The sequence below is a fragment of the Vipera berus genome (assembly GCF_964194415.1).
Source record: "Vipera berus genome assembly, chromosome: 5".
NCBI lineage: Eukaryota > Metazoa > Chordata > Lepidosauria > Squamata > Viperidae > Vipera > Vipera berus.
Window position 1 is genome coordinate 21,665,002 of NC_138207.1, and position 72,089 is coordinate 21,737,090.

Consider the following 72,089-nt stretch of genomic DNA (forward strand, 5'->3'; position numbering starts at 1 on the left):
TATATAAACTTGCAACTTGGCTATTAGCATGTCAGAACAAAAAACATAAAATCCTTCTTTCCTGACATAGCTGCTTTTTTACAAGCCAGGGGTGGATTTTGATTTAGAAAACTATTGATCCTGCTTTTCTCACAGCTCTAACCTTTAGTTAACCATGCCGTATAATTTTGCTGAACATACAGAGTGCTCTGAGGTTTGGGTAACTCATTAAGATTCTTTTAATTGGGCCTGAAGGAAAACTAAATGTGGTTTTTGTAACAAAGGGGTTCTTTGGGCATAAGGAAGACCTCTAAGCTAAGGTCAGGGAGACATATATATCCAGATCAATCCAAGGAAGAAGAATATTCATCATCAGGGGTCCAAATTAATGACAAATCCACAATGCAGTCTTTCTGCAGTAAGAAAATAGAATGTGAAAAATGAACTGGCCCTAGATGGGACTCCATATTAACTATGTAAGTCACCAGTCTGGTAGCAATGCCAGATTTATCTCTCCAAGTTTAATAACTGAAACTTATGTCTATCTCCTCTCATTGTTAAATGCACACAATTTCATTTGTTTGTTGAATGCGTAAGATGGTGGTTTGAGAACCTTATTAGAAACTAGAGATCTAGTAGCAAAACAAGTTATTGTTCCCTGGATTTTAAGCAAGATAAGGTAATTAGGGGTGAAAAAAAACAATCTCAGAAGTTCTTGCCAATCTAGACAGTAGCCAAAGACCGACAAAACCAAGGAAACTCAAACTTTGGAGACCAATCAGAAATGGGAAGATTTGCTTTTGTCTTAGTTGAATGTTTAAAACAGAAGGGGAATTTTATTGGTCTTTCACCTTAGAAGACTTTTATTATCCCATTCTGCCTCCTGCCAGGTGAGAAGTATACTTCAGTTTATACAGTAAAAGGGATGGGGATGCAGAAGGAAATAACCATATAGGGAAATGTAAAACTAGATAGGAATTAGAATTTATCAGGGCTGGTTCTTTGTAGCTTCATACCTACTTTGTTCTTCTACATTGTGTATTCCAGCTTGAAAAATTAGCTGTGAGTCAAGCCTGTAGGATACCTGAGATTTGTGTTCTTTTTCAGTAGTGCTCAATCCTGAGCTCCTTAACCAACATAGCAAGTAGACTGCATCTTCTTCTGAAATCAGTAATCTTATTCTGACAGCAAATTTAATTTGCCATGCATTCCTGATATTCTGCTTGCCACAGATGAGCAAAAAGCTGAGAGAGAAAAAAAGTTTCACTCATCTATCCTGTAAAAAAGGTACAGAGAGAAACCTCTATAAACAACCAAGTTTACTCATCACTCCAGTTTGTGGAAGGTTGCAACTATAGAGATTGTGAGAGAAGAAGGAGAAGAGACTGAGCAAGCTGAGGAAGCTAAATGGGCTAATCTACTACAAAGTTGAGTACTATATAATGTATAATTCCATTATGGCTTCATTCTACATATGCACTGCCTGTTCTTTAATACTTGTAATTTCCCTTTGCACAAAAATAAGAGTAATATATCATTTTAATTTAATAGGCTTGCATTTACACAAATCACTAGAGAGAATGACTACCAGGGCTAATTTATTCCAAACCTTTCAAAAATTTTCTTTATCAGACTGCTTTTGTTACTTGCCTGTCCTATAACTGTGCTAATGTTTTTCCCTGTCAAGGTTTTTTTGTTTCTCTTCTCTCTTGACTACTTGAGTCCCTTACTTCTGATGTCCCAGGCATTGTCTCTCATTAGCAGATATGACACTTAGCCCAATTTATCCAAGATTACCATCCCAACAAGGGACTGTTTTATTTTTATTTATTTTATTTTATTAGATTTATATACCACCCTTTCCCGAAGAACTCAGGGCGGTTTACAGGGCATTTAAAACCAAACCAATACAAAAGTTAAAAACAATTAAAAAAGATTAAATCATCCCTAAAAAATAAAAACCCCAGTTAAAAATTCTCAGCCTGGGCCGGAGAGCTCAAAGAGCCAGGTCTTCAGGTCCCGGCGAAAAGAATGAAGGTCGGGGGCAGTCCTAAGCTCCACGGGCAGCTGGTTCCAGAGGGCAGGCGCACCCACAGAGAAGGCCCTCCCCCTGGGTGTTATCCACCGGCAGTCTTTTACCGGCGGCACCCTGAGAAGACCTTCCCTGTGGGAGCGCACTGGACGAAGGTAACTTGATGCTGGCAGCAGGTGTTCCCTCAAATATCCCGGACCCAAGCCAAAGGCTTTATAGGTCATCACCAGCACCTTGAATCTCACCCAGAGGGCAACCGGAAGTCAATGCAGCTCGCGGAGTAGAGGTGTTACATGGGAGTATCGGGAAAACCCCATCACAACTCACGCGGCCGCATTCTGCACCAGCTGAAGCCTCCGAGTGGTCCTCAAGGGCAGCCCCATGTAGAGAGCGTTGCAGTAGTCTAAACGGGAGGTCACGAGCACATGAGTGACTGTGCGTAGGGCATCTCGGTCCAGATAGGGTCGCAACTGGCGCACCAGGTGAACCTGGGCAAAAGCCAAGATTTTTTTTCTAGGACACCTTTATTAGGACGATACTTTATACTGCAAGGATTTTCTTCTGCGGTTTGAGAAGCATCAGAAATATCTTTCTGATAATTTACCTCATTTTGGCATGCTTCCAGAATGGATCAGGTATCGACATAGCTTTGGCATATATGTGCTGATATGATTAATATATAGTAAGTTACATTGTGGTGAAATTTGCAAAGATATAAATTCATGAAACACAGCTATTAAAAAAATAAACAATTTGCCTTGTGGGGCTATGGACACAAGTGAATTAAATTAATGCAAAGATTCAAACTAAAAGTCCTTTTTTATTTTAAAAAATATGATTTAAACTTAATAGTCATCCTCTGGTTCTGTAAGATACTAAATGTTTCAGTTTCTGCCTACCAGGCAACTTAAGTCCAAACATCAGACTACGTACTAAGCAATTGGTAAAATAAAATTTTTAGTTAAGAGGTTGAAAGTATAGCATCACAAATGTAGAAATTGACTCTTCAGGAGATACAGAATGGTGGTGGTAGTTTTATAGTTCCAAGATCCTGAGATATCTGCTAATTATTTTTCACCAAAATAATGATCCTGTGAGAAAGGTCTAGTTTCTAGCTTTGTAGCTAGTGTGGGGTTTTTCAGATGGGTTATGAGCCAAAATCCTGCCTTGTTGTTTTTTTCTCCTTGATGCAGTTCTGAAATTTTGCCAGGCCTTCACTTGGCCCAGGCTGGATGTATTACATTCTTCTATTCTGGGGCAATAAAAAATATCCCTTTAGGCCAACGAATATGTCCCATTTGGAATGGTATAGTAGATTACATGAGAAATATCCTCTTTTGCTATCTCTGACAAATGGACCACTATTTATTTATTATTTATTTGTTTATAAAATGTATTGGCCACCCATCTTACCACAGGGTAATTCTAGGTCAGACATGTCAAACACAAGGCCCGGGGGCCAGATCCGGCCCGCGAAGTGGTTTCATGCGGCCCGCGAAGCCATCCTGGAAAGAGTGAGGGAACGGCCCCCACTGCCTTGGCCCTGGCCCAGAGACCCTCCTTCTGCCAGAGACCCTCAGATCTGTCCCACTCCTGCCCAGGCCCCCATAGGCACCCTTGATGCAAATGATGTAGAGCTGGCCACGCCCACCCAGTAGGCCATACGCACTCTAGCCATGCCCACCCAGTAGGCCACGCCCACCCAGGCCACACCCACCCGGCCCCCTGAGGGCAACCGCAATGCTGATGCGGCCCTCAATGAAATTGAGTTTGACACCCCTGTTCTAGGTAGTTTACAATCATAAAAGATAAAAACTGTATACACTAAAAGCATACTGTAAGTGGTACATGTGGAACAAATGTCTTTTCTTGTATTTTGTATTGTTATTATTAAATTTTTAAGTATGTGTGTTCATTTGTTCATGGAAGAAGTTAATATAATAACATATATACATAATTTATTTTGATTTTATTAATCTTAAAACATAAAAAATGTTTTGTATGATGATGATGTTGATTTTATAGCTTCTCTAGTATCAAGGAACATGTAGTATTTTCTATATATTTTTATCAAAACAACTATTCAATAAAAGATGTTTGGCTAAGAAAATATGACCAATGCAAAGTCTGCTAGTAAGCTATGTAACCAGAGGGGGAGATTTATTTGAAAATCCAGATCTGACATCCTAAATATAGCACCAAATATTATTTGTCTCTCTAAAATCAACTTCTCAGCAGAAGTGCAACATCTTTTTACTCTCCTTGTTTCTTCTCAAACAGTGATTCGGCCCTTGTAGAATTAAGCCATATATTCTACTTCAAACTTGTCTAGAGGTAGTCCTTGCTTAACCATTGTACTGTTTAGTGACTATTAAAAGTTACAATAGTGCTAAAAAAGGAATTTTACATCCATCATAGTGTCCCCACTCCCATGTGATTGAACTTCAGACATTTTTCAACCAGCAGGAGTTTATCATCATCACAGTGTCCTATGGTCATAAAGATCATAATCAACATTTGAACACTTGAACACAGCCAACCAGAACCACAAGCGGAGTCAATGGAGAAGACTGAAGTAAAATTGTGAGTTGTGTTATGTGATATTTCTGTTAACAACCACATTACTTAGCTATGGAATTGCCAATTGTACTTGTTAAGCAAAGACTACTTGTACATTGCAAATGCCTACATTGCATGATCAGTAAGACTACATAGGAACAATTGCTCAAACAAATATTCTTTGTTAAAGCAGAAATAAAGCCAGTTTCATTTTTGGTGCTACTAATATTAATATATAAAAATAAGTTGATAGTGAGCTTCCCATCAATGGATTTATTATAATGAAGGCTAACCAGGTAAATAGGGATGCGGTGGCTCAGTGGGTTAGGACGCTGAGCTTGTCGATCAGAAGGTCGGCAGTTTGGCAGGTCGAATCCCGAGTGCCGCGTAACAGAGTGAGCGCCTGTTACTCGTCCCAGCTTCTGCCAACATAGCAGTTCGAAAGCACGTAAAAATGCAAGTAGAAAAATAGGGACCACTACGGTGGGAAGGTAACAGAGTTCTGTGCGCCTTTGGCATCTAGTTATGCCGGCCACATGACCACAGAGACATCCTCAGACAAGCACTGGCTCTTCGGCTTTGAAACGGAGATGAGCACCGGCCCCTAGAGTCAGAAACGACTAGCACACATGTGCGGGGGAACCTTTAACTTTACCTTTTAACCTGTTATTTATATTAGATTATTTTTGTTTGGTTCCAGCAGCAAAATGGAAATTAAAATTTAGACTAAGATGGACTTTCCAGATCTACTATATAATTATATTTATGAAAGAGGTTATATTATGAGGTTAATAATTATTGCTTTGGAAAGTTTAATGCTTTTTTCAGGTAGAGTTTGTTTTGAGGTAGGATTTCTTTTTTTTCAAAGAAGCAGATGCCAGAACAGATGTTCACTATGTTATTCTAAAATAACATGGAGGGAAGTATTTTTTTATTTTTATTTTAATTCCATTTATATCCTGCCCTTCTCCAAAGACTCAGGGCGGCTTACAAGCTTAGCAATAGCCTTCATTCTATGTATATGCCTGCTTATTAGGGCTTTCACACACACCCCAAGCGGCATTATTACAAAGTCAGCTTATTGCCCCCAACAATCTGGGTCCTCATTTTACCTACCTCGGAAGGATGGAAGGCTGAGTCAACCTTGATCCTGGTGGGATGCGAACCTGCACTAATTGCAGGCAGCTGGTGTTACTTAAGGAGGCATTAGCCCACTGCTCCACGAAGTATGTAAGAAGAAATTCCATTCAAGGTGAATTGCCTGTTGGAGAATTGGATTCAATAGCAGCCTTTTGGAGAGGATATGATCCTGCACATAAACAGAATCTGAACAAATACCAAGTAATTAAGTAGAGGAACATTCCAATGAAATATAATACATTGTCTTGGCTGCAGAGTACAATATGGGCTTAGCCCAGCAATTAATGAATGCTAATGGATATTCAATACATCAGAAGGGAAAGTTAGATTTATTAAGAAACTTATTTATTATTTTTATTTTATTTATGTTAAATGGTTGCTCCAAACATCACTGGGCAGCATATATTCCAATCCCCATAAACCAGATTAAAACAATATCAGGAAAAGAAAAAAAAACAATATTACAGAATCTACTAATAGCACTGGGAACATTCAACAATATAACAAAAATTCAAAAGACATTGTACTTTCAAACCTATCAAAACAACAGCATTCCAACCTTCGAAACTTGAAGGAATAAGACCAGGAGGAAAGGAGCCATCTGGCTATCTGGGAGATGCTGTGTCACAGAAAAGGAACAGCAATTGAGAATTTTATTTTATTTTTTATTTTAATCCCATTTATATCCCGCCCTTCTCCGAAGACTCAGGGCGGCTTACAATCTAAGCACAAATCAAATGTGCTTAGCAATAGCCTTCATTCTGAGCCTTGGTGGAGCAGTGGGCTAATGCCTCCTTAAGTAACACCAGCTGCCTGCAATTAGTGCAGGTTCGCATCCCACCAGGCTCAAGGTTGACTCAGCCTTCCATCCTTCCGAGGTAGGTAAAATGAGGACCCAGATTGTTGGGGGCAATTAAGCTGACTTTGTAATAATGCCGCTTGGGGTGTGTGTGAAAGCCCTAATAAGCAGGCATATACATAGAATGAAGGCTACTGCTAAGCTTGTAAGCCGCCCTGAGTCTTCGGAGAAGGGCGGGATATAAATGGAATTAAAATTAAAAAATTAAAATTAAAATTCTATGTATATGCCTGCTTATTAGGGCTTTCGCCCCCCCCCAGCGGCATTTTTACAAAGTCAGCTTATTGCCCCCAACAATCTGGGTCCTCATTTTACCTACCTCGGAAGGATGGAAGGCTGAGTCAACCTTGAGCCTGGTGGGACTCAAACCTGCACTAATTGCAGGCAGCTGGTGTTACTTAAGGAGGCATTAGCCCACTGCTCCACCAAGGCTCTTAAGATCTCTATGGTTCATAAGGATGACATTTCACTGACTTAAGGGGCCTGGGGCGAGCCCACTGGAACAGATCTTGTTGGATGGGCAATCCTTGGCATGGCAGATATCCAAGGCTTGCAGATACATAAAGATGGGAAAACCTCACTTCTATCTTAACCACCTCTTAGTGAAGGACAAGAAAGAGTGTCTATGGAGATTATCAATCATCCAGGTCATGGTTGTCCCAGATATGCTTTCCTGGGGTTTTTTTTTCTTGAAAACATTGACTTCTCATCCAAGAAGCTTCTGAGATGTGAAAGGTTTTCAAGGAAAAAAAAACAAGAAAGTGCAGTTGCCTTTTGGAAAAGCACCTTTGAAACACTAAAAAGAGGAAATGGGGGAGAGGAATTTCCATTTGTTTCTTAAGTACACAAACTAATGGAATAATTATAGGCCAGGTGAGAGACAGACACAGAGATAGTATGTGAAGATCCTTCCTCTAATTTATCTCTTGCCATTTGCCATACTGTCAAATTGACTCACAGGTGCAATAAGATGATGTCTTGTTGAGTATTAGGACAGTAAGTCAGGCAAAAAGCATTGCTAATCTTTTTATTCAAGATTATCACATTTGCACCTTGAGGAAAATTTCCATACCAGCCCCTCTCTTGGAAAATCTTTGTAGAACTGACATAGACCCCCACAGGGGAAAATAACACCTTAGAATATAATTTTGAATGGGTAAAGAAAGGTTAAGCATTCATCTTTTTCTCTCTTCTCTTCCACTATAATTCCTCCACATGAAATTACAACTTCCCAAGGCTTCTTTGTGTTAACAGATGATCAAACTCTATAGCTCTCTTACATTGATTTGTATTGGTGTAGTAGTCCTTATCATGCTGGTGTTGAAAATTAATTCAGTACATCCCAGTTTTTCCTACTACATTCCATACCTTACAGGATGTGACAGAAATGTCCAAATGTCATCATATAGAAGATTTAGGGAGCTTGCATTATGTTGAATAGTACCTGGAGATATTGGCTCAGGGTTTCTATAGTATTTTGTTCTGGAAATAAACTAGAGGAAGGTAGAGGAGCAATAAGCTATAATTGTCTTCTGGCACCACATCTATCTGGAGAGTACAGGTCAAAGAAAAGTGCCTTAGAAAATGGAGAAAGTTTCAATTTTCAGGCATTTTGATTTCATGTTCACTTCCTCTCTATTAACCCCCTCTTTTTTAAGTTGGCTGACATTTGAAATTCAGTGATTAAGTGTGGTAAAATCATAACCCTAGAAATGTATATAATTCTTAGGCCAGAAATGTGGTCTTCAGCTAAAGGTCACTTTAAACTTGGCCATAGATATTTTAAACTATTGCTGAGTGAAAGTGTCCATGTGATCAGATTTCCCATTAACTCAGACCTGGGCATTTTGTGGACTGTGGGCCACATCCAGCCCTTTAGTTGTCCCTGTTCAGTTCATGACAGGGTAGTCCTCCATAATGGTCCTAGTTTCTCATGTGGGCCCTTGGGAAAATGAATTGCCCAGCCTTCTTTAAGTCCATTCAGACAATCAGGAAATGAATGCAATCATACAATCCTAAACTCAGTTCCCAGTAGAGATTTTCATCTAAATTTCAAATAGAGATTTTCTACATCATACCTTTTTTAGGCTTTCTTCATATTAACAAAGTTTATATACTATGCTATATTACATGATCCCAGCCTGTATCATTTGCAAACCATAGTTAATAGCCTATTGCCTAAGTCCACTTTATATTTTACACAAGCAGTTGTAGCTTATTCAGTGAACTGTGGTGAAAAAGTAATTTGGTTCACTGTAGCTTCTATTCACTGGTGGTTTCAAAACCATCACCACTACCACCTTCAAATGTAAATACATGGAAGAAAAGATATTGTGGATTCTTAGTCTGACATTAAGGATGCACATTGTAATGATTTTTAACCTCTTTTGTAACGGTTATGTTGAAATATTCCTCAGCAAAATCATAAGCCTGCTGAGACGAGCAGGGCTCCATTTGCAATTTAGGGCAATTCTGAAAGAAGACAGAAAATAATCCTAAAATATCCTAGATATCCTAGACCAGTATTTCTCAATTTAAGCTATTTTAAGGCATGTGGGTTTCAACTCCTTGAATTCCCCAGTCAGCTGGAATAGTTGAAATTAAAGAATTGAAATCCACATATCTTAAAGTTATCAAGGATGAGAAATACTGCCCTACACTATAATTCAAAGCTGAACAGTTCACACTCATTCATCCTGTCCATGAGAAAGGGAAGCCAATTAAAAGTGGGATTAATAGAAGCAGGAAGAGCAAGGATTCTTTTCAAAATTCTCAGTGTGGAGGGTAGGAAGAAACTTGAATTTGCCTATCTGTTCTTCTATTCCTTAAGTCTAAAATGCCCTATGCTAAGGATTCACAATAGCATCTTAGCTCTCCACACAGCAGGGAATCACCTCAAAATTGCCTTTGTAATTGACTGACAGAAGATAATCTTCCTTTTTCAATACAGTAAAAAAAATCCCAAATAATGGAATAAGAATTCCACCTACCGCAAGCATAACTGAGGAGCATACATAGCACTACAGACAGGGTACTTTATAGACTATAAAGCACTATAGACAGGGTACTTTATATAAAGCTTTTAAACCCCTATATTCTATCATGCTATGATTTAAGAAGCTGACCACTGAATAATAATAGAAAATATAATCTAAACAAAATAACCAAAAAATAAGTACAGAGATTGCTTCAAATATGCAAAAGCTAAGCACATAAGTTGCCCTAGAGGTGCAGCAAAATTTGCAAAGCAAAAACATTTTTAAATATACGGGGAGTAGTAATCATATTAACTGTGCTTAAGTAATTTAAGTATAAGTTCAAAGTTTTCTTCTGCTCCCACTTCCTTTCTTAATAGTTTTAACCCATATTCTACAGTAATAGTGTATCATAGAGTCTAGTCTATCAAAGAGAAGGATTAAGTGGGGGCTATCAGTGGCTCAGTGGGTTAGGACGCTGAGCTTGTCGATCAGATGGTCGGCAGTTTGGCAGGTCGAATCCCGAGTGCCGTGTAGCAGAGTGAGCACCTGTTACTCGTCCCAGCTTCTGCCAACCTAGCAGTTTGAAAGCACGTAAAAATGCAAGTAGAAAAATAGGGACCACTACAGTGGGAAGGTAACAGTGTTCCGTGCGCCTTTGGCATCTAGTCATACCAGCCACATTTTTATTTTATTTTTTAATTTTTTTTTTATTACATTTATATCCCGCCCTTCTCCAAAGACTCAGGGCGGCTTACAAGCTTAGCAGTAGCCTTCATTCTATGTATATGCCTGCTTGTTAGGGCTTTCACACACACCCCAAGCGGCATTATTACAAAGTCAGCTTATTGCCCCCAACAATCTGGGTCCTCATTTTACCTACCTCGGAAGGATGGAAGGCTGAGTCAACCTTGAGCCTGGTGGGATGCGAACCTGCACTAATTGCAGGCAGCTGGTGTTACTTAAGGAGGCATCAGCCCACTGCTCCACCAAGGCTCCACCAAGGCTCATGACCACAGAGACGTCCTCGGACAAGCGCTAGCTCTTTGGCTTTGAAACGGAGATGAGCACCGGCCCCTAGAGTCGGAAACGACTAGCACGCATGTGCGGGGGAACCTTTACCTTTACCTTTATCAGTAAGAAGAAGGAATTGACTTATTCTCCAAAGCACCAAAGGGCAGAACAAGAAGAAATGGGTGGAAGCTTGTTGAAGAGAGATCTAATCTAGAAGGTAGCGAAAAATTTCTGACAGTGAGAACAATTCATCAATGGTGTAGCTTGCCTCCTGGAGTTGTGGGTGCTCTATCACTGGAGGTTTTCAAAAATAACCAGGACAACCATTTGACCAGGTATATGGTAATGTCTGATAATATGTGGCAAGGTAATTTCTATTTAAAATCTTCTCATTTCAACATATTTCAGGAAATCAGCTCTGTTGATTTATTCAAAGAATAAAGAAGCTGGTGGCAATTTGAAAATCAACAAAGTCTCCTGCCCTGAGCAGGGGTTTGGACGGTCTAGGACCTCTGAGGCCCCTTCCAACTCTATGATTCTATGTTCTGTGTCTTCCAAAGGAGGACAAAAGTGATGCATCTACAGCCTAATTGTGATCTTGGCTTTTCAAAGTTTCCAGTGTGCTAGTTTTAACCTGTAACATGGGTTGATATGAAAGCAGGCAATTGAAGCCCCACCCATTATTACATGTAGAAAAGGACCAGGACTTCATTAATATGGTTATGAACCCATCTAGAGTAATTCTATATTCTCCCTGTAGATGCCATTGTACCAAGGAACATCTCAGTTTGACTGGATATTAAGATCTTCCACTCAGATGCTAGTTTGAATATCACCACTGCCTGATTTTTTTTTTTAAAAAAAGCCAAGAACTTTTTCATATTTGACACACTGTTTTTATTTGTTTGGCTATTTTTGTAATAGTTATATCCTATCTTTTCTTTGAAGAATTAGAGGTAGTACATGAGATCTCTCCTGATTTTCTCTTTATAAAAACAATCTTGCAAGTTAAGTTGAGCTGAAAGAAAGTGACTGGTCCTATTGCATCCTATCTTTTAGGCACAGGCAAAAAAAGTCTTAAATTATTCAGAGATTTGAAAGGAATCATTGGTCATCGTGCACCGTGTACTGCAGTTATTGATATTTTTTCCTCCAGTATTAAAACCATGCTCAACTTCTTCCACATCAACTTCCTTTAATAAATATTCAGCATAAAGGTTGAATAAATACAGCCTAGTCTCATTTCTTTACCAACCTGGAGCCAGTGTTTCACCTATGGTATTCACAGTGTAGCTTCTTGAACTGTAATAACTATCATGTGAAGACAATTGAACGTTCTGAGATTCTTATTTTTCCAAGCACTTTGCACAGCTTGAAAAGACTGATGCAATCAAAGGCCTTTCTATAATTAATAAAGTACATACTGACTTCTTTTTGGTATTCTTTGACTTTTTCAGTTGTCAGCAATAATGTCCCACATTTATCATTCTTTTTAAAGCCAGCTTGAAGATCTGGCACCTTTTTATCAATGTAAAACTATATTGGATGATCCTAAGTATTATTTTGCTAGCATATAACATAGGTTATAATGGTTTGCACGCTCCATTAAGTCTTCCCCTTTTTTTGTATTGGAATGTTGATTGACCTCTGCCAGTCTGTGTCATTCTCCAGATTGGCTGGCGTAGCTTTATTGTAACCTTTACTGATTCTTCTCCTGCTGAGTTGGATAGGAACTATCTTGCTGGTTTGCGCAACACACTAACTTATAAACTCCAGGTAATGAATCCTAATTGTAACAGTAAGTCTTAGCCCAAAGATGTTGTAGCAAAATTTAATTGAATCCAATTCTTTATTTTCTTATACCTAGTGGACAGAATCTAGCCAAAATAAAGCTGTAACCTTCTATTCCACTAGATATACCTTGAGGGATTCTGGGTGTGGTTACCCTGAACCTCTTTCCCCTCCCATATCCACCTTGGGCCTCTCTCTCTATTGAGAAACTCCATATTGCCAAAACTCTCCCTCACATATAACAGGTGCACATTCTATCACAGTAACATATAACAAGTTCTGTACAAACCGATTTGGGGGGTCTCCTGGGTTTGGGAGCTGGTCTGTCTTAAGGAACCCCATTGAGTCCTCCTCAGATAAAAGTGGCACCATCCAATTTTTGGCCCTTGCTAAATGGCAGGCAGAACCTTGCATCACTGCCTGAGAAGCTTAATTTACTAAAAGAAAAGCACCTTGTGGTCGTGAACAGAAACTGATTTATTACTATTTTTTCTCTATTTAACTTACAGAAATTGAAATAACAGACCCTTATATCAATCTTCACCATTTTACAAATGAGTTTGAATGAACCATCAGACAATTGTGCTAAATATCTACCCCATATCCATCCCATTCAAGGGGTCCCTTGAATAGCACTTCACACACACATCCCTGCAATATTCACATGCTTCAGTCAAGTTGTTTCCCACCTCTTCCAGCATCCCACTCTTTCAGCTGAGATGCTTATTGGATTTTATCCTGTTTACTGTTTCTACAACAGCTCTCGTTGCTTGTTGTATTTCCTTCTTTGACTCCTTATTCTCTAGTTTCCTTCCTCTTCTTTCTTTTCTAGTTCATTTCTTCTGACTTTCATTTCTCTTCTTCTCAAACCACTTCCCTCTGATTTGTCTCATTATTTTTTCATACTTCCTTCTGGCTTCCTCTTCTCTTACCATTTGTGTCCCCTTTTTCCCCCTCCTCCCACTCTTCTTCTCTTCACATATTATCTCATCTCAACCTTCTTTTCATCTAGCCAAATTATTTTGGCATGTAAAAACAAAAAGATAGTTTTGCTATTGTTATGCCCCTTACTGGCATTAGAACATTGCCCATTTTCCATTATATGACATCCAAAATCTGTTTCAAAGTGCTTGGTTTATTTTAATGATTGCTAAATGGTAGGATCAGCCCTTGTAATACTTTCAGTATTGATTGTCTGTCAGGTAAGAATATGGTACCTGAATAAAGTCCATTTCTTTCCTTCTCCATCCTATAAAGGCCAGGAAGAAGGGCCACACAAAAAAACCACTTTACAACACTTCTGTAACTGAAGAATATGAGTTATACTGAAGGATCTCTAGTCTTTCTGTCTCTAGATTTTGCTCTTAACTCCCTGTGTTTTATATATATAATAAACTTCAAGGCAAGGCAAAGGACATTTCAGTGTTAGGAATGGAATCCCCATTTTTCAGTTATCTTCAGAGACTTCTAAGCATCTAATTTTTTTCATTTTATTTTGTTACCTTTAAGTATGATGTAGACCAACATTGCCCTCTGCTGGCATTTTTTATCATTTCATATTGCATAAGAAAAATGAAATGCAACTAAAACGTCCTACTTAATTCCTGCTTGCATTCCTCTAAAAATATACACTTTGGGGGGGAAAATCAGGTGTCAGCTGCTGCAAACAGCATGGCATCATTCCCTTTGTTTTCAATAGAGATGATAATAGATAGATAGACAGAGAGACAGACAATCTTTATTCTTTAAATATTAGGTAGGGCAGGGAATCTGTCAGGTGCCAAAGAATTATCACTTTTGGAAAGTATGGATGGTCAAACTTTAATCTGGACTCAAATCCATTTTTATTGAGAATTATTAATTCAGCAATAAAAGAGAGATGAAGAGGAAGATTCCACCATTCCACCATTCCTACAAGAAGAGACCTAACATATAGTAATAATAATAATAATAATAATAATAATAATAATAATAATAATAATAATAATAATAATAATAATAATAATAATAATAATAATAATAATAATAATAATAATAATTTAATTTCTATACCGCCCTTCTCCCGAAGAACTCAGGGCGGTGTACAGGGCAAATACAATAAAAATACAGTATACAAAAGTTAAGAAAGAATTAAATAATGTAGCCCAATTACAATAAAAATTAATACAATTAATATTAAAATAATTAATATTAAAATACCCCAAACCCATCAGACCAGGCCAGCTTGTTCAAATAAGTATGTTTTTAGGTCACGGCGGAAGGAGCGAAGGTCGGGGGCCGTCCGGAGCTCAACTGGTAAACAGTTCCAAAGGTCTGGCGCGCCCACAGAGAACGCCCTCCCCCTGGGGGTCGCCAGTCGACACTCTTTGACCGACGGCACCCTAAGGAGGCCCTCTCTGTGGGAGCGCACTGGACGAAGGGAAGTTGATGCCGGCAGCAGGTGCTCCCGTAAGTAATCCAGACCCATGCCATTTAGGGCTTTATAGGTCATTACCAGCACCTTGAATCTCACCTGGAGGGCAACCGGAAGCCAATGCAGCTCGCAGAGTAGAGGTGTTACATGGGAGTATCAGGAAACCCCCACCACCACTCGCGCGGCTGCATTTTGCACCAGCTGAAGCCTCCGAGTAGTCCTCAAGGGAAGCCCCATGTAGAGAGCATTGCAGTAGTCCAAACGAGAGGTCACGAGCGCATGAGTGACTGTACGCAAGGCATCCCGGTCCAGATAGGGCCACAACTGGTGCACCAGGCGAACCTGGGTGAAGGCCCCCCTAGTCACAGCTCCTATATGATCTTCCAAGGAGAGCTGTGAATCTAGGAGGACACCCAAGTTGCGAACCCTATCTACGGGGGGTAATATCTCACCCCCCATGATTAGAGATGGAATAATCTGAATTTCCCAAGATGCGGGCACGTACAGCCACTCAGTCTTGTCGGGGTTGAGCCGAAGCTTGTTCCTCCCCATCCAAACCCGAACCGCCTCCAGGCAACGGGACATCACATTGAGGGCATCACTGGGGTGGTTTGGGGTAGAGATGAAAAGGTGGGTATCATCAGCATATTGATGATACCCAACCCCAAAACCACGAATGATCTCATCCAGTGGTTTCATATAGATGTTGAACAGGAGAGGCGAGAGGACCAACCCCTGAGGAACTCCACAAATGAGAGGCCTCGAGGCCGACCTCTGCCCTCCTGCCAACACTGACTGCAAATGTCCCAGGAGGTAGGAGGAGAACCACCGTAAAACGGTGCCTCCCACTCCCAACCCCCTGAGATGCCGCAGTAAGATACCATGGTCGATGATATCGAAAGCCGCTGAGAGGTCTAATAGGACTAGGACAGAGGAACAACCCCTGTCCCGAGCCCGCCAGAGATCATTCACCAGCGCGACCAATGCTGTCTCCGTGCTGTGCCCAGGCCTGAAGCCTGATTGGTACGGGTCCAGATAATCAGCTTCCTTCAGGAACAAATCAGCTTCCTTCAGGAACAAAGGAAGCTGATGCACCACCACACTCTCAACAACCTTTTCAAGAAAGTGAAGGTTGGAGACCGGATGATAGTTGTTTAAAACAGCTGGGTCCAGGGCAGGCTTCTTGAGGAGGGGTCTCACCACCGCCTCCTTCAAGGTGGTGGGAAAACTGCCCTCACTCAAAGAAGCAGTTATCACTGCCTGAAGCCAGCCTCGTGTCCCCTCCCGAGCCGCATAAACCAGCCAGGAGGGGTACGGGTCCAATAAACACGTGGTGGAGCTCAGCTTCCCCATAATCCTGTCCACCTCTTCCAGAGTCACAGGATCGAACTCCTCCCAGATGACATCACCAAGACCACCCATGTCCTCACTGTCAGACTCTGCCCAGTCGGAGTCCAAACCGGTCCGGATCCGAGCGATTTTGTCCGACAGATGTTGGCTAAACTCCTCGGCACGACCCTGCAAGGGCTCCTCCCTCACCTCCTGATTAAGGAGAGAGCGGGTCACCCTAAACAGGGCGGCCGGGCGATTATCTGTGGATGCAATGAGGGTAGCAAAGTAGTTAGACCTTTCCGTCCTCATCGCCACGAGATAAGACCTCATAGAGGACCTTAGTCACAATCGGTCGGATTCAGACCGGCTGGACCTCCAACAGCTCTCTAGGCCCCGTCTCTGATGCTTCATCTCCCGGAGCTCCGCAGAGAACCACAGAGCCCACTGGGATCTGCACCGGGTCAGGGGCCGCATGGGTACAACTTGGTCAAGTGCCTCCGTGGCTGCCTTTTCCCAGGCTTCCACTAAGGCATCGGCTGAGCTGTGAGCAAAGGCAGCAGGTGGGGACCCAAGCGCCGCCTGGAACCGCACAGGGTCCATTAAGCGCCTAGGGTGGAACCATCTTGTTGGTTCAACGACCCCACGATGGGGAGTGGCAAAATGGAAGACCAGCCGCAGGAGATGATGATCAGTCCATGACAGGGGCCTAACAATTGGGGAAACCCCACCCAGATCATCTAACCACCGACCAGATAGAAAAATCAAATCGAGCGTGTGACCCCCCCCCATGAGTTGGGCCCTGAATTACTTGTATCAGGTCCATGGCCGTCATGGAAGCCATGAACTCCTGAGCTAACTCAGATGATCCCCCCAGGGATGGCAGATTGAAGTCACCCAAAATCATAAATCTGGGGAACTCAATCACCAACCCCGAGAAGATGTTGAGAAGCTCAGGCAGGGCTGTTGCTATGCAACTAGGCGAAAGGTACACCAGCAGCAAGCCCAACTGAGCCCTAGGGCCACATCTCAGGAGGAGAGACTCACACCCAGCTATTTGGACAACAGTGGCCTCCCGCGGACATAAGGTCTCCCTCACAACTACCGCCACACCCCCGCCCCTACCCTGAGCCCGAGGCTGGTAAAGCACCCGGAAACCTGGTGGGCAAATATCAACCAGAGGGAAACCTCACTCTGGGCCCAACCAGGTCTCCGTAATGCAAGCCAGGTCCGCACGCTCCTCCTCAATCAAATCACGGATAAGAGGAGCCTTATTGATTACAGACCTGGCATTAAAATACACAAGCCTGAGCTCAGGTGGCTGCTCATCCTCGTTCCTGGAACCACGGGACGAAACCAGAGGGTCAGAGCGCATCACCGCTTGAAGACAGCGGGGACGCACTCCCGGATGTTGATACAGCCCTCTGTTCGAATGCCTGCTGCCATTCCCTAACATCGTGGGAATAGATAATCCCACACCCCGCTTCGGGGCCCCAGAGGCAACCAGCCCAAGTCCCGTCCCGCTGTGATCTGTCCCAAGCCTGGACTGAACAGCGGTTGGTGGACACCCCCCAAAATCCGACGAAGACCTCAAACCCTCCCCCTCCCTAACCCTATAAAATGTTTCGATAAAAAACAAACCAGGAACCTCTTCTTAGATTTATACCGGAGGTTCCTATCCCTGCCCAACCATCTCTCAGGGTCCCAACAATTGGGCCCGTCATCAAGAGGAGAAGTAAAAAACAGGCGGGTCACACCCAGGAAGCGAATAAGTCCGTGCTAGTGTAATATAGGCGAGCCATAATTGTCCATGCAGGTCCAGCAAAGGCTGACCCATGATTGATAAGGAGGATCTAAAGTCAGAAGGTAGGTAGATATCCAGTCCGCCAAGCCAGCTCCACTGCCACTCAAGCCGGGTAACCTCTGAACAGGTCGGACCATACTCTCACGACGGTCACAGGCCTTACTTCAGAGAAAGTAGTAGCAAAACTACTTTACTAAACTCATTAATGGGTAGTTTGTATTCTAAACATTTCAATTCCTTCTAATTCTATTGTCATGACTTTGAGTTCAGTCCTCATAATAGAGAACGCTACTACAGGTTTCCTTTTGGCAACTTTCCTTAAATACAGCTTAAAGGAACTCAGCATAGTAGCATGCAAGAAATACAGTAGTTGTTAGGTAAGAAAAACTGCTTCAAGGAACTCTTATAGGCAAGTAATTGTCTTAGTCATAGGATGGTCTATTTTTAACAGCTAATGAAAGTGGTTCCCAATTATGGCAATGGTGTTCAATTGTATATTTTACTTCTAATTTTTCAGAGAAAGAATCCCATTGCATCATTCTGTCAGCAGTCTCAGAAAGTACTCTGGAGGAGCTACAAATAAAGGTCTCTGCTTACATGCCATCAAATTTCAGCAGCAGAGTTTGAGGTATCAAGTGATAAGTATCTTCATACCTTCAACCCTCCATCTGAATTTCAAGAGTAGAGACAACATGGATCCAGTCCCAGAATGTACAGCATATGACTTTCAGTTTGACTTGAAACTATTTAGAAAGAGGAATTTAAATCTAGAATATTCTGCCGGAGCTAGTATAACAGAAGCAGCAACAGAAAGTCTGCCAAAATCATAACCTGGACTTTCTCAGAAGTTATTTTTTTCTTCTCAACTTCCATTTTCTGTTTTACTTTCAGGTGACTTGAGAATTTATTTCACATTTCTTATGATGGAGTTTCTAACTTAGTTTATTGATGAAGGAAGAAAAGATGCTGCTGCTGTGTTGTGGTTTCCTGCAACACAATTTTCCATTATGCTAAAGGCTCACTCACTGAAACCCCCCATGGTTTCAGTCTAAAACTGCTAATTTTCCATGATTTGTTCTTTCTGAAGCAGGGGAAGCCAGAAAAAAGGAAGAGGAAGAGGAAGAAGAAACATTTTCTTCCCTCAAACTGTTGCTTTATCATATGGCATTAAACAAAACATCTTGCAATAGTGATGTCCAATGACTTCCATTTTGGAATCTGTACTTGACCAGTTCATTTTCTGTTTCATTTCTACTACAGGTTTACTATAAATGCAAAAACAGATGAGTGAAAAGCTAACTTCCTCAAGAAGTAAAGGGGATGTCCTCGAAGACACATATCTTGCTCAGAAAATCTAGTGATGAATGTTTTTGTGACTCCCCTCCCCTCCCCTTAAATAACCAGCCATATGTGTGAACAATGGTCTATTATTACTTTGACAGAAGCGTTTGCCAGAAGGAGGAGCAATCAAGGCAAGAGTATGGTGCTCATTTAAATTAATTTTGTATCTTTTCCCTAAAAATGGAAAAATAGTCTCAATCTATTCCATATCAATTGTAGTCAGATAAGGAAAGATTCTCCATTTTTCTCTAGTTGCAAATAAATCAGTTGCAAGTAAATAAGAGGGGAACAAAAATGATCCTGCAAATAGGAAAGAAGGTTGACTTCAGACAAGACATAGCATTTTTTAAAATCAACTAACCTTACCAAACCATAATCGTCATGCATTCCAGATTTGAAAATACATGTTGGATGATAAACCTAAGATAAGATATCCTTTATGATCATTTTTTTACTGTGGGCACAACGGCACACATCAAAACTGAACTTTAGTTACCCGCTCTCAAAGTGAAACACATACATGACACACACCTAAACCTAAACCTCATCATAATTTGGATTAATTCTGTATTATGCTTTTTTAAAACTTCTCTTTATCAAGGGCCTATTTTCAATCCTCAAAACAATAACAGGATTCCAAAGTAATTTAATGCAATCAAACTTTGGTGGCCTCCTTTTTCAAGTATTGAAGTTCTGAAGAGGCACAATGGGTGCCTTTTCAAAAAAAAATTCCATTTGTGATGTCAAAGAACAAAAATGGTGCAAAATTGATAACGTATTCACTTTTGCCCTTTGGTGTAATCCCCAACCTGGCCCTTCCAAAAAACTAAATACCTGGGCTACATTCTACCACCCCTGTTCAGTAATGGCCATGGCCTTTGCAGCTCTCAGAAGCCAGTTCAAAAACCAGGAGAAAGAATTGCCTATTTCTCTCCAGCAAAGGAAAAACTCTTCTTAATAATAATAATAATAAAGTTGGAAGGGACCTTGGAGATCATCTAGTCCAACCCCCTGCTAAGGCAGGAAACCCTATACCATTTCAGACAAATGGCTGGCCAGTCTCTTCTTAAAAACTTCCAGTGTTGGAGCATTCACAGCTTCTGGAGGCAGGTTGTTCCACTGGTTAATTATCCTAACTGTCAGGAAGTTTCTCCTTAAGGTTGCTTCTCTCCTTGATTAGTTTCCATTCATTGCTTCTTATCCTGCCTTTGGGTGCTTTGGAGAATAGCTTGAGTCCCTCCTCTTTGTGGCAGCCCCTAAGATATTGGAACACTGCTATCATGTCCCCCCTTGTCCTTCTCTTCATTAAACTAGACATATGCAATTCCAGCAGCCATTCCTTATATGTTTTAGTCTCCAGTCCCCTAATCATCTTTGTTGCTCTTCTCTGTACTCTTTCTAGAGTCTCAACATCTTTTTTACATTGTGGTGACCAAAACTGGATGCAGTATTCCAAGTGTGGCCTTACCAAGGCATTGTAAAGTGGTATTAATACTTCACGTAATCTTGATTCTATTCCTCTGTTAATGCAGCTAAGCACTGTGTTGGCTTTTCTGGCAGCTGCAGCACACTGCTGGCTCATATTTAAGTGATTGTCCACTAGGACTCCAAGATCCCTCTCACAGTTACTACTATTGAGCAAGGTACCCCCTATACTATACCTATATGTTTGTTTTTTCTTGCCTAAATGTAGAACCTTACTTTTTTCACCATTGAATTTCATTTTGTTAGATAGCACCCAGTGTTCAAGTCTGTCCAGATCCTCCTGTATCTTAAGCCTGTCTTCTGGAGTGTTGCCTATTCCTGCCATCTTGGTGTAGTCTGCAAATTTGATGAGTTCCCCATTTATCCCTTCGTCCAATTCGTTGATGAAGATGTTGAAGAGCACTGGGCCCAGACCAGAGCCCTGGGGCACCCCATTACATACTTCCCTCCATGTAGATGCAGTTCCATTGAGGACTACATGCTGAGTACAGCCAGTCAAACCTTCTTTAAAGGTCTCTACTACCTGAACCTTTCCTAACTCATCAAACAAAACAATCTTCATGTTTATATTAAACTAGAAGGTGCCAATCATTCTTACACTTCAGTAGATCATTTCTTATTTGTGTTGGATTGGACGTACAATATGCAGAGGTTTTTCAAACATTGTTAAGATACTTACTAAATCCACTCTGAATATAATCAAATCAGATTTACCTTGCTGGTTATTCTAGATATTAATTCAATAGTTTTCCTCTTTTAGAAAGCAGGAAATTTCCAAATTTGGTTCTTCCCTCCTTTCTATTTCCCTAATTTCTTCAGGATAGAAATTTGTTTCTCATTTGTTCACGTTCTTCTTTCTGTTTCAGAAGAGGGTGAGCTAAAACAGTTTCTGATCTTTAAACTATTTTATAGATAGTGGAAGTGGAGAAAACATTGAGTAGGATGTGCAGGGGAAGGTGTTAAATATTTCTTTCCCTAAAAGGAGAAGGGAGCATGATGGTGGATTTTAAAGAAATATTTTTAACCGAATTCTGCTGTGATTGATAGAATTGCAATCAATACCTTAGCAAGCTACTGTCAGTTTGAATTGATATTGCATCATAATGCAGCATTCCAGAGGGATCCTTTAGAACAGGGGTGTCAAACTGCCGGCCCGCAGGCCGGAGCATCACAGAGAAACCGTGCCCATCCCATTTTCGGCAATGGGAAAAAGTTCTAATACGTCGCGCGATGTCACGTGACGTCGTGAGTTTGACATGCCTGCTTTAGAAAGAAAAATTGAGGTATCCTCCTTAACCTTCCATGAACCATTCAAATAGTAACACTGGCTAAATAGTAATCTGCCAAGCCACTAGTTAAGGCTCCAATGTCACAGGGGATTGACATATCCTGTTCAATAATACAAAAAATGCACTTTAAAAAAAACAAAAACAACCTTATCTTGTGCTTAGACATTTTCTCTTTTTTTGAAAATAGCAATTTCTACCTCCTTGCATACTCCTATTTATTTATTTTGTGTTTATTTGTGTGACTTTATACCACCTCCATTGCAAAACTAGGGTACATCATATATCAGCAACTTGAATGATACAATAATACACACATGAAATTATCATATACAATCCCAAACAATTTGACCACCAACATTCATTTGCGGTGTCATATTCTGTATCAGTGTTCTTCAGAAAAGAGCTGTTTTTTGAAGGAAAGGCTATTTCTCACAGTTTAAGTTCAACACAATAGAACAAAAACAACTATGCTTCTTTATGAGAATCAGAAGTAAGAGAAATCTATATTCTAAAGATATTTCTAGCAAAACACTCTGAAGTATTTTAAATAAAATGTGATTTGTTGTTTTCCTGCATTGTATCAAAATGCAGTTATTTTCACATGTGATAAAATAAGAATTTATTTACACTCATCAATTAAACAGGGGAATATCAATACTGCTAATAAATCTTTATTTAGTGATGCATTGATCCATGATTGCATTTGCATTTTTCCTTGTTGAAAGATTTGCAAAAATGGATTTAGAGACACTTTTCCATAGTCTCAAGGCAAAATCAACATACTCTTCTAAAAATATGCATTTCATTCAGTTATTTCCACCCACATTAAAATGATATATTTTCACCAACGTCTTTTTTGTAATGTGGTGACCAAAACTGGATGCAGTATTCCAAGACCACACATGTTGAGACTTTGGAAAAAGTGCAAAGAAGAGCAACTAAGATGATTAAAGGCCTGGAGACTAAAACATATGAAAGAATGGTTGCAGGATTTGAGTTTGGCTAATCTAGAGAAAACATGGACCAGGGGTGATATGACAACAGTATTCCAATATTTGAGGGGCAGCCATAAAGAATATAATAATAATAATAATTTAATTTTTATACCGCCCTTCTCCCGAAGAGGGGGGGTCAACATATTACCAAAGCACCTGTAAGGCAAGACAAAAAATAATGGATGGAAACTAATTAAGGAGAGAAGCAACCTGGTACTAAGGAGAAACTTCCTAACATTGAGGACCTTTAACCAGTGGAACAGCTTGCCTTCAGAAGTTGTAGGTGCTTCATCACTGGAGGTTTTTAAGAAGAGACCGGACAGTCACTTGTCTAAAATGATATAGTCTCCTGCTTGAGCAGGGGGCTGGACAAGAAGACCTCTAAGGTCCCTTTCAGCTCTATTCTGACTGATTTCCAGAATAAAGTTTTAAATCACATCACTGAAGTTAGAATATTAAGTCTCCATAATGTCCAGGAAATATGTATTCCTTTGTTTTGTTTTTCTCTGCAAGTTTAAATGATATAAATTAAGTACAGTGTTCTTGCATTTATTTTAAATAAATTATAATTAAATAATAAATTGTTTCCTCTGTAATTTATGTTTGCTTACTTTGAAATTGATGTAATGGTTTTCAATCAAATTGGATTTGTTAAAAGTAAATTGTCCTGTGATCAATAAAGCATAGGGATGAAGATTTAAGCATGGTTAGAATCATGAAAAAAAAGCTTTAATCTGTATGCTAAAGAATAAATTAAGACATATTAAAACTGTTGAAGACTTTGCCTGTTGATACCAAGGACTACACACTAAGGGCGGAATTCAATAAAAAGCTAAATATCTTTAAACTCATTCAAATAGACATAAATGAGTTAGAATCAGACTTTTGGGGCTCAAGTTTGTTTAGACTACATCCAGAAAAATTGATGTAGCAAATAAGTTGGGTCTAACTTTCTTCTCCTGTTTTGACCATCTATTTTTAGTCTGAGGGAGGATATTTATCCATCATTTCTCTGTTGACTGGATGCATTAAATTCAGGGGAAATAAGAAACATAAAAATAATACCTGTGAAATTGGTAACTGAATAATAAACAATTAAAAAGAAACTTTAAAAAACATAAAAAGTAAAATGGAACAATAAAAAAACTTAAAAGATTATAAAGAAGGAACTGTAAAGAAATTATATGGAATTTCACAATCAGAGTGCTGTTAGAGCCTGAGTTTCATCAATCTAATATCTCTAAGTATAAGCATAAGAGATATAAAGCAGAGGCTTCAATGACTAGGAACAGATACATCTGTAATGAGACTTTCACTGTCCTTGGTGAACCAGTGATAAAGGAATTCCGTTCTTGAAACAAGCACACATTTGCACTGAACTGAAACAATAATTCAGGACTGACAATACAGCACTTGCAGACCCCACTGATCACTAGATCCAAAAATACTGTATATACTTTTTTAAAAAAAACAGAAATATCATCAAATCTTTGCTGATTCCAATGCTCTCGTAAGATTTGAGGGGGTAAAATTGGTGATATAATTTGCTCACTCATTTGGACATAAGTGCCATAAAAGAAAATTCTGGTGGCCTTAAAAGATTGCCAAGCAAATAACAACCGTGATTGTCAGGGAATGTAGAGAAGGAATGGAGAATGAAATGTGGCCAATCAACACACAGTAATCTTCTTTTTTTATTTTATAAAAATTATTGTGGATAGGTCTGTACAGAGCTGTAACATACAAATAGTCCTTGACTCAAAACCACTCATTTAGTGACTGTTTGAATTTACAACAGCACTGAAACAGGTGGCACACAACTGGGTTTGCACGTATGACTGCTGCAGCATTCCCTTGATCATGTGATCAAAATGACTGTGCTTGGCAACAAGCATGTATTTACAATGGTTGCAGCATCCTGGGATCATGTGGTGGCCATTTGCAATCTTCCTAGAAGGCTTCTGAAACTACAGTCAATGATGAAAGCCGGATTCACTTAACAACTACCTGATTCACTTAACAACTGCAGTGACTCATTTAACAATTGTGACAAAAAAGACTATAAAATCAAGCATGAGTCACTTAACAACCACCTCACTTAGCAACAGAAATTCTGGTCCCAACTGTAGCCATAAATCCAGGATTTATCTGTTGTACAGAGTTTCAGTCACAATCAACATCTTGACTTTACTTTATGGAAGCCTCTGTTATGGAACCATGTATGATTCCTATCAATTATAATGGAATTAGATGATGGCATTCTATGAATCAACAACTGATGATGAAACCATTCAGATAGTAGATTGATTTTATTGGGCTCAATAAGAGATAACAATAATCCACTGGAAAAATAAGGAACAGGTTAAATTTAGGAGAGGAAAGCAATAAGCATCTTATCTTATCAGATAAGATGATAAAGGATAAAGACATTTTTACTTACAACAAAGATCAGAATTCTAAAAGCAATCTTTCCCCAGTGGAAATGTATGTGGTTGTGAATGTTGGCTATTGAGAAAGATTGAAATTTGAATTACAGATCTGTACTTGTTACTGATAATGTTGTACCATGGACTGCAAGAAGAACCAATAAATGGGCCTTGAGGAAAAAAATAAAAACTAAAGACAGTTAAGACAATGATCAGCGAGCAGAAATTCATAAACTTTGGACATGAGATAGAGGAAGGTGATGGAGTATGGGTGGAAAAAGTCAGTTCTGCTTGGCAAACCTGAGAGCTGTAAAAGAAAGAGAAGCAATGGATAAGATGGATGGACATATCAGGCACATCCCTTGAATGTCCTTGGAAGAAATACAGAAAGTCACAGGTATAGATAAAGTTAGAGCATATCTGCCCATACAATTATCAAAAGACAGACCCAACTAGATGGCATCTAATTAATGTTGCTTTGCAGCACAGTCAGTTTCTTTCTTTCTTATATATTTACAGGTTCTTATCTAAATATTTCTTTTTTAAAAAAAGCTGACAGTTCAGGGAATGGAGCCTTTTGGTCCCAAACATTGCTTGCCCATGGCTACAGCTATTTTAGTTATTTTATGATGGGTCACTTCCATTCAAAGTTTAAATCTATTGGGTTTTTTTCAAGTGTAGTTTGTAGAGCAAGGATGAGGACTTGATGAGAAATTGGTAAATGCTGTGACAGAACATACATTTATAAAACTATCTATGAGAGGCTTAACAAGTTTGGGCTACTGTATACCATATTGTTTGATTCCATTTACAGTACTTAGGATGGTATGTGAAGTCAGCCAACACTTTCAGGCATAGTGCAGCAATGTAGCACAGCTTTGTTGGTTTCAGGGGTGGATCATGGTAAATATGAACTAGAGAGAAAACCCTTCCCAAATCACTGCTTGATGCAACCATTTCATATGTACCTCTCAGAAATGTGTCTTATCCAACCTAGCTGCTGTGTCTTGATTGCCCAGAGGGAGTCCTTAGAAGGCCATCTCACATTGTTCTTAGAATTTTCTTAGAGTCATGGCTGTAGATTGATGGTTCAGATTTTGCACAATTATGGAGACTCTGAAACTTAATAAACTATTATAAGGCCATGAAAGTTTATATAGACCTACCAAGATGTCATACCAATACTCAAAGGGTTCCACAAAAAGGAGTATTGTTTGTTTATTTCATTTTCCTAACCAAAATATAAACAGTCCTTCTTTTATACATTTACACTCCCTGAAACAAAATTCTGTTTTTCCACTTGCCAGTATGGTTGCCAAAATAGAGACTTATTAAGGTCAATCATTATTCATGGTTTGCATTTCAGTAGAAAGGATTTCTCAGTGGGAAGGAGGGGAGATCCTCAAAATGAGTATCCTCAGACTGGGAATTGAAATCACCCATAAGTGATGGAGATTACATTTTTTTTAAAAAATGGATCTAACTACTATGGGCAAAGTGGGCTTATTATCAAAACCAGTTCCAGGTTTTCCTCCACACATCTTGGCTGTTGAAACCTGTATTGTAGTGCACAGTTGGGGTACCACAAACTTTGAGAATTCCTGTGAAGTACCAATTGAATTATAATTATTAGTTTTCTTTAAATCTGTCATAATTATAGGTTATCCTATATATAATTAATACTTGGATTTTAATCTATATACCATTTTAATTATACTTAAAACTTGTTTTTAATTATTAAAATGAAAACTACAGCCCGATTAAATCATTAATTTTGTTTATGGGGTTACTCAAATCCATTTCAGTGGGAGATGTCACAATGTTGAAGGACCCCTGCCTTAAATAATGAGAAACAAGATGTCAAATGAGAATTTTGTGAAGGGGAGGTATCAAATAATGTTTTCACAGTTTTTGTATACATAAAAGACATAGCAAAATATATAAAGAGAAGGAAGAGAGAAAATAAGAGGAAAAAATGCAAAAAATGATCCAGTTAATATAATAATTAAAGAAGTGACTTCTGCCCTTCTTTAGAGCAAATAAACTAATTATCTTTCTCCCTCCTTAGCATTACAATAATTCCTTCAGCCTCTTATTCAATCCCATCATCAAGATTAGAAATTACTATTTCACTTTTTTACATTTTCAGCAAAACATCTCTAAAACAAGTCAATTTTGCCAACTTTGCTAACCCTGCCACCTTCACAATCTGTTCTTCCATTGTAGGTATTTCAATTTTTTCCATTTTTGCACATATTACAATTGTACAAAAATGCACTTAACATGTATATAAAATAAGAAAAGTTCTGGTCCCTTAAACATCTTTGTTGCTCTTCTCTACACTCTTTCCAGAGTCTCAACATCTTTTTTATGTTATGGCAACCAAAACTGAATGCAATATTCCAAATGTGGCCTAACCCTACTACGTGTATAAGAAATAGTCAGTTCAATCCTTCCACCCTTAAAAAATCCAGGTCTGCTGACCACCAAGAACATTTTGCTCTTATCAGGCATTTAAATGGAGCAGACTTTCTTTGTCCATTTATTGTTGATGTAATCTCACTTCTCACATTGATAAGGATTCAGGAGACAGTTTTATACCCAGCCACCTGCAAGGATCATCTTTATCAGTGAACAAACTCATCAGAATTATCTACTAGTTTACACAAAGAAGATAAAAAAAGAAAATGAGGACAGCTCCATCCTAATGTGTGTTGGTGATATATTGCTGTACCCAGGAAACTGTTCAATTGCTGGGTTTCTTTGAATTCCATCCTTTTTCATTTTAATGCCTATTACTAAGGAAACTTAATGAGAATTTTGCTTGGAAAAGGAACAATTTCAGTATATTGGAGAGGTTAAGAGCCTGACATCTGCTTTCTGGGAACAGTGGGATTTATTGTCAAGGAAATATAAATGACATAGGGTTGGAGAAGGCTGTTGGTATGATAATCAATCATAATTAAGTAAGCTATCATGTATAAGCTATCATCTTACTCAGTTTATCTTTGAGACAAAGTACATAGCCACATACAGCAGCAATATTTATTAAACCATTGAAGTTTAAGAAGAAGTTATAAAATTAGGAAAAATCAGAATACCAAAAAATGATGGTTATTAATTCAATTCAAAGTTTCTAGACATGGAAAGAATCTTCCATATGAATCAGGAAGTAAAATAAAATTATACATTAACAAGTGTGCATAAAGCTTTATCAACACTATTATTATTTTATATAAAGAAAAATTCAAGCCACCCATATCTATATAGACTTATCCACACATTTATATTTCAAATCACTGTATTCCAGGTGGTTTAAATCACATCTCTGGCTGCCCAAGAAAAAGCACAAGCACTCATTTTACTTTATTATGTACTAAACCACACGATACAATTTATTTAAATGAAAAAAGAGTTTGAAAAGTAGATATACGCTTTCTTTTAATAAACTGATTCAATTTCTACAGCAAATGTTCGTTCCATTAGGCTACCATTTAATTTTGTATTGAAAGACAATCTTAATTTCACCAAAGTGAATGATAGAAATAAATATTTTAATAACATTTTAGCTATTAAATGCAGGTGCTTCTGGATAAAATGATATTGTTATTTTAAAACAATATCATCTTTCTCAAAACTATATGCATACCATGGTGTAATTTTAATTAGCTAATGACCATAGAAATAAAATATGAAATCTTTCTGGAGATGTTTCCCTGTCCATTGCCCAAATACATTTTTATAACAGTTTCCCACAAAGCAATTCAAATTATTGCAGATTAAATGCCCCATGCTTTAAAATCACTTCCATTAGTTAATGTCTTGAAACTGTGAGTTGGATAGTGAAATATGGTTCTTTATTTTTGGTAGTGAAATATGGTTCTTTATGATAAACAAGACAGAAGAGAGACCTTACTCGGCACTTTGTTCATATCTACATGCTATTCTTATAGCAGAGTGTCAAATATTTCATCAGGATATAAGAGGAAGCCTGAAAATATGCTGTCATCTTCAGCACTAACATAAACCCCGTTCCAATCCCTTGTGACTTCTAGCCATACTCGGTCCCCTGCATTTAACTTCAGAATGGTAAGGAAGGAAGCCTGATCTATCTCCTGGCCATAGAGCGTCTCCCGACTTCTGATCACCTTCTTGTTCTGACAGACTATACTGATGCGGGCAGGACGTCCTCGTATTGTCATATGATAGGAGAAGACATAAGCCCCAGCAATGCTGCAATTAAATTTCCCTGTCAGTGGATTATAATGTTCCTGGTCATTGTACAGTATCTTGTCAAACTTAATAGGCAGGTTTGGGGGTGGGAAAGGTTTGGATAGACCAACACTAAATGCTGATCTGGGGAGCATTGGAGTCTCACCTTTTGGACCTTTTGGACCTCTTGAACCTTTTTTACCAGGAGCCCCTCTGATTCCTTTGAAACCGAGGCTTCCTTTCACCCCTGGAGGCCCCATCATCCCAATTGGACCTTGGTCTCCTTTGTCACCCCTAATTCCAAGGTCCCCCTTTTCTCCCTTTTGTCCATCCTCCCCATGCCCACCTTCCACTCCTATGTCTCCTTTAATACCCTTTTCTCCTTTTGGCCCAACGTCACCCTTCTCTCCTCTTTCTCCTTTTTCCCCTGGATCCCCCAAATAGCCCTTTTCACCAATGTCCCCCTTTTCTCCTTTTTCCCCATTTTCTCCATCAACACCTGGTAAGCCCAGTTCCCCCATGTCTCCCTTTTCTCCTTTGGTGCCATTCTCACAATTTTCTCCCTTGGAGCCCTTTTGACCTTTGACTCCAGGAAGACCATGGTTTCCTTTATCTCCTTTAAATCCAACTTCACCTAGGAGTATTAAAGACAGAAGTAAAAGGTTAAAAGGAAAAACATCAAGCAACATCATGCTCCAGTTCATGCATCAGCTCTAAATTGCCAGGTCCCTTATTATTACAGAAATGGCATTTGCCAATTCCCGTCATCATAATTATTTGGTTTCTAGAGTCCTTCACTTTCAAAGACATCAGTGTAGAACAGGGCTTTTCAACCAGTGGTACAGGTACCACCTGTAGTACATTGGCACCTGGCAGGTGGTACATGACCATCCTAGAAAAGTGGTATCGGGGGAGGGGAATGAGCTGAACCAGTGGCTGAACCACACAAGCCTGAGTGAGAGATGGCTGGAGCTGCAGGGCTGTCAGGGCTCAGCGGAAGTGCCAGGATCAGCGCCAGGCTCCAGCTGGAGCTTGGCACTGATCCTGGCACTTCTGAGCCCAGAAGAAGCACCGATCAGCTGGAATGTTGCAGCATCTCCAGGGTCTTGTGATTTACATTCAGATGCATGGCAACTGATTCATATTTATGACAGTCACAGTGTCCTAGGGTCATGAGAAGTGACCAAAACCTGCTGCAACCACCCAGCAGTTGGGGGAAATAAAAACCAAACACCCCCACCCCAGCCCCACTGCCAATCCTCAACAGAAATGCTCACAACAATGAAAACCTTGGACAGGAGGAAGAGCACCGCTGGGCAGGCAGGTCTTGCTCGGCTGTGGCTTGGGGGGCACTTTTTTCAGTGCCATTGTAACTTCAAACACTCACTAAGCGAACTGTTGTAAGTCAAGGACTACCTGTACCTCATCACTTTTTTCCTTTTTTTTGGTTATCAAGTTTTTGACCCCTTGCTAGGCAACTCAGATGTTGCCATATCCTAAAAGTGGTACAATGGGCGAAAAGGTTGAAAAGCCTTGGTATAGAAGAATAATATTATATAGATATGGGCATGAGACATGCAAGTATACAAGTATATCTGTGAAGGAATTATTGGTCGGAACAGGTGTGTGTTGGAGCCAGGTAGTCATCCACTATGAGAAGGAGCTCATGACTACATGACTACATTTAAATATGACATACTGTATTTTTGTGTAATTTTGAAATGGATGTCAGACAAGCATCAGAATACAGAAAAGGCCTTTTTAAAATATTTAATACATACCCAACCCTATGAGAAAAACACTTTCCACCCATCGTGTTTATAAGAATAAGAGTGATAATGAATAATCTCATAATAATGGTACTTCATTAAAATATTCCAAAGATATTTAAGCTTGAAAATAATAAAAGTAGGATCTCCTTCAGTGGCTCTCAGCCAACCATCACTATGCTGAAATAACTCTAATCAGGATATGCTACCTCAAAAATTTCTGAAGGACACTAGAAGATGTTATGTCACTTCATGAGGAAATGGCTATGATAATCCATTTTCAAGGAAGACTGTTGACTAAAATATAATGTTTACTTCCCCAGCACAAATATCTAATCCAACCTTCCCCAACCTAATATCCTGCAGATGAATTGAACTGGAGCTTCCATTGTTTCCAACCATCTTAACTTTTTCCAAGTGAGAATTCTCACAGGTACTTTAATGCCTTGTTTTTTTCTCAAATTTTATGCAGCATACCTGGTTCTCCAGGTCTGCCTGGATATCCTGAGAGTCCATTTGCTCCTTGATCACCATGTTCTCCTTTATCTCCTATGACATTGTTCCAAAATAGAAAGTATATGTTAACTGTTAATGCACATTCACCATCTCAGGGTTGACTTTTTTTTTAATAATTTCTCAAAGTGGAGCCTGAAGCAAAAGTTGAGTTGCTCTGAATAGGCCTTCTCAATGCTGCTGCTGCCTCCTCCCCTTCTTCTTCATCATCATCATCATCATCATCATCATCATCATCATCATCCTCACCTAGGTTTACAGCTCTTTGTTTTGCAGAGATAGGACATTTTGGAAATATAAGTTTATATCAATATCAATATCAATATCAATATCAATAATAATAATAATAATAATAATAAGAAGAAGAAGAAGAAGAAGAAGAAGAAGAAGAAGAAGAAGAAGAAGAAGAAGAAGAAGAAGAAGAAGAAGAAGAAGAAGAAGAAGAAGAAGAAGTTGGAAGGGACCTTGGAGGTCATCTAGTCCAACCCCCTACTCACACAGGAAACCCTATACCATTTCAGGCAAATGGCTGTCCAGTCTCTTCTTAACTTCCCACTCTTAAAGGATAATCAAGAAATAATGGCTGCCAGTTTGCTTCTGAGTCCAATTCAAGGTGTTGTTATCACCTTTAAAGTCTTTCATGTCATGGGTCCAAGTTAGTTGAGGAACTGGCTCACCTCAATGGGATTGGCCTGTTCCACCCGGATAGCCTCTTAGGAGCATGCTGCAGAACCCATCAGCCAAGGAATTTCAGCTGGTAGGATCCAAAAATAGAACTTTTTCTGCCATGGTTCCTGCCCTCTATCTCACCCCTTTGCCCTGTGATCAAATCCTACTTTGGCTTCCAAAAGGCCTTGAAGATGTGGCTACACCAACTAGCCTGGTACCCAATGAAGATATGACACATTGCAGGTGGCTGATGGAGTAGAGAATACCTCACCTCTTCCTTGTGTGTGCTTTGTTCCTTCCATCTCCATCTTGCTTAGATTTATTTTAATTGAATTTTTAAATTTAAGACCTCTATTTATTTTTGCATGGTTTATACCATAATTTCTTCCGTGTGTCTGTAAGCCACCTAGAGTTGCCTTTGGCAAGATGGGCAGCATATAAGTTGATCAATAAATACATGGGAGAAGGTGACCAAAGTCAGAAATTAAAGATAATTTTTATTTTTCCTTTGGAAGGTTTTCACCCTCATTTGTTGGGGAACCACTTCTCATTAGGGTGCCTCATCCCATGTTTTAGCTCTGCTTTCTTTATCCTCTTCAATAGGTCAACTAAATACATGAAAGTTCACTTCTTACATTTGGAAAATATTGCTACAGTAATCCAGTCCATGGTGGTGATGATGATTGTTTTTAAGAATTTTAATATTGTTCTTACCTTTGTTTCCTTTGAATCCTTTTGATCCTGGTAATCCAGGAGTTCCTGGTAGACCAGGACGGCCTTTTTCTCCTACCTCTCCTTTAAGTCCTTTTTTTTAAAAAAATGGAACGTATATTATTTGAAAAGATTCATATGTCAGAGAATTAAAGACAATGTCCTTAATACAGTTATTTAGTTTTGCTGTCCTAAGTCTTTGGATTCTTTTTTTTATATTGTTATTACTACAGGTAGTCCTCAGCCATTCATTTAGTGACCATTTGAAATTACAACAGCACTGAAAAAAATGACATCACCACGTTTTTTTCCCCGCTTATGACCATTGCAGCATCCCCATGGTCACATGATCAAAATTCAGAAATTTGGCAACTTCTTCATGTTTAGGACAGTTGCATTGTGTGAGGGTCATGTGATCATCTTTTTGTGAACTTCTGACAAGCAAAGTCAATGGGGAAGCCAGATTTACTTAACAGCCATGTTACTAACTTAACAATTACAATTATTCACTTAACAACTGTGGCAAGAAAGATCATAGAATGGGTCAAAACCCATTTAGCCACTGCCTTGCTTAGCAATAGAAATTTGGAGCTTGTAAGTCAAGGACTACGTGTACTACTAGTACTATTTGCTACCGATAGACTAGGAAGGCTACCTTTGAAAGTAATTATTCTGTGTTACTGTTGTTGAAAATCAACAACAAATTTGAAAGCCACTGATAGCTTTTCTCCATGAAAAATAGATAAAACTGCTCAAATTAAAGAGGAGCAAAGTCATTTTTTTTGTTTTTGAATAGTTACCCACTTTGTCTGTTGTTATGCTGCTTCTTCCCCACACCCATCCTAGAACTTACATAGAGTTCTAAAACAGATTCATACCCTCCACCTGTTGCCAAAAATGGTGGGGGAGACAGTTGTCATACCTTGCTAATAGATGCATTATAGAATTTCATATTCATGCTGGTTTAGATTTTCCTTGATAAGAATCTAAGAACAGAAGAATTTTGCTTTTCCAATCCAAAGACTGATTTTTTAATATACTAGGTTAGGACCTTCTGATTCAGCATGGACACCCTGGCTGTACCTCTGGTAGCTTCCCAAAAGAACAAGTTTTTTACTTGGACTTCTATGGTAACTCAAATAATATATCTTTGAATTAAGGAGCAGTAACAGAGTAGGGGGCTGCATCTTGTCCCTCTTCTACAACACCTCCTTAACTCAAACTAGTATTGTCCTGAGCATGCATGATTTATGTGCAAGCTGAGGAAATGTCACAGTCCCTTTAAGAGGCAGTCAAGAGGTAAGGCTGGTATGTTGCATATGAAACACCTTTGCTTAGCCTGAATACAGCATATTTGTATATCAGGCCAATGGCCCATCTAATCCAACATTCTAACTGATATTGTAATCAGTCAGGATGCATTCAGAAAGAAAATTCATAAATGAATCAGAAGTTGAGCATCTACCTCTACCATTGCTTCCTATCAGCTGATATTTAAAGCAATGTGCTTTCAGCACACTCATTAAGTCTAGCAGCTGCTGACAATCTGTTTCTCCTGTCCTCTTTAGAGTATCTAAATTAGTAAGTCATTAAATTTGAAAGTGAGAAGTTCCACAAGTAATCAGTTGCTATTGATGCTGGTCTAGGACTGTAGCAAGGATTGGATTGGGACTGGGATTGGATTTTATGTACCTGGCAATCCTGTTTCTCCAGGTTCCCCTTTCTCGCCTGGAGTTAAAGCACAACAATCACAGCAGTTAAAAAAGAAATCCGAAGAGTCCAGAGTAAAGTTTTCAAATGGGAAAAGTGTGGTGGCTGTTCTGAAGGCATAGTGTGGCGTAGACAATTCTGTTGTGACATCGTTCTTTTCAGGTATTTCAGTGAGGAGGCTGTCTTCTGTGGGGGCTGCATCAGAAGCATCTGGGTTCTTGGTGGTTTCCATCTCAATAGCTTTTACTTTAGTAAACTTTGGAAATGGGGTGCTTTTTCCCTCAATAGTAAGGTCAGCAATTGTTGTTAATAGGAAGGTGCAGGACCAGATCAGACACCACATTTTTGCGGCTGTAGGAACAGTTAATGCAACAATATATCATAACTTGAATATTTATACATCCTATTTTTTTTACTTCTTAAGTTGTATAAACGAACTACTAAAAGAAAGGGCAATAAGGGTGGTTCTTTTTGTTGCAATACACAGTTCAGCTTCCTTGTTTCAGCCATTGTGCAAAATTGAGCTTAGTTATGCTAAAATATCTCAATCTGAAAGCATATTTCCAATAAAAAATAATGTCTGTGCAAGGATGTGATTTCCCCCATTTTCTTTTATTTCATTTGGTCTTTTCAATTCTTTATGTTTTACTTCTTTTGATGAAATAACCAGCTAATATACACATGCCCTGTGTCCAATTTCCTACTTAGACTAAAATTCAGTAGGGACTCATATTACACCAAGGATGAATGCTGAGCCATTCCAGCTAATTAAAACTGTACCCATTCTCTTCTTTGTGTACACGCTTCATACACCTCTAATAATGGCCCATACCTAAGCAGGTGGCTAGGAACAGTTAAAACAAATATGGTCACATCTTACGATTACTCATCTCTTTCTTTTTCATGCTCTAATGGAATTACTCTTCCATAAGGTGATTAATAGCATAATTGCTAACTACCAAATATGTTGACTTCATTTTTAGCATTTAGCATCCCATAAGAATTTAAGTCTATGTGCCACCCTCATTTCATCTGTTACTGTAGCATTTGGCCAATTGGCCATGTTTTCCTCAAAGCAAAGAATGAAAATCCTAACAACTGTTTGACACACTCAGAGCAATAAATCCAGGCCTGGCTTTGACAGCCATATTACATGTCAAGTTTATTTTCACTACTGAACAGAGAGAAATAGAAAAGTGACTTACAACCAAAATTGCATTCAAAATTTCTGTTGCTAAGTGAGCAACTTGTTAAGTGAGTTTTGAGCCCTTTTTATGACCTTTCATGGCACAGTTGTTAAGTGAATCACTGCAGTTGTTAAGTTAGTAACATGGATTGTTAAGTGAATCTGGCTTTCCCATTGACTTTGTTTGTCAGAAAGTCGCAAAAGATGACCCCAGGACACTACAACAGTAATAAATACATGCCAGTTGCCAAGCATCCAAAATCTGATCACATGACCATGGGAATCCTGCAGTGATTATAAGTATAAAAAATTGTTATAAGTCCTTTTTTCAGTGTCGTTGTAACTTCAAACAGCCACTAAATGAGCTGTTGTAAGTTGAGAACCACCTGTATACGGAAAGAAAATATGGAACCAATACAGCAAATGGTGAACTGAATAAAGCTGAGATTACTCTTGGTGTTTTATAATCTTGTATTTTTGGGTTTCAGTCAACAGTCACCAACTCTACCCTCTGGCCTCTACCTGTTCAATGGAAAGGTGATATTCTTACATTGAGATATGCTTGAACTCTCCATGTAATCAAAACCTCTATTTCAAAACCTTCCTAACTGCTATTGTAAGGAAGCATAACCAGGCTGAGAATACGTGCAAAATGTCCAGAAGAGAAAATTCGTTTGCCGGTAGTTTTTAATAGATTTGTCTGTATCACACTAGTGTAGAACATGCCCAAGGTAAGTTAATAAGGCAAACTTGTCCTAACTTTTAGTGAGTTGCCCACGCCACAGAAAAAACTAGTTGTACTTTTGTGTAACAAGACCATATATTCTTATACTAAAGCAGGTGTCTACAAATTTGGCAACTTTAAGTTGTAGACTTCAACTTCCAAAATTTCCAGAATTCTGGAAGTTGAAGTCCACAAATCTTAATGTTGCCAGGTTTGGAGACCCCAGCACTAAAAGATAACATACAACCTATAGGCAAAGGCAAGGAAGGAAGGCTTGAGTAGGATGGAGGCCTTCTAATCCCATTCTATTTGGGAATATGGATGCAATAATACTACCCTTCAAAATGGCTCCTTTTAGATCACGGGTGTCAAACTTGATTGTGTCACATTACATATCATGATGTTTTTTGCCTTTGCAGAGCGTGATGCAACCAGCCCACCCCTGCCAATTTGATATCCCTGTCTTAGATGATCCTCTTTGGTGACAAGAATTCCTATAACAATACAGTCACAGAAATAGCTAAATGGACACTTTTATCAAAATAATATTCTTCTGTGTCATGAATATCAGGCTTTTCACATCTTTGCTTTGGATTAAAAATGGATGGAGAAATCCACAGGTTTTCCAAGGAAATCATTTCATATCTATCTCAGAAAAGGTATATATGATACATGATATAATAATGTATCCAATCATTCTTTATCAGAGGTAGAGTATAAATATTTATCCTATGCAAGATCAAATACAGAAATCCAATCATTATCTACTGATGATGAAAATGTTGTTGCTTTAATATTACTAATAACAACTTTAAAAACTTTGTGGATGAGTGAGAACTTGTTCTTCTGCTATATAAGCCTGAGTGAACAGGAACATTCTGAGAGCCAAAAAAAATTTCAAAGTAGCTCATTTAGAGCACTACAGAGCTGAATAACAATGAGATGATTTCATAATGACTATCAGGTCAAGCTCAATTACACACATTAAAAGGTTTTAATAGGAAGCAAATTTAGATGCTTGTAATTCAATGCAAGAGGAAGACATTTCATTGGGCTATAACCTATTCTGCATGTTCATAAGATTTCATATAGATTTGCTTATCACAAGATGAGTGTTGTGAGACCAAACCAAATAACGAGCATATTGCCTCATGGGCAGGGATAGGCAACCTCGGCTCTTTTATGACTCATGGACTTCAACTCCCAGAATTCCTGAGTCAGCTGACTCAGGAATTCTGGGAGTTGAAGTCCATGAGTCATAAAAGAGCCGAGGTTGCCTACCCTTGCTCATGGGCTTTCCAGAGACTCCCCATGGTTAACTAAACCAAAGTATCAAAAAGTAGTTCCACACAACCAATAGACAGCCCATTTATATGGTAACGTATCACTGGGGAATGTTTCTTTCAAAATCACCTCCAGCTTAAAGTTTTAGTAAAACTCATTAGGCAAAAGAGTTAACTGCACCTGTGACTGGTGGCTCCTCATTCAAATGAAATGCATCTGGAACAATCTAGAGAAGAAATGTATGCTTTCTTTTAAATCTCTCTCTCTGAGGGTTCCAAATGCATTCACAGCTTGCCTTGAGCAGCCGAGCTATATGCTCCAAATGTAGTCAAAATATCTATTCGAAGCCACTCACATTATCACTGGAAAATATAAATTTGAATTGTATGGGACTGGATGCTGTCCACTCCTCTTCTTGTCAGAAAGAAAGGACCCTTGTAAGTATACTATCCTATGTGCAGGTGATGTCTTCATGTTGTTGTTAGTTGCAAAGTCGTGTCCGACCCATTGCAACCCCATGGACAACGTTCCTCCAGGCCTTCCTGTCCTCTACCATCTTCTGGAGTCCATTTAGGCTCACACCTACTGCTTCAGTGACTCCATCCAGCCACTTCATTCTCTGTCGTCCCCTTCTTCTCTTGCCCTCAACCTTTCCCAGCATTAGGCTCTTCTCCAGTGAGTCCGTCCTTCTCATTAGGTGGCCAAAGTATTTGAGTTTCAACCTCTTCTGGCCTTCTAAAGAGCAGTCAGTGCTGATCTCCTCTAGGACTGACCGGTTTGATTGCCTTGCAGTCCAAGGGACTTGCAGGAGTCTTCTCCAGCACCATAGTTCAAAGGCTTCAATTTTTTGGCACTCAGCCTTTCTTATGGTCCAAGATGTCTTCATACAATGTCATTAAAAACTTGGGAAATACCACCATGCATATAGTAGTATAAACACAATATATGTTCTAGGTTACTGACATTGTATACCAAAAATCAGGGTAAGCAATGATCCTGGTTTATGGTACTAAATTTTGAGTCTGAAGAAATGTAAACTAGGATTGCATACTCTTAACTTGCTTGGTATATTAATTAATGCATTTTCTTAGGAAAGACTAAATAGTGATCCATAGACAAGCACAATGAGTAGAGTTCCCATAACTGAATATAGCCTAGAGCCCTTTACTCCAGTTAAGCATGTTGTGTGAATAGAGCCAATCATAACAAACACTGGAACAGAATTAATAAAATATAATCTGACCAAACTCCATTTTTATCTATTTATTAGTCAGGCTTGTGAATTTGTGGTTCACAATGTCAAACATACTTCAACAATCATATATGTTTGCACTCCAACTATTTAAAGGATCAAGTAGATTTTGTATGCTTGTATGATTTGTATAAGGGACGCGGTGGCTCAGTGGGTTAGGACGCTGAGCTTGTCGATCAGATGGTCGGCAGTTGGCGGGTCGAATCCTGAGTGCCGCGTAACAGAGTGAGCGCCTGTTACTCGTCCCAGCTTCTGCCAACCTAGCAGTTTGAAAGCACGTAAAAATGCAAGTAGAAAAATAGGGACCACCACGGTGGGAAGGTAACAGCGTTCCGTGCGCCTTTGGCATCTAGTCATGCTGGCCACATGACCACAGAGACGTCCTCAGACAAGTGCTGGCTCTTCAGCTTTGAAACGGAGATGAGCACCGGCTCCTAGAGTCGGAAACGACTAGCACGCATGTGCGGTGGAACCTTTATCTTTACCTTTATGATTTGTATTGTTGGCAATTTTTTATTTTTTTTAAACTGACTGATAGTTTGCATTTTAATTTTTTTTAAACAAAAATATAGAATACAATCATTCAAAGATTGGTCAGGTATTTTGTACATTCATTTCATTATCACTTGGAAATCCCAAAGTGCTTTTCCAATAGGCAACTCTGAACTGTTCTGAAGAAGCTTCTTGGATGAGAAGCAAAACAGTTTCAAGGAAAAGAAAACCAGGAAAGTCCAGTTGCCTTTTGGAAAAGTACATTTGAACAACCATGACCTGGATGGTTGAGAATCTTCATAGACATGTCTGTTCTACTGTGTGGAATAATTAACGAGTGGATCCTTAAATCACAGGGGGAAGGAAGGAAGGAAGGAAGGAAGGAAGGAAGGAAGGAAGGAAGGAAGGAAGGAAGGAAGGAAGGAAGGAAGGAAGGAAGGAAGGAAGGAAGGAAGAAAGGCTATACACAAATGGTTATATTTGTCACATAACCAATGAAAAAAAAAGGGGCCCCAAAATAAGAAGAACTGAAAAGAAAGAGAAATGGAGGGGGGGTCAAAACCAGACAGAGATTAGCCAAGGGAAAAGGGAAAGCAAAGAGAAGGAAAAAGAGAAAAGTTCTGCTTGGGTGATTTGTTCACACAGTGTATAAAACTCTGTGTCCAAGTAATAGTGACCATCTCCTCACATTTGTAAAACTGCAGAATAACAGTGAATTGCCATTTGATTCAGACATGGTATGATGATGATTGTAGCATGACTATGTTGGATCCAATGCTACATGGTTTGCATAAATAGCATATCACTAATTCTGTTCTCTTCTAGTGCTGTTATCTTTAGAAAAAATGTCTTTGTGTGCATGTATATTTAGGAGCAAAACGGTAATGTTTTTTTAAAAAATAAAAAATAAAAAATCAACACATTTACTTCTCTATCATCACAGAAGGAGAGAGGTATGACTAGTTCACTTCAGAGAGTACTTTGTCCCCAACATGGTGAGAGATCTGTGTTACCAAAAAACTGATAATAAGACACCAACCCCAGCTTTAAGGTCAGCCAAGAAACAAACAAGAGAGAGGTTGTTTCAAAGATGCTGACAGTGGGTTCAAACAAGATGTGAAGGGTTATGTGGTCAGTCTCCTTTTCAGGTCTGCTCTGGTATGTTCTACTCCAAACAACTGTAGTCAATCTGTTGCATTGTAAGAGTTCCATAACTCAAACAATTAGCAAGGTAATGGCCTGTGGGCTTTACTGAAGCAGAACGCCAACAGAAACACTCAGGAAGAAACCTTTGGATAGACTTGTGTCTATCAAAGTCTACTCTCTGGTAAGCAGAACTGAGCAGCAAGGGTAGCAATCAGTGCTTTTTTTGTAAAAGAAAAAGGTGCCGGAACTCACACATGTCATACAACCCGCCTTGCCTATCCTACAAAGTTCCATCCAAAAAAGGTGCCAGAACTCCGTTCTGAGCATTCTATGAGAAAAAAAGCCCTGGTGGCAATACATGATTAACAGTGGGAAGGGAGAAGCTTAAAGCACCAGCTGTACTTTATGAAAATAAGTTTATAATAAAAACATAAAAATCAAAGTTTTTCATGCCTCCCCTGGCCTCTCTCTTCATCTTTCCAAGGGACATATGCCTCGTGGTTTGGGAACCTTGTTCTAAATGAAATGATATCTTTGGGAAAGAGCATCTCTGCATTCTTACTTGGCTGTTGTTGTTGTTTTAATGCATCAGTATTTGATTTTATAGCTTGTTACATGATGGTTATGCATGATTTATCCATTCATATAAGATCAATATGTGTTTATGATTAAAAACACAAATTATTCTTAATCATGCACACATCTATACTATTAGCTGAATGAGAGCATTGAAGCAATTCCCACAGCTCCCACACATCCATAGACTTTCAATGGTAATGTTCAATCTAGCATCAACAAACAGGAACTTGCTTGGAAAGCCAATGCCAGTCAAATGATACCTTCCTCTATTCATAATGAACAACTTTTCCAGAGAAGATGTACAATTTGTTTTATTGGTTTCCTTTGTGAAGTAGATTATTTTATATATCAGTATGTATACTTTATATTTAATCCTCAATTCAATGGTACCAATCCTAGAGAAGATACCTTTCTGATGCGTTGGGCAACAACTCCACAATCTCTGTCAAAAACTGGCCATTTAGAATTTTAGGAGCTGAAGTGTCAACATTGGGACAATTTCTCTATTACTCTCAAACCAACATTCTTTTACCTTAAAACTCCATTCTGTAGAGTTACAGACTCTACCTGGATTTTGTAGAATTACAGAATCTACCTGTAATCTTCCAGAATTTTGTGGTCTCTAATAAACTTGAATCTTTAATGTTTCCATCCAAAATTTTGTAAATATGAAGCTACCTTATTCTGAGTCAAAATACTGGTTTATGTACTAGCATGTGAGCTCTTTTCAGCCAGTGATATTGGAATGTCCTTTATCAAAGGTAGCCCACTACATGTACTTTCTGATAACCTTAGAGATGAATATTTATGGCAATAGATCTGTCCAGATGAATATATACATATAGTTAGCATGTAAGAGAGGCTAACTATATGTAGATATGGGAACTCCATAACAAACAGAAATGACTTTAATATCCATATGGCTGTTTTATCATCTAAAAATAGATATTGGCACATTTCAAAATCATATGGGACTCTGATCACATTTTTATTTAAAACCAAGTAGGCAGACTATTTGTTTGTTTGTGTCCCTCCCCCTATTATTTTTACAAATAATTCAAAGGGGTGAACATAACTTTAAAAAAGTGTGTTTCTATATATCTGGAACTAAATTCTGGATTTCAGTCTTAGATTTCATATTGAAGAGCCACTCAAATTAAGTGTAATGAAAGTTTCCCATTCAGACTGAACAAATTATTCTTGATCTCTGCTTATTCCCTTTGCTTTCTTTCCTTAGTGACATCTCCTCTGCATGTCCAAATAGCACTTGGATATTTAACTTCTGCAAATTGATGCAAAGAATGGTAGTTGGTTATCTGGCAGTGATATAAACAGCTTCCTATCTTCCTAACTCATTGATATCTTGAGTCATTCATTTTCTCTTTTTTCATCTCATATTTATTTTCCTCAGCACCTTAATATGTTCTGAATAAAATATCATATTACTTCTACTGCATTGTACTTGAAGTGTTTAGTGAACAAAATGGCCAAAAATATTCTAAACAAAATATTAACCACCTATACTTCATAAACACATTTTGTTAAAATGCCTATTTTTTATTATATTCCCCATATATATTTGTTTAGCTTCAGTATCTTTTTAGTTTTGGTTTAACATGGATATTAAAGTGGATTGGATAATTCCATTGTTGCATTTGTCTGCAACAGAAAAATATCAGGATTGTTGTTTGTTTGTTTTTAATTTCGTTCTGACAACCTCCATCTTGAATTTTTCCAGAAAAAATATATTATCTTTTTGCAGTCATTCAAATGTTTTATGTATAATTGCTTTGGTGAATTGGCTTCAATTGACAGCAACATCAGAAGTCCCAATATTTCTTGAAATACAGACATCATGTAAAAAAAGAGAGCTTATTATCTCCTACCTTAAGGATATGCTTATCAGGAGTCGTCACCCTGTAGAGCACATTGCAGTAGCAGTCTTAAAATTCAGTGGGTAGTGAGCTATTTTGTTTCTTTTATTACATTAATTATAGCCAATGAAAGAATGTAGAAAGCAAAGAAGAACTGGGATTGGCAACCTTTTCAGAAAGTCAACAGTGTGACACTGAAATTGGAGTAAATGTAAATTCAGTGCCCTACACAGATCTGAGTTATTTGATAGGTTTCTTTAGTCAGGTATTTGAGAGATGAGTGGATTTCAATTATGCAACTGTGATGTGATGCTTTTAAAAAAATGTTAGATTTATATATGACTTTTCCTCAAAAACCTTCCTGTGTACTACAGCACCTTTCTTCACAAGTTTTTCTGTATGACAACACTGTGACATAAGTTGGATGAGGAAAGAAATGACTAAGTGAGCTTCCAGGAATGAGTGACTGCATGCATATGGATGTCTGTAATCCTAAATTTTACAAAGTAAATTCCCCTTCAATTTGAACTCAGTTCCTGGTAAATTCATGAGTGCATCCTTACTATTTTCTTGGCAAATACAATAGTGATTTTCCATTGCCTTATTCTGGGATATTTTTATATACCCCTTAGATTTCTTAATAGTTTGTCATATAAGAACCAACTAGGCTTGGCTCAGCTTAACTTTGTATCCCAAACAATGCCAACCAGGTACTGCCATATGTTGAGATGTAATCTGATTTACAGCATCTTAACCAGACCATCTTACTAGCTTTATAAAATGGAATGGAATGAACCTTAACTGCCATATCTTGAAGGAACTTGTCAGTTTTGAGATGGCAACTTTACATAGAATCATAAAATAAATTTAAGACTTATTGCTAAGATCTTTTGAAATCTTAATGATTTGACCACCATTCACAAGATAAACAAGACCAGTTATTTGGCTTGCGTTTAGTATAGTAGCATTTGTTTATTTCTTCCATTTAAATACCACAGTTGATGAATCCAGGCAGTTCCTACTGGTATTTATCTTAGAGAAGAAAGGCAAATTTCTACTTATTCATCTTAAGGACATAATGCAGGTAGGTAATTCAACTAGGTAATTCAACTTCAGTTGAATTGGGTCAACTCAACTTCACAGAAGATGTTACCTAGCCTGATACATCATACATACATCATACATACATATATCATACATCATACATCCGAGCTACAGATATTCACCATTATTGCAAACATCTCAACTTCATTAATTTATTCATGCATGCATTCACTTTATGTTTTGTCATATAAAATACAATAATCATTTTAAAATGTATTTTAAATGTAACCAAAACAGTCAGCAAAAAGCATGTTGGTATTTATTGCCATCAGATGTGGTGATGGCCACTAATTTAGACAGTTTTAAGGAGAACTGGAGAAATTCATGGGAAAACAAGTTACCAGTGTGATAACTATTTCAGATAGAAATACTTCCTCCCCAATCACAGGCAATATAACTTACTGTAAATACCCATTGCTAGGTAGCAGACAATCTACCTCAATTATTACTCAGTCAGGAAAACCAAAATAGTTCCCTATTTTAAATACACAAAATATAGGTATACAATTACTACTATTTTGTGTTTTTAACTATTATATTTGATAAATTGTATTTTTAATAAACATTGCTCTCTGAAGGCATTTTACATACATTGTCATAGATTGCTATAATTCATTTTAATATATTTATCCTATGTTTCTTCAGAGGAGCTTAGGGAGAGGGTGTGATCCTTTTGTTCTCATTATATAATACTAACAATCTTTTTACAAATATATTAGTTTCAACTAAACTGAAAGGCAGGGATTGTTGGTTGTCAAACCCATGCCTGTGTTGTTGTTAGCTGCGAAGTCGTGTCCGACCCATCGTGACCCTATGGACAATGTTCCTCCAGGCCTTCCTGTCCTCTACCATCTTCTGGAGTCCATTTAAGCTCACGCCTACTGCTTCAGTGACTCCATCCAGCCACCTCATTCTCTGTCATCCCCTTCTTCTATTGCCCTCAATCTTTCCCAGCATCAGGCTCTTCTCCAGTGAGTCCTTCCTTCTCATTAGGTGGCCAAAGTATTTGAGTTTTAGCTTCAGGATCTGGCCTTCTAAAGAGCAGTCAGGGTTGATTTCCTCTAGGACTGACCGGTTTGATCGGCTTGCAGTCCAAGGGACTCGCAGGAGTCTTCTCCAGCACCACAGTTCAAAGGCCTCAATTCTTTGGCGCTCAGCCTTTCTTATGGTCCAACTTTCACTGCCATACATTGCAACTGGGAAGACCATAGCCTTGACTATACGCACTTTTGTTGACAGGGTGATATCTCTGCTTTTTAGTGTGCTGTCTAGATTTGCCATGGCTTTCCTCCCAAGGAGCAAGCGTCTTTTAATTTCTTGGCTACAGTCCCCATCTGCAGTGATCTTGGAGCCCAGGAAAATAAAATCTGTCACTACTTCCTTTCCGTCTTGGGTGGCCCTGCATGGCATAGCTCATAGCTTCATTGAATCACGCAAGCCCCTTCACCACGACAAGGCAGTAATCCATGAAGGGTATGCCTGTGTTATCATAACCCAATTATCCAATCACTATACTATACTGTCTCTCACAGCTTTGGAGCAATCTATTTTCACGTTATTGAATGGAAAATAATCAAACGTTCATCCTTACATTATATGAGCAAACTGTTTTGATGTCTAATTTTTGCCACCCTAGTTCTCTGAATTTATGTTTTGGGCTGTATGCAATTTTAAAGGTCACCTACTTCAGCAGATTTGCTTGAACCACTAGCACTCTTTATTCACAGAAGTAACTGTACTGGGTAAATAGGGGTACCTGTACCCTTTATATACCTGGCCAGGTACGCTACCAACCAATCAGTTTGAACCTCAGTTTCCTGCCGAAAACTGACACCGGCCACAACAGTTTCGGTTCAGCACCACCTGGTGGTATCTGTTCAGTAACTGCTTAAAGGTGCTCTTTAAGCCTAATACATAACACTTGGTGTCTACAAAGTCATGCTTGATTTGAATTTTATTAGGTTAATAAATTGCTACTAGCACAATATAACTTTAGCAATGCATTTGAAAATGGGCAATAGAGAAAAATGAGAAAATACCATCAGTATCATAAATAGGAATAAATACAATTGGAGACACAAAATCTATTGATTTAAATAAACTGACATTGTGCTCTACCTTACGTGATGGCTATTGTATTTTCATTAATATTAATGTTTCATTTGTTTTATTAATCAGGATATAACAAAAACCCTGAAAATACCGAATCAGTACTTTCATCAGCCACTAGACCATTTTGAGAAGCATTTAAAATTTGAAGCCAAATTTCATCATCTTCAGAAAGTTGAATCAACACTGACCCAGAGACCTGACACTTGCTGAATTTGTTGGCCATTATGAAATAATGCAGCTAGAAATGCTGAGGTGATAACTAAAATAATAGGCACCTCCAGTGGTGTCAATAATTATGCCAGATTCTGCATGGAACCCATCATTTTCATTCAGAAAAACCTTATCGAAACTCACTGGAGATCCTGGCAGTGGGAAACTTCTCCTTTTCTGAAGACCAGCTGAAAATGCAGTGGGTTCAACTGCTTTGGAATTCCCTTTTTGCCCTTTTTCTCCTTTTTGGCCTTGATGACCAGTCATTCCTTGGAATCCAGAAGAACCTATTTTTCCTTGTCGCCTGGATCTCCTTTGAGACCAGGAGATCCTTGAGATCCTGGTGACCCTGCTAAGCCCTTTGCTCCTTTTCTACCCACCTTTTTCTCCTTTTTTCTCCAGAATTCCCTTTCAGTCCACGGTCACCTTTTGTACTCAGATCTCAATTTTCTCTTTTGTCTCCTTTCAGTGCCCGAAAGCCTCTGGGGCCATGATTCCCAACCTCACCTTTGTCACCTCTTTGACAAGGAGAATTATTAGACCCATCATGTTCTTCTGCCTGACCACTAAGTAATTTGGAACTAGAATTCCCCCCTTTCTGCTATTAGCTCTTGTCCAACGCCTGTCAAATGTTGTAGTTGTCCATTTCTTCTAGCTGGTCTTGCCATATCTAGAAACAAAGAGAACAAATTCATCCATTATCAAATCAAGAATGGAAAAAATCAAATATAGAAAGTACAATTTCTACATACGAACATATACCTATATCTATACACATAACATATGTGTGTGTGTTAAGGTAGCCTGAAGAGGATTGAAATATCTTTTATATCTTTTGGACCGCTCTCTCTCTCTCTCTCTCTCTCTCTCTCTCTCTCTCTCTCTCTCTCTCTCTCTCTCTCTCTCTCTCTCTCTCTCTCTCTGTGTGTGTGTGTGTGTGTGTATACATATACATATACACATATACATATATGCTACCTTAACATAAGTAGCATTGTCTGGATGGCATATGCCACTCTCATTTTTGAGAAAAAGTGTATCTTAATAATTCTTTCTGTATAAATCAAACATATTTCTTTGATAGTCAATTAAAATAAAGGCCGGTGTCTGCTGAGAAATATTTAGTAAAAGAAAGAACTGTGACCTTTGCAGTAGATGGTGAAATAATGTGGTTGGCACACATTTCTCCACAGAAACAGAGTGCAGAACCAGATAGCATAAGAATTGAGGAACTGAGCCTTGTTCACAGGTACAATGACACAAGTAGAAATGGTAGTGAGAAAAGTAGTGGTCAGAGCAAGGACAAGGAAGAAACTGGCTTGGTAGCCAGGGCAATGGAATAAGAATAAGGAACTAACACAGTGGTCAATTTGAGGAATAGGGAGCTGACCCAGGGGTCAGTTCTGAGAAAAGGGAAGTAGCAAAAGGTAGTGTTCCAGAAAGTCACGTGTTGATGGTTTTAACAAGAAAAGGGAAATGGGATGGCTAATGGGTGGTTCCAGAATGTCAGAGGTGGGCATACTACTAAGGTATAAAATATGCCTCAAAAGATCTGGGTGTTGCCACCTGGCTCAGCCATCACACTTAATGACTTGACATTTGGTCCTTATTGCAATAAGTTACTGAAATGTAAGTACTGGATTATCTGTCAAATTTAAATAAACCTCTGGATCCTAACATGAGAATTTTGTTGTGTATTGTCTCTTGTTTCTCTTTAACAAGTTTTTTCCCTGACAAAAGGAATAGCAGAGTTTCTCAGAAGTAATTATCTAGAAATGCCAATCCTAACATATGAATATTGGCAGCAAAGAGCAAAGCTATTCCGTTACACAGAAATCATAAGACTATATGCAGGATAAGAAACAATTCTCCCATGAGCTATCAACCTTTTGACCATAATGAAAATGGTGACATTCCTGAAATATTTTGGGGAGACATTAATTAGTAAAGAAAAATTTAATGGCAAACAGTAAGGAACACCAAAGTCTAATACAATCTAGAAGAAAGCTAATGTTGATTTACTTATATTCAAAAGTTTACTGGATTCTGTATTAGAAAGATGGAACAAGTTGTCTTGGTCAAATCTTTCATGTTCATCAAATTCAATAGGCTTGAAGTATGCAAGGGATGCAAAATTGATGGCTTCCATGATGGAAGCATGAATAAGCTTGGAGGAAAGAGGACAATACTGAGAATTAATTAGTGGTTAAATCAGCAGGCTAGAAAGCAAGAGATGATGAGTTATAATCCTGCCTTAGTCATTAAAGATAGTAGGATGATTTGGGGGCAGTCACTGTCTCTCTCTCAACTCACCTCACAGGATAATTGTTGTGGAGAAAACAGAAGCAGGAGTTCACTGCCTTGAATTATTTATAAAAATAATAAAGTTTTTTAAAAATGTCATGGTTGAATGGAGTTGATGAGATAAGATTTTTAAAAGGAAAAGGTGAGAAGTCTAAAGTACAAAGGCAATCTCTAAAGCATTATGTGCTAGAATCAAAAATGGACAGAAAAGTAGAGAGGGAAATAATTAAAAGTGTTGCTAAAAAGTAGAGTAATTATACTTCCTTTCCTTTTTCTTATCTTCTTTCTTTTCTTTAGATTCTTTCTGCACTGTGCATAATACTTCTTACCACAAAAGGGAATAAAATAATGGTTATAGTAACATGAAATTCCACAGTACCTAGCAGATTTTTCTAATGATGTTTCAGTATTTCTCCTTCTCCTGCCAACAGCAGCTAGCAATCTGGAGAGTAAATTGGCAAAAGAGGGTAATGTGAAGTTAGCCATGCATCTAGGACTGCATTGATTATTTGACTCTAAACCTTTCACATTATCCCTGTTGAATGCTTTTACCTCTGGACCTCTGGAAACATCAAAATACTTTTTTGTTAGAATACATTCAGCCCAATAAATTATATCAGCTCTTGGCCATAATCACTGAAAATTTTGAATTTGAAATCCATAGCTTCTAGAAAGCATCAGTTTTAGGGAAGAACAGCTCAGTTAGTTTGCTTATGTCATCTCATCTTATATTTCATTGTAAAGTTTTAAATACAGCAAAAAGTTCACTATTTGTATTATTTGAATTTCAAGAGCAATGTGTGCAAATCAGCAAGCAGTAGGTGATTCAGCCTCTCAACATCCAATCTGATGATGAGATATGCTTTCATTTCACTTACCCTATTATTTCTGTCAATTTTTTAAAAAAGCTTTTCTGGCTTTATCTGCCCTGGATTTCTTGTGTAGCCATCCTGAGAATGTTTGAGATTATGATCATAAATAATTCACTTTTAGAACTGACCAGCTTCTTAGATCTCATAATTTTCCTCAATATCCAACATTGTTACAACTGTACATTTTAGGGAACAATTTCTTATCTTCTTAGTTTATTCCTGTTAAACTTCTAAGGAATACCATGGCTTCCCAGAACACATTCAAAATGTATTTACTTTCCTTTGCCTTAGACTATAGTTACTTCAAGCCAAATCAAGCTGTGCTTGCAGATAGATCCTGGGGTAAACAGAATGGTTGGATTTATTATACAGTTGCAAACAATATATAACCAAAGCACTATCGGATTATGAGAATTATCCCACAGTGCTGTGGGTGAGACATGTGATCCAAGAGCTAAGCACAAGGGGATAAAGGCAACCCACAGACTAGTAGACGCTCAAAATTTTGCACGCTGGTGATTTGCCTACTGTAAGGAACACAATTTGTTCATTTACCATTCCTGAATATCTTTTTACTTCATTGCCCAGAGAATTTGGATTTGGAGGATTTTCAGTGCAATACTGATCCGGTTGTTTTTAAATAGGGAAATAAATGAATGGTCTTCATTAAAAAGAAGAAGAAGAAGTTTTCAAGAACCCCAAGGCATTAAGTGATAAAATTACCTGCTTTTTTTTTTACCTTGATCTCTCTTTTGTCCTTCAGCTCCTGGAATTTTACAAAAGCAGTGCTTCTCTGGGTCACTACCATTTCGCTTTGGTGTATCTGAGATGGCAGGAACTAAGTAGGCGTCAAATGTTATGCCTTTGTTAGTTTCAGCAAATGGCATACGTGTGCTACCACTGTTCTCATCTCCAGAATCACCTTTTCCAGGAAAAGCCTGTCCCGTATTTGCAGCTGTGAACAGCTTGAAAGCCATCTGTTGTTTGGGTCCAACAGTCATGGTTGCTGGTTCTGGAAGGTTCTTATTTACCACTCCATCCACTCCATTAAAGGAAGAGGTTGCCAGTGATGTTATGACAATCTGGGAACTTGCCTGACTCCCACCATCTGTGACTGGCTCAATTTCATTTCTCTCTGGGTCCTTACCAAAGGGAACAGTGAAGGCTTGTTTAGGGGCTTCAGTTTCAATCATGCTGCTGAGTGACTCCATTGTGAACAGTTGGTAGGGCAAAAAGCTAAGGATGGCTGTCATACTCACAGGACCCCAGGAGACAATAGACAGCAACATTTGCATTAGAAGGAAGGACAACATGCCTGAAATTGCAAAAAGGGATAAACTGCAGTGAAGGTTGTTTGTATGTATCAATTTACTAAGGTGCAAAAGGAACCATATCAGCGATTTGGAGCAATGCTGATTCATAGATCTGTATGAAGTAGGGTAGCCCCAGGCTAACAAAAGTCATGATAGAAAATATATTAATGTGTCAAGCTTAGAGATGAAATTGTCACAATGTTCCCCAGCCATGAAGATCAGTGAGTCACACACAGTCAAGGGAGAGATGGCAACTAGGGGCTCCAGCCAAGCCTTCACAACTCAACTCTGGTCAACGGTTTTCTGCAAAACAACCACACTTCCATAGAGAAAGCTAAGCAATTGCCAGAATGGCATGGGAATAGGGCAGAGCCACAAGTAGAAGATCTGTGTGCAATATGGACCCTCAGCTATACAAAGAAGCCCTCTTTCCAGTCATCTATTGATCATCATGTTTTTGCAAGCCAGATTTAGTAACTCTCATAGTGGTACTCAAAGACCATCCTAGGCTGCTCTTCTGCTGTCCTTCTGCTCCCAAGAACCACTTGTATATATAAGACCAAAACCAAAATGAGTCTGTTCTCTCAAATGCAGCCATCAACTCTTTGGAACCCGTTCTCACATTTAATTTATACAGCAAAATTATTGCGAAGAGTAACAAGAATCACAACTTTCAACCAAATACAACTCCATATATAGTACCTTTTAAGAATTCAATTGAGTTTATTAGACATGAATTATTGAAATGAGATAATATCAGTATGTAGAGTCATAACTGGCACACTAGCAAGCATGATATAGGGCTTCTCATCACTGAGATTACTTGTACCTCAAATTATAGACTTGATTAAAAGATAAACCACCAGTTACACATCTGCTTCTTTGATGGGAATGCTACATTATCCGTTATCTATCTTCCCAATTCCCCAATGAGAGAACTGCCTATCCATAGTACTTCTACCTTATCTGGATTTAGTTTCAATTTAATGACTGCCATCCATTTCACTACAGCCTCCAGGAAACTGTCAAGCAGTTGTTCAGTTTCTCCTAATTCAAGTAGAAAGAAGGTATAGAGCTGAGTATCATCCAGAACTTTAAATATCTTGATGGCAGAAAAACAGAATAACAGAGTTGGAAGGGGCCTTGGAGGTTGTCTAGTCCAACTCCCTGCTCAAGCAGGAAACCCTATAGCATTTCAGATAAGTAGTTTTCCAATCTCTTCTTAAACACCTGCAGTGTTGGAGCACCCACAACTGTTCCACTGGTTAGTTGTTCTAACTGTCAGGAAATTTCTCCTTAGTTCTAGGTTGGTTCTGTCCTTGATTAGTTTCCATCCATTGCTTCTTGTCCTGCCTTCAGGTGTTTTGGAGAATAGTTTGATCCCCTCTTCTTTGTGGCAGCCCTTTATTTATTTATTTATTTATTTATTTATTTATTTATTTATTTATTTATTAAATTTGTATGCCGCCCTTCTCCCGAAGGACTCAGGGCGGTGAACAGGGCAATACATATCAAAAACAAGATACTAAAATTAAAAACGATTAAACAAAATGCCCACGAATAAGTTAAAACACATTAAAAGTAGGTTAAAACACATTAATAAAACCCAACCCCATCCCATCAGGCCAGGCCAGCTTGTTCGAAAAGCTAGGTTTTGAGATCGCACCGGAAGGAGCGGAGGTCAGGCGCCATCCGGAGCTCGACCGGAAGATGGTTCCATAAATCCAGCGTGCCCACAGAGAATGCCCTCCCCCTGGGGGCCACCAGTCGGCATTCTTTGACCGGTGGCACCCTGAGGAGGCCCTCTCTGTGGGAGCGTACTGGGCGGAGGGAAGTTGACGCCGGCCGCAGGTGCTCCCCAAGGTATTCCGGACCCATGCCATGTAGGGCTTTGTAGGTCATTACCAACACCTTGAATCTCACCCGGAAGACAACTGGAAGCCAATGCAGCTCACGGAGCAGAGGTGTAACATGGGAGTGTCGGGAAACTCCCAACACAACTCTCGCGGCTGCATTCTGTACCAGCTGGAGCCTCCGAGTGGTCTTCAAGGGTAGCCCCATGTAGAGAGCGTTGCAGTAGTCCAGATGAGCGCGTGAGTGACCGTACGTAAGGCATCCCGGTCTAGATAGGGCCGCAACTGGCGCACCAGGCGAACCTGGGCGAAGGCCCCCCTAGTCACAGCTACTATATGATGATCTAGAGAAAGCTGTGAATCTAGGAGGACTCCCAAGTTGCGAGCCCTATCTACGGGGGGTAATAACTCACCCCCCATAGAGAGAGATGGGATATCCTGAATATCCCGAGATGCCGGTACGCACAGCCACTCGGTCTTGTCAGGGTTGAGTCGAAGCCTGTTCCTCCCCATCCAGACCCGAACCGCCTCCAGGCAGCGGGACATCACGTCGAGGGCATCACTGGAACAGCTATCATATCACCCCTAGTCCTTTGTTTTATTAAACTAGATATAACCAGTTCCTGCAACTGTTCTTCATATGTTTTAGCTTCCAGTTCCCTAATCATCTTTATTGCTCTTTTCTGCACTCTTTCTAGAATCTTAACATCTTTTTTATAATGTGGCAACTAAAACTGGGTGCAATATTCCAAGTGTGGTCTTACTAAGGCTTTATAAAGTGGCATAAAGAATAACATATTATTATTATTATTATTATTATTATTATTATTATTATTATTATTATTATTATTATTATTATTATTATTATTATTATTATTTAGATTTCTATACCGCCCTATTCCCGAAGGACTCAGGGCGGTTTACAGGGCAAAGTTAAAAATAGTTAAAACAGTACAAAAGTTAGAAAACAGTTAAAATTAAAATAGAATTAAATAACGTTAGCCCAAATTTAAAATATCTGAATATGATATTATCAATAAACCATCAGGAAAAGATATTGCATTCTGCCCTGTTGGTTAGTTTCTAGAAACTAACTAGACATGGAAAGACAATAGATGGAGCTCTGGCTTAATTCTGCACTGCTCTTCCATCGAAACATAATTCTGAATTCCAGTGAAAATGGGAAATAAACACACATAGTAAATACAGAAATAAGGTTTACCTGAAAAAAAGTCTTCAAATGCAGGAAAGACTTTTCCAGTGCATCCATGACACTGAAAAATCAAACTGTGCTGAGCTATTTTAAATACTAAGAATGAAAACAAAAGCACATATTTTGCACAATCAGAAATGTGAGCAAGAGGAGCTAGACAGTCTATGGTATAAATTATTATTTCTTGGAAAGGTTGATGAGGACATTCAGTTTGTTCTTTGTTGTATCTTCATAAACAAAACTTGTTCTTAATAATCTCTTGTTATATGTGAAATGATATGTTAGGTGTCCACCTTGATGATTATTCCAAACAGCTATAATTTGGAATAACAGAGGGCATTTATTAGGGGGGGGAAACAACTTATTTTTTAAAGGATTTAATTCCAAAATGTGAAGCAGCCAAATTGCTCCATCTGTCAGGACCCACCTCAATCCACATCTTAGGAAATAAGAACTCTTGGATGCAAGTTTAGTCCAAAAGGAAAATGTTTACTAGGATGGAATCGATTGTGGCAATACAAGACGGAATCTAACAAAGTTACATTTCAATCCTATATAAAGCATTCCCATTTCAGCCCCTCCCCTCATCCATTTGGTCAGGCTCCCATCATTTGCTTAGGTGTCAGGCCCTTCCATGGGAAAGGGAACTCTCCTTGGTTTTATGGTTATTGCTTTCCTTTTCAGTTGTAAATGAAGATGCAATCCAGATCTGTCTCTCCCCCTCTCTCCCCCAGTTCAAACGTTCCCTGTTGTTTGAAGATCGCCTAAAGCACAGGTCTGCAACCTGTGGCTCCGGAGCCGCATGCGGCTCTTTCAGCCGTCTCCTGTGGCTCCCGGTCCTCTGCCATGTGCAGTCCCCCAAAAAAAAGTGGGACTAAAAAAGTTCAACCAATCAATTCAAATATGCAGGGTAGGTGCATATCTCGCCTTGGCTCCACTCTTCAGTCAAACCCTGTTGTGCGCATGTGTGCATGTACGTGCATGCGCACATATTTTTTGCGGCTCCCAGTTTTTCCTTTTGTGAGGGAACCGGTTCCGAGTGGCTCTTTCACTGTTTCAGGTTGCTGACCCCTGGCCTAAAGTAACCATCCTCTCCCCCCCCTCGGAGAGATGGCAGAATCCCCAGAATAAGCCCAATGTTCTACCTATACATTTATGAAATGTGATATAAATGGATTCTGACACCATCATTAAACATATTTTAAAGCAACTGGCGTGTTTGAAAGCAACTGGCATCTATCAGTGCAATAGCTGATAAAAAGTAGAAGAAAACTGAACACAGAATATTTAGTAAGTTCACCTATTCACTATGTTTAGTAAATTCCACCTATTGCATCTTCACCGAGCAATATTATTAAAAATATACACCATTGTATATGTTTCAAAGCTAGTCAGCAATCTGGATTCAAAATAGGAAAAAGTGATTTGGGACCTACATGGACATCTCATCATACCTGTGCAAGCCTTGAAGGTCTTCTAATCATCCAAGATATCTTGGAGGACTAGAAGACCTCCAAGGTCCCTACTTTATGATTCTATGTACTACAGTATGTTCTAAGTCCAGAGGAATAAAAAAAAGAGGGACATAAACACAGAAACGTAATGGAGTGAACTTGCTGCAAAATTACAGATATCAAAAAAGGAGAATATTTGTAACTCAGGGTTGAACTGAGGGGTCCTTGGTGGTCTCTGAGATTGGTTCTTTTTTGCAGATGTTTCATTACCCAAACTAGATAACTGTCAACTCTGCAGCAAACCTGGCTGAAGCCATCTTGCTCATTTTTGGTTGCCACAAGAATGGTAGGAAGGGATATGGAAGAAGTTAAAGTTAAATATTTGAACCCAGACAACATGTTGTTTACTAAGCACTAAGGACTGTAATTTTAAAAAAAAACTTTTATTTTAAAAAAGATAAATTTGATTCAGAATAATACCACATGGTCACAAAGTGTTTGAGGTGGGTTAATGTGGTCATGTTAATTTCCTCCTCACTTTAAAGAGAAAAAATCCATTAGGGCAAACACATATTTAATGTCAAACTAGATTGCATATAATCTCTTAACAAACCCACTTCTAAGGAATTTTTTATAAAGCAACTATACTATTGTCTCCCATGATAGAATTATTTTATTTAATGTAGACATATTGATTCCTTTTTCACCTACCCAGTCCATTTCAGCATAATTAACCATACTAGGAAAGATCACATAGACTACATTTTATTTACTTCCTTGGCCCACATCACCTGATAATAAACCATTCAGAGGCGTTATCCTTCTAGAAGCTACAGTCAGGGAGAACAAATAGGAAGGATTCATGAGTTCAGATAAAGGAGTTTTAGAAAACTAGGGTGAAAATATTTTCTCTGTATATTCATTCATTAATTCTTCGAATCAAAGTCAATCACAGTAATCATCTTTTCCCCAATCATGACATTCAAATGGCAGGGCTGTGATTATCACAACATTCAAAACAGTACTCGTCAGCATTAAAATCAAACTCATTTCTTCTTACATATTATTTCTTTACCTTGAATGAACTGGAAATTGGGCAACCATATGTTCTAATCTGAAGAGGAGAACACTCTGTATGAAAAGCTATCTGAGGACTGGTCTCCATTTGAGGCCTTTTCAATAGAGTGCACAGACTAACATTTGTTTAAGAATAATGAACCATAAAAAAGAAAGAGTAGAATAGTCGCCTATCACAGTGAGCACCTGGATGCCTGCTTTAGCACACACAAACACATAGAGATAATATGGTCACAAATTTCTCCACTCAGGTGGAAAATATTATATTTTATTTAAATTATAATTACAGATATAAAATATAAAGGAAAGCCTGAAACTTGTTCTTGGAGGCTGTCAGGTCTGGATGTGGTAAAATAGGTTCAGACTGACTCCAAGAATAAATTGCTTTCCATCAATCAGCATTCAGAAACTTTGACCATTATACCAGAGGGAGTTGTACTACTGATGAACAAGGAGGTTGTGAACTAAAGTCCTCTTGGATTTGCAGCTGCTGTTCAAATGGCAAGTGGAAATTGTGGCCACAATGTTCCTTGACTAGCTTTAGCTGGTATGCCAGTTATGATCCTACAGAAGTAGGAGGCCTGATGGTAACTAACACTTTGACCACTGTTTAGTTAGATTACTGTAATATGTTCCACATGGGACAACCTTTGGCAAGGCCCAGAAGATGCAGATAATCCAGAATGTTGCAGCTATATTGTTTACAGGTTAGATGAGCCACCAATTTGGCTTCAATTCTTAACCCACCACATTGGTAAATATTTTTTTGCAACGTTGCCCTGGAAGTCTCCTCATGGCACACCCATCACTGCTGTAGTCATGTCCACTCACCTTGTAGCTGGTTGCCTTCTCCTTCTCTTTTCATTCTATCTTTCCCAGCATTATAAATTTCTCAAGGTAGTTAGAACTTCATATAATATATTCAAAATAAGACGATTTGAGCCTGATCATTTGTATCAGTCTGGACTGATTTGTTCTATGAACTAATTGTTTGTTTCCTTGATTGAGCTGGTATTCTTGGGAATCTCCTCTAATGCCAAACTTCAAAAGCATCAAATACTATTTCTGTCCTGCTTCTTCAAAGACCAAGTTTCACATCCATAGAATGTCACAAGGAAAACATTTTGAATGCCACATGTCATGGCTTCTTGACTATCTTTTCCAAGGCCTTCATTGGTGCATTACCAAGTATTTGTCTGTGGAACATTTCTTGACTGCTGGTTCCTTTATTATTGATTGACAGAAGTAATTCACTACTTCAGTGTCCTTAATGTCAATTCAAAGGTAACAGCTGTAGCTGTTATTGTTATTTCTTCTTTATATTTAACCTTGGTCCAATTTTTTCCACTGTACTCCTCCTATTATGTACCATCAATCTGGTGATGAATTTTATCAATTGTGCAACCTGGAGTTTTAGGTTTTCCAATGGTGCACTCATCACTACTAACAAGTGTATCCACTTTGCAAGGGAATGCAACTGTTGATTAAAATACTGTGCTGCATTAGTACAAAAAGCAAACTACTTTGTCACACACAAGAAGCTTCTAAACTCCATGTGTGTATACTCCATTTTCATCCTATGGAACAGATATGTTAAAAAAAAGTGCTGAAACTCAATGGAATTCTTGCTTACAATAAACAAGGGCTCATTTAACCCATAAATTTTCTCTGACTTGCCTAATTTTATTTTAAAAATAAAAAGAGCACCAGCTTTCTTGGTTACCCAACTAACTGCCAAAGATACAGGAACCTTAAAGACAGGAATAGGATGATCATTGCTCTCCACTGGTATTCAAGGCAGATCACCCATAACTATGGAGGTAGTTCACAGAGATCAAGTCTAGTAGCCTCTGAATGCCTGATCTTCCATTAATATTATTGGTTCCTTCTAAAATCTTCTCCATATTATTTGGCAGTAGTGTGCCTTTCAGTCAGTGTTGACTCTTAGCAACTGTCTGGACTAATCTCTGCAGATTTGTTAGCAGGGCTTTTTTTCAGAAGTGGGACAAACATCTTCAAGGAAAAAAAACCAAGCTCAGCAAACACCAACAATCCAATATTTCAATCCTGAGTTTCAGATGTTCTCCACTATTGCTACTTCATTACTACACTTAAAAGTTGCAGGCATTCTAGGATACAATTTTAATTAATTTATTAATTTTCATCTGCCATGCGTACTCTGAAGGAAAATGAACACATTTTCAAGCTGTCAAAAAAAGTCAAAATCCAGATGAACTGCAGTTAGGTTAGAAGCTCCCATAGAGTTCAGTGGCAGGAATTCTGCCAGTTATTCTCTTGCTTAAGAAACTGACTGATTTCTCAGCCCAACACAAAGATCATCATCATCATCATTTTAAAATGTACTTCTTTTCTTTTCCTTTTTGTGAAGACAGATTCAAGGTTAAAAATGAAAGCTATCCAGCAGAGGGCAACCTTAAACTATCAGAAATATTTTTGCTGTACTGCCGGCAATTTTACTCAATCCCTACACTGCAAAACTTATTGCCATTATTCCGTGCTTACTGTTCTGTATGTATATATAATGCAAATCTATTTGAGTACCTTAGCATTCATTCTGTCTGATGGTATAAAAACTGATTTATTTATTTTTATGTATATCCCATCTTTTTTTATTTTTATAAATATCTCAAGGTGGCAAACACACACAATACTCCTTCTATTCATATTTTCCCGTACAACAACAACCCAGTGAAGTGATTTGGGCTGAGAGAGACTGACTGAACCAAAGTCACAGGCTCCTGGCACATTCGTTTTATCTTGTATGAACATAGTATAAGGATGACAAACATGGATATAACATGTGCCTGTGTTTCAAAACACCTTATGCAACAAGAATTTTCTCTCTTCTTCTTTTTTATTGGAATTAACTATTATAATTAATGTAATTAACCAATGTAGCAAATGCAAGCCCTTAGTCATATGAACTTTGAGCTGATTTTTTACAAGGCATGATTCTCAAATATGAAACTGAAACTCCTAGGCTGATAAATTAAGACACAAACAAACAAACAAACAAACAAATAAAATAATTCCACTAGAGCAAGGATTGGGCGTGGGATAAATATAACACTTGCTTTAAAATAATTACTTTTATATATCTACATGTCAAATTAAATCAAAGACTCATACAACTGTATAAAATAAGATGAATCATATCCTGAACTTTACTAACACATGCAACGTCATGGATGTTGCAGTTAACTGGGCAGTTATTTGCCACATGTAATGCCTTTATTCCATGAGCTGCATTGATTGCCATTGTCCTTCTGGTACAGTTCAAAGTTCTGGCTGCCATCTTTAAAGACCTTCATGGCTTAGGATCAAGTTACTAGAAGAATTGCTTCTCCCCTGTTGTCAGGCAAGATGAGCATCTTCACCTCCTTTTGACTAAGAAATGCTGGGTTTGCAAGGGTTAGAAGAAATGCGTTTTCTATTACCTTTAGGCCACAGTTGTTAAGTGAATCACTTCAGTTGTTAAATGAACCATGCAATCATTAAGGGAATCCAGCTTTCCCCATTGACTTTGATTATCAGAAGCCAGGTGGGAAGGTGACAAATAGTGACCACATGACCCTGGGACAGTGCAGCTGTCATAAATATATGCTAGTTGCAAACTGCCTGAATTTTGATTACCTAACCATGATGCTTCAATGGTTATGAATGAGAAAAACGATCAGAATAGTCTCTTCTTCAGCATCTCCTGAAAGATTCTTTCTCCTGGAATTATAGTATTGCACTCTATTAGATAGATACAGAAGGAGAACCTTCACATCATGGCAAATTTTGGAAGCAGATGTACAATGCAAAGTTTATGAGCAGTTCCTTTATATGCTCATACTATCTTCCAAACATTAACTTTAGCTCAAACATCATTGGGTACAGCAAATCTCCTTTCCATGATCTGACTGTGTTTTACTGCAGGTTTGAGAGGAAACCACTGTCAACTATCGCCACCATCTCCATCTCAGATAAGCCAACAACAACCAAGCCTCCTACAACTGACCCCATCCCTTTTGGTCCTACATCTCTGGTGATCACAGAAAAAGATGTGCAAGATCTATTCCACAGACAAAAGCTTAGAAAAGCACCAGGGCATTGAAAGCTTATGCTGATCAACTGGCCCCCATCTTCACCCACATCTTTAATAAACGACTAGAGAGTGTGATGTTCCTTCTTGCTTCAAACACTCTACTATCATCCCAGTGTCCAAGAAACCCTTCATCAAGTTGCTGAATGACTACAGACCAGTTGATCTGATATCTGTAGTCATGAAAACCTTTTAAAGGTTAGTGTTTGTGCATCTGAAAACCATCATGGATAGACCCCTTGCAATTTGCCTACCGAGCAAATAGATCAGCAGAAGATGCTATTAATTTGGCTCTGCACTACATCCTATCACATCTTGAATTTCCAAGGACCTATGCAAGGGTCCTTTTTGTAGACTTCAGGTCGGCATTCAGTACCATCCTTCCAGATATTCTTCTCACTAAATTGATTCAGCTAGCTATGCCTGACCACATTTGTAAGTGGATCATAAGCTTTCTAACAGATAGAAAGCAGCAGGTGAAGCTAGGCAAAATCACATCAAATACCTGTACAATCAGCGCAGGGGCCCCCATGGGTTGTGTGTTCTCTCTATGTACCAACAACTGCATCTCAAAGGATCCCTCTGTTAAAGTATTAAAGTTTGCAGCTAATACAACATTGATTGGTTTTATTCGAGACAACAATGAATCTGCCTACAGACGAGACAATTGGTCCTGTGGTGCGGCTGGAACAATCTTGAACTCAACACACTCAAAACTGTAAAAATGATAGTAGATTTTAAGAGAGCCAGATTTTAAGAGAAACCCTCCTATACTGCCACTTCTTACAATATAGACAACATAGCATCAACAGTAGAGACCTTCCAGTTTCTAGGTTCTATAATATCTCAAGACTTAAAATGGACCATATATCGATCTTGATATATGGCAAACTCTTTGGGACAGAAATAAAAAGATAACACTGGCCTCAGCTTACAAAGAAAATTTATATAAGATGTTTTACCGGTGCTATCTCCCTCCAGCACGATTAGCCAAAATGTACAAAACAATATCCCCTAGTTGCTGGAAATGTTATGAAGAATTAGGCAGTTATTTTCATGTTTGGTGGTCCTGTAATAAGACGCAAAAGTTTTGGCAAAGGATATGGATATGGCTAAAAGAAATATCAGGACAGAGGGTAGATTATAGATCAGAATTTTTCCTGCTTGGCATAACAACAGAGAAACATACCAAAGAAGAGTTATATATAATGATACACATCATCACAACAGTGAGAATGGCTAACCGGTGGCCCGAAGGTCACAATTCATCCCTGGGCAGCTAGTAATGTGGCCCCACAAGATAATAAACTTCATTATGTCATTTTATATTATAAAACTATATTATATATATATTATTTTCCTGGGCTCCAAGATCACTGCAGATGGGGACTGTAGCCAAGAAATTAAAAGACGCTTGCTCCTCGGGAGGAAATCTAGACAGCACACTAAAAAGCAGAGACATCACCCTGACAACAAAAGTGTGTATAGTCAAGGCTATGGTCTTCCCAGTTGCAATGTATGGCAGTGAAAGCTGGACCATAAAAAAGGCTGAGCGCCAAAGAATTGAGGCCTTTGAACTATGGTGCTGGAGAAGACTCCTGCGAGTCCCTTGGACTGCAAGACGATCAAACCGGTCAGTCCTAGAGGAGTTCAACCCTGACTGCTCTTTAGAAGGCCAGATGCTGAAGCTAAAACTCAAATACTTTGGCCACCTAATGAGAAGGAAGGACTCACTGGAGAAGAGCCTAATGCTGGGAAAGATTGGGGGCAATAGAAGAAGGAGACGACAGAGAATGAGGTGGCTGGATGGAGTAACTGAAGCAGTAGGCGTGAGCTTAAATGGGCTCCAGAAGATGGTAGAGGACAGGAAAGCCTGGAGGAACGTTGTCCATAGGGTCGCGATGAGTCGGACACGACTTCGCAGCTAACAACAACATATATATATTTATATGGGGCCTAAGACAATACCTCTTCTCTCATTGCAGCCTAGGAAAGCCAAAAAGGTTGAACACCCACAAAGGAATGCAAGACTATTGTCAGTGAGAAGAGCATTAACTAGCTAGATAATAAAGGTTATTGGTGAAGGGACTCACAGTTATAAAGGAAAAAAATCTGGGAACTCTAACCCTCTATGAAAATCCCCAGGGAATATTGGTACAGTTTGTTCGTCTTACACAGGGTACATTTCCACATTCTTGTATGTCTATAACTATTACCGCTCCCTTTTCTTCCTTGTTATTTCAGATTCTTTCACATGTAAATATTTGAAAACTTGTTCTCCTAATGTGAATACTTCTAGCCATTGAAAAGTTGAAGGTTCAAGTGATATATTATCTTTTCATGGGTGGAGCAGTTTAGGACCATATTAATCTCTTATCAGTTTATCGAGCTTGTGTGTGTATTGTACTTTAACGATTTTTTTTACAAAACTGTAACATTTTAAAGAAGAAGGTGGAGTAAAAAATAAACAAACCGATTTAAAGATTGTGTAACCATTTTACCTGTTCATTGAAAAGTCTATCCCTATAATGGTGGAGCAGAGGGCTAATGCCTCCTTAAGTAACACCAGCTGCCTGCAATTAGTGCAGGTTCGCATCCCACCAGGCTCAAGGTTGACTCAGCCTTCCATCCTTCCGAGGTAGGTAAAATGAGGACCCAGATTGTTGGGGGCAATAAGCTGACTTTGTAATAATGCCGCTTGGGGTGTGTGTGAAAGCCCTAACAAGCAGCCATATACATAGAATGAAGGCTATTGCTAAGCTTGTAAGCCTCCCTGAGTCTTCGGAGAAGGGCGGGATATAAATGTAATAAAAATAAAAAATAAATAAATAAATAATAAAGTTTAAGTCAATATTTTTGTGAAATAATAATGCCACACTGTGAAAGGAAAAAAAATCTTAATAATTATTTCTGTATAAATCAAGTATATTTCTTTGATAGTCAATTAAAATAAGTGTGGTATCTGCTGAGAAATACATGGCAAAAGGAAGAACTGTTCGCCACCACTGGGTTAGAGCAAGGACAAGGAAGAACAGGAAACTGCCAGGGCATCAGAAAAAGAATAAGGAACTAACACAGTGGTCAGTTCCAGGAATAGGGGAGCTGACCCAGAGGTCAGTCCCAAGAAAGGGAAGTAGCAAAGAAAGCATTTCAGAAAATCATATGATGATGGGTTTAACAAGAATAAGGAAATGGGATGGCTATTGGGTGGCACCAGAATATCAAGGGGTGGGCACAGTGCTAAGGTATAAAGCCTGCCTCAAAGATCTGTGTGTTGCCACTTGGCCCAGCCATCACACTTAGTGACTGCTTGTCCATCTATATTTATATATTATATTTATATTTATTAAATTTTTATACTGCCCTTCTCCCGAAGGACTCAGGGCGGTGTACAGGGCAATAAATACTAAAAGACAAAGTACAAAAGTTAAAAAAAAAACAATTAAATATTATGCCCGGTATATACAATAATTAAAAAAACCATGTTAAAACCCCAAGGGACGCGGTGGCTCAGTGGGTTAGGACGCTGAACTTGTCGATCGGAAGGTCGGCAGTTTGGCGGGTCGAATCCCGAGTGCCGCGTAGCAGAGTGAGCGCCTGTTACTCGTCCCAGCTTCTGCCCACCTAGCAGTTCGAAAGCATGTAAAAATGCAAGTAGAAAAATAGGGACCACTACGGTGGGAAGGTAACAGCGTTCCGTGCGCCTTTGGCGTCTAGTCATGCCGGCCACATGACCACGGAGACGTCCTCGGACAAGCGCTGGCTCTTCGGCTATGAAACGGAGATGAGCACCGGCCCCTAGAGTCGGAAACGACTAGCACACATGTGCGGGGGAACCTTTACCTTTACCTTATAAAACCCCAACCCCCAAACCCATCAAACCAGGCCGGATTGCTCAAATAAGTAATCTAGCCCTTATTACAATAAGTTGTTAAAATGTAAGTACTGAATTGTGCGTCAAATGTAAATAAACCTCTGGAACCTAAAGTGAGAAATTTGTCGTGTGTTGTCTCTTGTTTCTCTTTAACAAGTTTTTTCCCCTGACAACACCCAATGAACAGAGAAGAGTAACTTCTAAAAATAAGAAAAATAAAAGAATGTTCATTCTATAATTATTTTCTATAAAGTAAGAATTAACAAATTTAGAAATATAGATATACATATAATTAATAAATTAACATATATGTGCATGTATGCCTATTTTCCCTCCAGGAGCATACCTATTTGTTTCAACATCTGGTTCTTCAATCGCTTACTGAAAACAAGTGAAACTTGAGGTGTTATGTTTCATCCCATAGCATTAAAAAACAGCTATGATTTTTTTCCCCACTGTAACTGAACGCAATGGTTGACCTATCTTCCCTTAACCTGAAAGTTTTTTCAGGCTGTTCAACAACTAGTGACAACACTTAGCCAAACTTCTCTGGACTCAGTAATGAGAAATCCTTGGGCTGTGGACTAGATTGGGAAGCTGAAAAAATACCTCTTGGAAACAGGCAAAGACAAATAACCTTTACACTGTTGCCCAGAAAACTTCATTAATGACCACACAGTCCCTTGCAAGGCATTGTCACCTTATGTCCTGGCAGAAGTCAATAGCAAATCACTTCCATGCTGTTGTCACAAAAACCTCAAAAATTCCATGAAGTCATCTGAGATGCATTTTAGCATCAAAAGTAATATTACCGTACTCATTCTGACACCGAGAAGCCTTGTATCACATTTCTTCAAATCAAAGGGTCAAATAACTCTAGACATTGCATTCATATCTTCCGCTTATAAGGACCTATAAAAATGTCAACATACAGTGCAGCCCTACATTTTATTGAGATGAGAGTTGTACGTTTATATTCTGACTTTCTTATTTACTTGAAATTTTATATCTCTCAACCACTGTAGCCAGATAAGGAAAGGCCAGACAATCTATACATGAGTGCAACAGTACAAGTGGTTCCTAAGCTGGATGAGAAGTAGGCTCAAACTCTTTTTAGGAGTATAGAAGCACTGTGTAGACACTTTTTCTGTCAATTGACTTTTGGATGTGTTATACACCTGACATTTCACAATAACCTATGACAAAAAAAATGTAATACCAGCAATCTGTCAAGAGGTGCAACAGTACAGTATTTGTTACATTACAATGAACAGTTCTCTAAAAGGTTACACAGTTCACATAAGAACTAAGGATAAAAGACAAAAAAAAGGAACTGGGCTTTGGAATTACCATCTACAATAATTGACAGCTGGACAGTAGCAGACCATACAGGTACAAATCACCTGGTGTCTTGTGTCTCGTCTTAAATAACAAAATTCTATTGCTTAGATTCGCACTTAAGCATGGCAATTAATAAACATTTGCAATTTGCTGGTGATAAGGTGAGTTTATTTATTTGTTTAGTTTGTACTTCTTGCTTTTAGAGGAAGAAAAGGGGGTTATACTTAAATGGTCCATCGCAAGCATATAATCAAATTAAAGAACTTGGCTGCTATCCATAGGGACCTGGGAACTTCTCATGCACTTCCAATCAGTACCGGCTGGCAAACTAAAGATTTCCCTCCCTCTTCTGTTGTTTGATATACAGCAAGGATGGAAGTTAAGAGAGAGCCAGTGTGTGTGGCTATACAGTTGGATATAGGATCAGGAAGATCTGGCCTCAAGTGCTCCTTCAGTGACTGACTTTGGGCCAGTGGCACTCTTTTAGAGCAAACTACCTTACAGGATTGTTGTGGGGTCCTTGGTACTCTCTGAGCTTGGTGGTTTTCTTGCAGACATTTCATTACCAAATGAAGTAACATCATCAGTGCTAGAAGGGAGTGGGGTTTGCTCTTATTTTTATACATACTGGCTTGCACTGTCAGTGTTGATATTTCTTAGTGATTCCTTGAATTAGACTATTGATTATTGTTAGCTTGTTGTCTACATTGGTAAGCTAGCGGTAATCAACTGCCTAATTAAGGAACCACTAAGACCACGCCCACTAGCACCGATGGGACAAGTCACTACTATATAAAAATAAGAGCAAATCCCATTCCTTTCTAGAGCTGATGATGTTACCTGGTTTAGTAATCTGCAAGAAAACCACCAAGCTCAGAGAGCACCAAGGACCCAACAATTCATCCATGAGATACAAATATTCTAATTTTTTTACAGGATTGTTGTTGGATTAATTTGGAAATGGATGCAACATGTCTTGCTCTCTTTGACAAAACATAGGATATAAATGTAATATACAAATTAAAGGTTAAAATGCAAGTGTGCCAGCTAAAACTGTTATGTATTGCGGTAAAACAAAATTGGAAAAGCTGAATTCATTCATATACCATTTTAATGACCATGAAACAGATATCAGTTTATTCAGTGCTTTTTTTGTAGAAGACAAAGGTGCCGGAACTCACACATGTCATACAACCCGCCTTGCCTACCCTACAAAGTTCCATCCAAAAAAGGTGCCGGAACTCCATTTTGAGCGTTCTATGACCAAAAAAAGCCCTGAGTTTATTCATGTAGGAAGAGTCAAACCCTTGGGTAAAACTGGAGAGACTTCTCACCTATTTCTTGCAGAGTCATTGCAATAAATGAAGAGAGCAAATTTATAAACAGGTGCAATATTTTGTGTGGGATGATCCACATAAAAGACATGTCTTAGATATTTAAATTTGAGAATATTTCAATGGATAATTAAACATGGGGAAAATGTTTTGAATAGAGCTAAAAGATTAGATGATTGGATTTCTTTCTTCCTTCCTTCCTTCCAAAAGCACGGAATTCCCGGAGGGCAGGAGGGGAGGGGAGAATTTCGTCTCCCAGCGTGAGGCGAAAACTCTCCGTGGGAGCTCAGCGGTTTGCGGCCGCATCGGGCTTCCTTGGCAGAGAAGGGAACGGCTGGCTTCCACGCCCCTTATGCCGCACTCAGCGCCTCCGCAGTCCCAGCGTTTTCTCCACCCGACTTTAGAAGATTAGGTCGGACTAACGCGGGGAGATCTTTCCGCAACCTTCCACTTCCGCCGTCTCCGTTAAAATACTTTTAACGATTTGAGAAGGAAGAAATCGCTAAATAGGGAAGAGGGGGGGGGGAATAATCCTTCCCCGATCGGTTAGCCGTCTTTAAAATATTCCTGGCACTGCGGCACTGCAGAAGTCGCAGCTTCCCGCCATGGGTTTAAGCAGCAGCGCACCTGAGCAGCGCTTCTGTTTGAGATGCTGATGGGCGCCCAGCAGGCTTGAAGTCTAAAGCGAGAGGTGTATTTGCTGTTGATCCCGTCCTACTTCCTGTAAAAAAGGAGGCAGCACAACCATGGGAATGTTTGACCCTATCAATGACCAAATCTTTGGAACTGGGCTGGCTGCAGAAGGGAGTTTACTATAGCAGGGTGGAGTTAGAGATCAGTGGAGAAATCCTAACTTATGAAACCAATGACACTTAGTAACCAATCCAGCTAGCAAAGGAGTTTCCAGCATCCTCTATTTCCTTTCTTCTGTCCCTTTGGAAACACTAAGGTGAGTACCTCTTTCATGCAGGACCTGTTTTAAATTTTTATGTTTGGCTCTGAGCCTTTGAGTGACACTTGGACCTCAATCTTGCTGTGTGCGTGCTGCCTAATGCATATCTGTGCATAAAGTAGTCTGCACATTTTCACAGAATACAAATTCTTCCAAGTCACATCAAAGCAATTGTATCAATAAAGGCAAAGGTTTTTTTTTAAAAAAAAAGTAGGGATACATGCAAGCCCCAATTTTGTCCTGTAATAATAAGCCAGATTTTTTTTCTTCTTCTTCTTCTCTTCTTTCCAACCTTCATTTTTGCAACCAGCCAGATAAAGAGCCTTGTGGAACTCAAAAACTTGTTGACTGTTTTCGGCCTATTTGGTTGCTGTTAACAGGGTAATCTTTTTATGACTGATAGGTAGGTCGTTATAGGTAAACGGTCTATTTCTTAGACCCAAACAGAAGTCCATAAGATAATCAATTTTATATTGATCGATTGGAGGTCCTCTAGTCCAAACCCCTGCTAAAGCAGGAAACCCTTTGTACCATTTTAAATAGGTGGCTATCCAGTCTTTTCTTTAAAAACCCCAGTGATGAAGTACCTATAACTTTTGAAGGCAAGCCATTCCACTGCTTAATTATCCTCACTGTTAGAAACTTTCTCCTTAATTCCAGGTATCATGTCATCCCCTAGTCCTTCTTTTCTCTAGACTTGTTGTTGTTGTTGTTAGCTGCGAAGTCATGTCCAACCCACTGCGACCCTATGGACAACGTTCCTCCAGGCCTTCCTGTCCTCTACCATCTTCTTGAGTCCATTTAAGCTCACGCCTACTGCTTCAGTGACTCCATCCAGCCACCCCATTCTCTGTCGTCCCCTTCTTCTATTGCCCTCAATCTTTCCCAGCATTAGGCTCTTCTCCAGTGAGTCCTTCTTTCTCATTAGGTGGCCAAAGTATTTGAGTTTTAGCTTCAGGATTTGGCCTTCTAAAGAGCAGTCAGGGTTGATCTCCTCTAAGACTGACCGGTTTGATTGGCTTGCAGTCCAAGGGACTCGCAGGAGTCTTCTCCACCACCACAGTTCAAAGTCCTATACGTGGGTCAAGAAGCAACAGTGAGAACTGGACACGGAATGACCGATTGGTTCAAAATTGGGAAAGGAGTCCGGCAAGGCTGTATACTGTCGCCCTGCCTATTTAACTTATACGCAGAGCACATCATGAGAAAGGCAGGGCTAGATGAATTAAAAGTTGGAATTAAGATTGCCGGAAGAAACATCAACAACCTAAGATATGCAGATGATACCACTCTAATGGCAGAAAGTGAAGAAGAACTAAAGAGCCTCTTGTTGCGGGTGAAGAAGGAGAGTGCAAAACTTGGGTTGAAACTTAACATTAAGAAAACCAAGATCATGGCATCCGCCCCTCTCAATTCTTGGCAAATAGATAGGGAAGAAATGAAGGTAGTGACAGATTTTATTTTCCTGGGCTCCAGGATCACTACAGATGGGGACTGTAGCCAAGAAATTAAAAGACGCTTGCTCCTCGGGAGGAAAGCCATGGTAAATCTAGACAGCACACTAACAAGCAGAGACATCACCCTGTCAACAAAAGAGCGTATAGTCAAGGCTATGGTCTTCCCAGTTGCAATGTATGGCAGTGAAAGTTGGACCATAAGAAAGGCTGAGCGCCAAAGAATTGAGGCCTTTGAACTATGGTGTTGGAGAAGACTCCTACGAATCCCTTGGACTGCAAGGCCATCAAACCGGTCAGTCCTAGAGGAAATCAACCCTGACTGCTCTTTAAAAGGCCAGATCCTGAAGCTAAAACTCAAATATTTTGGCCACCTAATGAGAAGGAAGGACTCACTGGAGAAGAGCCTAATGCTGGGAAAGATTGAGGGCAATAGAAGAAAGGGACGACAGAGAATGAGGTGGCTGGATGGAGTCACTGAAGCAGTAGGTGTGAGCTTAAATGGACTCCAGAAGATGGTAGAGGACAGGAAGGCCTGGAGGAACATTGTCCATAGGGTCGCGATGGGTCGGACACGACTTCGCAGCTAACAACAACAACAACCCGTGTTTTTGCCTGCCTTGTGTAAAACTTTGTTTTTCTTCACATTAAATTTCATGTTGGTGAATTGTTCAAGTCTGTCAAGATCTTTTTGGATCCTGAGCTTGTCTTCTGGTGTGTTGGCTATTCCTGCTAGCTTTGTGTCATTTGTAAATTTGATGAATTCCCCTTATGCAAAGAGGGTCCTTCCTGTTCACCCCCAATGAAGTGAAAGTTTGCAACTGTCACAAGTTGTAGGGTAACTGTGAAAGGCAGACTCTATTACAGTGGTGGCTCAAGGACTATCTGTATGCTTGTATACAGGTAGTCCTCGACTTACAACCACAACTGAGCCCAAAATTTCTGTTGCTGAGATAGTTGCTAAGTGAATTTTGCCCCATTGTATGACCTTCCTTGCCACAATTGTTAAGTGAATAACTGCAGTTGTTAAGCTAGTAACACAGCTGTAAAGTTAATCCAGCTTCCCCATTGACTTTGTTGGTCAGAAGGTCGCAAAAGGAGATCACGTGACCCCAGGGCACTGCGACCATCATAAATATTGAAAAGCATCTGGGCCTAAGATGGAACCTTGTGGTAACTCACTGCTTACTTCCCTCCATGTAGATGTAGTACTATTAAGACTACTCATTGAGTATGGTTTGTCAGCCAACTACAAATCCATCTGGTGATGATGCTGTCTATCCCACATTTTTCTAGTTTACCAAGAAGTACATTGTGGTCTACTTTGTTGAATGCCTTGCTGAAGTCTAAGTATACTATGTCCACAGCATCTCACTGGTCTACATTCTGACAAAGAATGAAGTAAAATTGGTTTGAAATAATCTGTTTTTAATAAACCCATGCTGGCTACTAGTTACAGCTTTCTTTATAGCTGTTCACAGATCTGTTTTTTATTTTTTCCAGTATCTTCCCAGGCATTGATGTTAGGCTGATTGGTCCGTAGTTTCTTGAGTCTGTTTTTTTTTTCCTTTTTTGAACATGGAAACCACATCAGCTCTTTTCCAATCCTTTGGTAGTTCCCCAGTGCTCCAGGATTTTTTAAAGATATAGTACAATGGTTCTGAGATAACATCTGCCAGCTTCTTCAGCACTCTGGGATGTAATCCATTTGGTCCTGATGATTTATATTCATCAAGATCAGACAGATGTTCTCTGACCCTTTTCTTGCTTATTTTATTTTAATTTTAACAAAAAATATCCTTTAAAAAGACAAATTTACCAAACATTCTTAATTTTTAGTTTTAAAAAATCAATTAGATACAGAGCCGGTTTAAATCCTATAAAATTAAATGACATAAAATAATAATGAGGTAGACTTAAACATCATATTCAGTGTAAACAAATTCAGTATACCATATTTAC

At 39.0% G+C, this 72,089-nt stretch overlaps 1 protein-coding gene across 1 annotated transcript; it reads right to left on the minus strand.

The window, feature by feature from the left end:
• Positions 1–29,378: 29,378 nt before the first annotated feature.
• OTOL1 (otolin 1) lies at positions 29,379–35,358 on the minus strand (the record flags this gene model as incomplete). Its single annotated transcript, XM_081329909.1, has 4 exons — positions 29,379–30,277; positions 31,890–31,961; positions 33,309–33,398; positions 34,998–35,358. The coding sequence occupies 4 exons, from the start codon at positions 35,356–35,358 to the stop codon at positions 29,379–29,381; spliced, it is 1,422 nt and encodes a 473-aa protein (XP_081186035.1).
• Between the last annotated feature and the right edge of the window lie 36,731 nt (positions 35,359–72,089).